The 72,089-nt window shown below is 41.1% G+C and overlaps 1 protein-coding gene across 14 annotated transcripts; it reads right to left on the reverse strand.

Annotated features, from left to right (window-relative positions):
• Positions 1-9,105: 9,105 nt before the first annotated feature.
• RIMKLB (ribosomal modification protein rimK like family member B) lies at positions 9,106-56,174 on the reverse strand. Of its 14 annotated transcripts, none has more exons than XR_013960163.1 (11): positions 49,574-49,940; positions 33,217-33,448; positions 25,667-25,897; positions 23,275-23,361; positions 21,652-21,855; positions 17,182-17,327; positions 12,769-12,983; positions 10,563-10,640; positions 9,940-10,096; positions 9,532-9,654; positions 9,106-9,238 (listed from the first exon to the last, which is right to left on the reverse strand). XR_013960163.1 is itself a non-coding variant. In XM_080660928.1 (7 exons), the coding sequence occupies exons 3-7, from the start codon at positions 33,389-33,391 to the stop codon at positions 16,864-16,866; spliced, it is 1,161 nt and encodes a 386-aa protein (XP_080517054.1). In that variant the 5' UTR covers positions 33,392-33,448; positions 48,061-48,201; positions 49,574-49,858; the 3' UTR covers positions 14,881-16,863. The 14 variants fall into 14 exon arrangements, 4 of the variants coding, with proteins under 4 accessions (XP_080517054.1, XP_080517053.1, XP_080517052.1 ...); XR_013960165.1 differs by having other exon boundaries at positions 9,940-10,093; positions 49,574-49,926; XR_013960168.1 differs by having other exon boundaries at positions 9,109-9,284; positions 49,574-49,926.
• Positions 56,175-72,089: the final 15,915 nt, after the last annotated feature.

Below are 72,089 nucleotides of genomic sequence, written 5' to 3' on the forward strand. Positions count from 1 at the left end.
CGACTGCACCCCCTCCGGCCTTCTCACCCACAACTGCCCACCCCCGCCAGCCTGATCACCCCCAACTGCCCACCCCTGCCAGCCTGGTCACTCCCAACTGCCCTCCCCGGTCAGCCTCATGGCCCCCAACTGCCCTCCCTGGCCGGCCTCATGGCCCCCAACTGCCCCCCCCTCTGGCCTGATCACCCCACCTGCCCCCCCTGACGTCCTGCTTGCCTCCAACTGCCCCCCCTACCAGCCAGCTCGCCCCCAACTGCCCCCCCTGCCGGCCTGATTGCCCCCAACTGCCCCCCCTGCCAGCCTGCTTGCCCCCCTGCCAGCCTGATCACCACCAACTGCCCCCCCCCACCGGCCTGCATGCCCTTAACTGCCCCCCCTGCCAGCCTGATCGCCCCTAACCACCTCTGCCTCAGCCCCAGCACCATGGCTTTGTCCAGAGGATGTCCGAAAGGTCTCCTGGTCTAATTAGCATATTACTCTTTTATTAGTATAGATAGATTATATAGGATAGGATTGCTTAAATGGGGGGTGAGCTTTTTTCAGCAGGAGGAGATGCTCTTGGCAGAGAAAAACACATAATCCCTATATCTGGACTGATAGCCAGCCATATGCACTATACTGCCAAACTGGTCATTAAAAAATTGAACCGCTTTAAAACCCTTCCTCAGCACCACCTTAGGTTCTACCTTCATAGTTCACCAAGATTAGGTTCTGATTGGTCGGTTTCTATGCCAGTCAGTGTCAAAAGCTCTGCCTCCTAGGCAGCCATTGGCTCCTCCAACTTCACCCAGATTTGGTTCTGACTGGTCAGTTTCTATGCCATTCAGTGTCTCCAGGCCTATCTCTGGGCCTGATCAAAGAGGCAGGGCCGATCAGCAGCCAGGAGGCCAGGGGAGAAACAGAGGCATGGCTGCTGGTGAAGCCCGGAGAGAGAGAGGCAATGGCTGATCAACAGCTGCCACTGAGGCTGCAGATCAGACCCTGCCTCTCTCTCTGCAGGCCTCTCTCTGGGCCTAATCGCAGCCCCCTTGGCAAACAGTGCTGGATCGCCATGGCAACCCAGCTCTGACTTCCGCTGTTAGGTCGAGCCTTCGGTCATTATGGGCCCTGGGTCTTTATACATATAGATAATAGCTTATTATCTTATGCTATCCTATCTAATAAAAGAGTAATATGCAAATTGACCATCACTCCAACACACAAGATGGCCACCTCCATGTGGACACAAGATGGCCACCACAAGATGGCTGGTAGGGGAGGGCAGTTGTGAGTGATCAGGCCAGCAGGGGAGGGCAGTTGAAGGGAACCAGGCTGGCAGGGGAGGGTAGTTGGGGGCAACTAGGCCAGCAGGGGAGGACAGTTAGGGGCAACCAGCCCTGCAGGGGAGGGCAGTTGGGGGTGACCAGGCCGGCAGGAGAGGGCAGTTAGGGGTGACCAGGCTTGCAAGGGAGGGCAGTTAGGGTTTACTGGGCCAGAAGGGGAGGGCAGTTAGGGGTGACCAGGCCTGCAGGGGAGGGCAGTTAGGGGCAAACAGGCTTGCAGGGGAGGGCAGTTGGGGGCAACCAGGCTGGCAGGGGAGGGCAGTTAGGGGTGACCAGGCCATCAGGGGAGTGCAGTTAGGGGCAATCAGGCCGGCAGGGGAGCAGTTAGGCGTAGGTCAGGCTGGCAGGGGAGTGGTTAGGGGGTGATCAGGCTGGCAGGCGGAAGCAGTTAGGGGCAATCAGGCAGGCAGGCAGGCAAGCAGTTGGGAACCAGCAGTCCTGGATTGTGAGAGGGATCGGGCCTAAACAGGCAGTCGGACATCCCTTGAGGTGTCCCAGATTGGAGAGGGTGCAGGCTGGGCTGAGGGACACACACCCCCACTCCTCCCGTGCACGAATTTCATGCACCGGGCCTCTAGTATATTATCTTAGGCATAACTATATGTGTATATATATATATAATCGTTATTCAGAAGTACTGATAAGTTTCCAATTTATCCACACCAAAAAAATTAGTGATGAGAAGCACTCATAAGTATAGCTAAAAAAGAAAAAAAAATGTTCTGGTATTTGTGGAGTTCTTGTTTATATAATTCCAGTTTCCCTGATCCTTTTTTAATATAATTTATATTTTAGCATCATTCTACTCAAGGATGTTATTTTCTCATTTCTAGATTATTTCTACTTTTTCACATACAGTTTTTGGTCTCCCATTTTCTTTTAATACTTTGCTCTCCAAAAGCTACTTGACTTTGTAATTTTCTGGGAAATACCTCAGCACTATCATCTAGGGCAGTGGTCGGCAAACTGCAGCTCGCGAGCCGCATCTGCAGTTTGCCGCTCTGTTGACTAATGAGTTTGCCAACCACTGCTGTAAGGCATTACCTTTACCCAGAAGTTTTGACTTCAGGTTAAAGACATTAGTACATATTAAAATGTTTTTTAAGTGTTTTTCCCTAAGGTAATGGTCGGCAAACTCAGTCAACAGAGCGGCAAACGGCGGCTCGCAAGCCCCATGTGGCTCGTGAGCCGCAGTCTGCCGACCACTGACCTAGGGGATAATATTCTCAACAAGCCAGCTTCCTGCTCTCCTCATACCAGAGGCCAGAAGAGAGGGGCCTGTTTCTGTCCCACTCCAGAAGGGATGATTTGGGGCTCTACCTGCGTAGAGCAGGGGCTAATCAAAGCAAGTCACAGTTTTGGAGAAAAAGGAGGGAGGAACCCGTGTGATGACTCCAGCTAAAGCTAGGGCCACTCCTTGCTTGCCTCAGTGTTTCCTCCACCCTTCTCTACTAATTATAGGCTTCACTTTTCCTTTTCTAAATTCATTCCAGTGAACTATGCAATGTGTCAAAGTTCAGTGAGGTTGCCACCCAACCACACCAAACCCAGATAGGAAATGAAACCAAACCCATTTCGCTTCCAAAAGCACAAAATTAGTTTTTAAAAAAATGAAAAGTTCACATTCACATGCTCAGATTACATTTAGGGAGGACTTTTTCAACAAATATTTATTGGTAACTGTTTAGGGCTGAATTGTGTCCCCTCAAAATTCATATATTGAAGTCCTAACTTTCCGTGTCTGAGAATGTGTCTGTATGATATTTGGAGATAGGGTCCAGTTGCCCCAGCCTCCTCTATGATTTTGGACTTGACAGCCTCCTCAAATATGTGAGCCAGTTACAAATCTTTCTATATATCTCTATCTCTATAATATATATTACTTTAAGAATATTGGACACAATTGAAAATAGAGAATATATTTGAAGACCTTTTCTTTGACTTCAAGGAAAATATTTCATAACATAAGATATTCCCATATGGCCTGGCCAGCATGGCTCAATGGTTGAGCATCAACCTATGAACCAAGAGGTCACAGTTCAATTCCCTATTGGGGCACATGCCCGGGTTGTGGACTAGATCCCCAGTGTGGGGTGTGCAGGAGGCAGCCAATCAATGATTCTTTCTCATCACTGATGTTTCTATCTCCCTCTCCCTCTCCCTTCCTCTCTGAAATCAATACAAATGTATTTAAAAATATATATATTCCCATATGAAAAGCCCAATAACAAAAAAATACTAAAGAAATGCCACTGAACAGCATATGATTTTGTACCTAAAGTGTGCTGATGATAAATATTATTCACAGAAGACAGATCTGTGGGCTGGGTTAGAGTTATAAGGAAAAATTCAATGGAGTATGGCATGTAACTGAGAAGCCTCAATGAACCTCTTTAACCTAGGTTTTCATCATGTTTTTACTTGTACTTTTTAACTTTAAATTCTTCCAAATTAAAAAAAAAAAAGGCTCCTTTGTGAAAGATAAGCCCTTCCCCCTAAGTCCCAATCATAGCATTCCCTCTACAAGATACTTGCTAATCCCTATCAAACCACCCTTTTGGAATTTAACAGTACTATTTTGATGTGAGGAAGTGGAAAGGTGGTGGAACAGATAGAAGTGCTTCCTGTGAAATATAAACTTTCTTCTGCAAAAGGAGAGTATAAGGGGTTGATGGGCGAGGGGAACTAAGGTCTCCTAGAATCTCAGCAATGTTGGACACATAGGAAGCAGTAAGTACATTTTCACTGACTGCTTAAAAGAACAAGTAGGTTAAATCTATAAATTCAACATAGACCAAACTTTTCAGTATTAACCCAAGACATTGTTTTGGTTTTTAGTTAAATGACTATAAAAATAGTAATCTTAAAAAAATGAGTATTATTACCAATAGCACTTTTTTTCCCCACAAAGAGTAGAGCAAAACAAAAATTTGTTCTTGTTGACTTATTTTTCATAAAGAAACTTAAAATACATTTAATGAAACAGTTGCTTGGGGAATTGGTAGGTATAAAAGAAATAGTTTAACTTGAAACAAGTATTTCCAAAGGAAGCAAAATACTTGCTTAGCTACATGAAAATAAAACATATCCTATATAATATAAAATATGCAAATCGACTAAACAACGGAACAGCGGCGGCGGGGGGGGGGGGGGGGGGGGGAGGAGAGGGCCGGCAAGCAGGCGGCGTCAGGCCAGCCAAGGTGCGTGCCAGCAGGCAGAGGGAGGGAACAGCGATGGTGGGGCAGGGGGAGGCCAGCACTATCCTGATTGCCCATCCGGTCACCTCCCACAGAGGGAGGCCAGGTGGCAGTGGTGGGGTGATGGTGGTGGTGCCATCCCTTGATCTGCTGGCCCGGTAGCCTCCCACAGAGTGAGGCCAGACGGCGGCTTAGGCCCACTCCCCGCCCCTGCGGGCCTAAGCCATCAGTAGGTCATTCCCTAAGGACTCCCGGACTGTGAGAGGGCACAGGCAGAGATGACGGACCCCTCTCCAGTGCACGAATTTTCATACACTGGGACTCTAGTTAATAATAAAACTCTTTTTTAAAAGGGGAAGAACAAGTAGGCTACAAACTCTTCAGAGCAGATATTAATATTACATTATACCACAAACCACTATTTTATTACTGTGGTTATATAACATGTGAGCCCAGAGAACATGCTGTATCTTCTCAGCCCACTTAAAACAGTATCTGGCTATGGTAGGCATTTAAGAAATATGAATTAATGAAAAATGAGAGCAAAAGATCTCAGCAAAAAATCATAAAGACTTCCAAAAGCTTATCCCTTCGTAAGAAACAAAAAGCCTGGCAAAAAATGGTCAGGTGGTCCTGACCGGTTTGGCTCAGTGGATAGAGCATCGGCCTGCAGACTGAAGGGTCCCAGGTTCGATTCCAGTCAAGGGCATGTACCTTGGTTGTGGGCATATCCCCAGTAGGGGGTGTGTAGGAGGCAGCTGATCGATGTTTCTAGCTCTCTATCCTTCTCCCTTCCTCTCTGTAAAAAAATCAATAAAATATTTTTGAAAGTTTTTAAAAAATGGTCAGGTGCTGGCTTGTGTGGCTCAGTTAGAGCATCGAAAGGTTTTGGGTACCATTACCAGTCAGGGCACATACCTAGGTTGCAGGTTCAATCCTCAGATGAGGCATGTAAGGGAGGCAACTGATTGATGTATTCTCTCAATGTTTCTCTCTCTCTCTTTCTCCCTCCCGCCCAGCCAACGTGGCTCAGTAGTAGAGCATCCACCTATGAACCAAGAGATTACGGTTTGAGTCCTGGTCAGGGCACATGCCTGGGTTGCGGGCTTGATCCCCGGTGGGGAGTTAGGGGGAAATGTAGGAGGTAGTTGGTCAATAATTCTATCTCATCATTAACGTTTCTCTCTCTCCCTTCCTCCCTGAAATCAATAAAAAAGTATATTAAAAATTAAAAATAATAAACAAGCAAATAAAACAGATCCTTGGGTGAGGATTAAAAAATAAAAGACAAATGGTCAGAATCAGCTTTAGAGCTCAAAATTAACCCTACGCTTGCAGCAATCCAGGGGACATTTAGTTAAGAAAAACAGCTGGATCTTGGTGAGCAGTGAGCTTTGTGGCATTTTAATTTACCTTAGTCTATCCCCCATTCCCCACTTCTACTGTAGCCTTGAGAAATAACAGCCTGCATTCCTAATCCTGGGGGGAGCAGAGAGGATCTTATTTCCAAAGAAATGTCATTATTTGAACTGTCTGCTAGGTTTTAAACACCACAGCTGTTTGAGATGATGACACAAACAACAGACTAACCAAAAAGCTTAAAATGAAAAGCTGCAGAATGAGTTATCCATAGGGACTTTGAAAAACTCTGACATTAAAAAATTCTATGGAATTAGTCCAAAAGTCACTGAACACATTACAATTAACCAGTACTACAAGCAGCAAAATAGGCAGGAGAATCTGATTTCCAGAGATGTCACATTACTTGAGATATTTAGATTTCAACAAAAAATTTACAAGAAACAAGTATGACCTATACACATAAAAAGAGAAATCAATAGAAAGTCCCTGAAGAAGCCCGGATGTTGTACTTACTAGATAAAGACTTTAAATCAATTATTTTAAATATATTAAGAGCTAAAGGAAACCATGTCTACAGAATAAAAGAATGAGAACAATGTCTAACCAAATAAAGCATATCAATAAAAAGGTTGGAATTTTTTAATATATATTTTTATTGATTTCAGAAAGGCAGGCAGAGGGAGATAGAAACATCAATGATGAGAATCACTGATCGGCTGCCTCCTGCACACCCCACACTGGGGGACCGGCCGCAACCTGGGCATATGCTCTGAACGGGAATCCAACAGTGACCTCCCCAGTTCTTAGGTCAAAGCTCAACCACTGAGCCATGCCGGCTGAACAAAAAAAGGGCAGACATTTTTAAAAGGACTCAAATAGATTCTGGAGTTGCAAAGTAAAATAACTGAAATGGAAAATTCACTTGAGTTGCCTACTTTTTTGTCCCGTGATATACTTAGTGTTTCCACTCTGGTTGGTGGGAATACAAACTATTCCGGGTCCTTTTGTGAGCTCCAGGGACTTGCCACTGATAATGTCAGGTGGGGTTTTTTGGTGGGTTTTTTTTCCCCTCTGCCCTTGGGCAGTTTCTTTATATACAAGTGCTAAGCAGCACTCACCCAAACACTGAGACCTTCTGCAGATCTCTGTATTCTCTCTCTGTGCATCTTTCCTCTCTGGCACTCTGCTCTGAGAATTCTAGCTATGCTGGCCCTCTTAATTCTCAACTCCATTTCTTCAACTCATTGAGACCACTAGGTTCCTGTTAGATTGCCTTCTTCTGCACTGTGACCTGGAAATTCCCCTGGGAGTAACCTGGGGCAATCACAGGGCTCACCTTAGTTGCTGTCCACCTCTAAGAAATACACCTTGTGCTAACTGATGTCCAATATTTGAAAACCATTGTTTCACAAATCATGTCCCACTTTCTCGTTTCAGATGGCCAGGTAAATTCGATCTCTTCAGTTACTTCATGTTGGCCAGTAGCAGAAGTCCTCTTGCGGGTATTACTACAGTAGTCTGCCTGTTTCTGTGACTATTCAGAGCATGTTAACAATATAGCTAAAATGATCCCTTTAAAATGTACGTTAGAATAGATATTACTTCTCTGCTCAAAATTGTCCAATGCCTCTCAATTTCTTTCAAAATAAAACCATGTGTTTGCAGTTATTTTAAGGCTCTGTTTGACTTGACGCTTCATTACCACTCTCTCTACTATTGCTCTCAATGTTCCACGCATACTGGCCTCGTTGCTGTTCCTCAAACATTCCAGGCACACTTCCAGCTTAATAACATTTATAATTTGCTGTCTGTTTCCCCTATTTACTATAAAGTAGATGGTGGCAAAGATTATTTGTTAATCGCTGATTTAACCCCAGCACCTAAAGTGTGCATGGACATACTACTAAAATACCCTTAAGTGAAAGTCTAAGTTCAATCACAGAGCATTTAGGATATAGGGAAGGCTACAAAAACAGGCACTCAGCCATAGGAGACAAGACAGAAATCAAATTACCAAAAATGGAGTATAGTATCAGAATCTTGCCAGTAACAAAACTCATTTGATGCCAAGTGTTATTGTTGGACAAGAGATATTTGATGTTTTTTACCAAGGACCAGAATTTAACTTAAGAGGTTGGGCTGAAATGGGGATCAAGTGACTCAAACTGTGGGAAGCAGGACCTGATATTAAGCTTGGCCTGAAATGCCTCAAAAACATGATTTCAAAGGACAAAAATGTCTAATAGCAGAACTTCAGGAGTTTGGATATGCACTTGGAAAATATTATCCATATTAGAATTCACAGGATTCCTATGAGAATTGCGATGTAATACCATCATTCTTTTTTAAAATCAATTTGTCAAGATTTTTAATGCTGATGAAAGATGTGATGAAATTGGCACATTATAAACTAAATGGTAGAACTGTGTTACAAATGTTTAATTTTTCAAAAACGGCAGTAAAACATACATAACAAAATTTCCCCTTTTAAGCATTTTTAAGTGTATAGTTCAGTGGCATTAAGGACATTCACATTGTATAACCATTACCACTATCCACCTCCAGAACTGTTTCAATACCATCATTCTTAATTAAAAAAAAAAGTAGCGATAATTTTTTCTAAAGTAATGTCTGCCTACCAATATAATTGGTGAATTTAAAAAAAAAAATCTTCTTCCTTTGATATTCAAGAGATTAGTTATACAGTGTAAGTAAAAACAGGAGAGAATACAAATGAATCCCAAAGGTCCTTCTAATTCCTTGTGTGTGCCTTCAACCACATGTATTCTATCTTTGCAGCAGAAAAGTTTAGAGCTTTCTTCGTTTAAGGGAAAAAACATTAATGTCAGGTTTTTGTTTTTTTTTTCAAATATACCCCTTACTAGGAAGACTACCTGGCAATTCCTCCGTAGCCCCTGGCAGTTCTCTATGAGCCATTGCATTTTGAACCCGGCAGCTTTTGTGGGCTGAGAGCACCATGTAGTACCCATGGGAGCTCTAAAACATGTGATACTTATGTACCAAAAGGAGGAGTAATTGTTTTAGAATACATTGTAGAGAGATTAGTCTATCAAAAAACAAAGCAGTTTCATCTTTAAAAGTGAAAAGAATACTGAAAATGATATATGTGGAGCTAGGCTTCAAGCGTAGACATATGCACTGAAGTGAATTCATATGAGATAGAGTGGGTAGAAATAGCTGCCAAAAAACAAATCGTACTCCATGCTACTTCATTTCCAGTGCTGGTGTTTTTATTTTTGAAAACACAATGAATCAACAGGTTAGAGCTATTGCTTCCTTGTACTGTATATTATCCTCCACTTGAGAAAAACACAGTTGAACGTATCTTCATCCATTCTGTGAATGAATAAGCAAAAAATACCACTGGTTACTTCAAAAGAACCTAGGGAGGAAAACACAGACAACTCACTTAAATTAGATTTAAACAGTCTTTGGATGAGAAAAAAAAAGTAAAGATAAAAAATTAACTAACGTCACAATATTACAAATTGTTTAGATTACAAAAAACAAAAAACAAAACAACACACATTCACAACCATTTTTTTTTTTATTACCACACTTTACCTTGGTGACCTCAGCTGGAAAAGATATACTCTGATTCTGAGATGGAAGATATTTAATGTTCTTACCATTACAAAGTAAAAGCGTGCCCTGGCCAGTGTGGCTCAGTTTGTTGGAGCACTGTCCCAAACACCAAAAGATGGCAGGTTTGATTCCCAATCAGAGCACATACCCAGGTTGTGGGTTCGATCCTGTCAGGACGAATGCAGGAGACCACTGATTGATGCTTCTCTCTCTTCTCCCTCCTCTTTAAATATCTTAAAAATGTATCCATCAATTTTACTTAAAACTGAAAACAGGGTTTACATATATTAATTAACTAGAGATAAATCCCTAATTTTACATAAAGCTCAATTTTTTTTTCAAAGTAGAAGAAATTCATCCTAACGCAAGGACCTATTGGCATTTATGATTACCCATCACAGTGACTTATAACACCGGTACTGAAAATACATTCTTAATTGAAAATGACTTACCATTTAGAGTTGAATCTAGAAATCTTAGTCCAGTTTACATTTTTTGCCAACTTTATTTGACTTGGTATACATGCTCTATCTCTTTTATGCAGATTTTGTCAGTAGCCATCCATCTGAACAATTCCTTCTTCTGCTGCACCTAACAGTTATTTCTCTGCTGCAGCAGAAGGGTATACAGAAAAAGTTCTTGCTTACTATTCAGATTAAACAGAAAAATTCCTTTATTAAACATTTCATATTTTCACATGTGCACAAACTTCCTTATTGTTTCCCCCAAGAACTCCCCACCAAAATCCAAGACAACAAAAAAATCCCAATTTTGGAAATCAAACAATGTATGATCAATGTTCATTCACGCTAAGCTGGGAAAATAAAAAAAATTAAAAAGGTGCAAAGATTTAGACACAACACTTGCCATCTCAAAGAGCTATTTCTTTTCTGTTACACTTTCCTCCTTCACCTATCCCTATAATTTTATGAATAAATGCATAACTTAAAATGTTAACTAGTCTACAACTCCTGCAAATTTTCAGTTCAGAGACTACCAAAAGAATTGTGGAAGATGCAACAATAAAGGAGTTTTTAAAAGTAATTCTAGAAACTAAGGGTGTTAGGTGCTTTACCTGCTTGAGTTTTCAATGTTCTGGACTGCTTATTGCCCAATGTCTCTGAATACATTAAAACACGAACACATACGCCACCTACATTTAAAATAGGGTAGCATTTGTATGCCCATATAAGCATTGGGAATATTTTTTGCAAAAGAGTAATAAATTCATTAAGTCCTTTTAAAAGAACTGACCACAAGTGCACATTTCCTCAAACTGTATACATACATAAAAGAATTAGGACAAAAAAAGCATGACAGAATAACAAATGTAATAGCAGTTGTAGAACTAGAAATTAATACCACATTAATGTTTTCTGTTTGTTAAAATCCTTAAATTCATTTCTATTCCCATTCTCTTTGTCATTGTGGGTCTAGGTTTCAAATTTACTCTGTATTAGCTATTAAGAACAGTGTTCAATAATGAACTAGTGATACTAGTAAAGGCTTGTTATTGTTCCAACCTCCCACTACCTTTACCCCAAAATAAAAATATGTAGTTTTACTAACTTAAAAAATAAAACACTGACAATAAGCACCAAAGGCTAGCCAACAGTAGCACTAACGTGACAGTTTCTACTTTCTATTCCTTCCCCCATCTCAAACCCCACCCTTTGACCTCTGTATATGGGATGAGCCTGAGCAGGAGAGTTGGTGATGTCAGGACTGCGCCGTTCCCACGGATGATCCTAGAGGCCTGCTGTGCTTCTGGGAACTGGGGCACAGGGATGTCTGTCTGACTGAAACCTAAAACAACAACAATTCACCCCACCCCTCATGTTCCCAAACCCCACAATAGCAGCCAGGCATATATGCTATATAAGGCCCACCTAAAAAAGTGATTATGGTAAAACCTAAAAGCAAGATCATTCTTATCAAGTCAGTGATCTTCATGGAGGCAGCAGAATGAAGGCTGCTATATTCTCCATGTCCCATGCAATCATATTCCACACATTCTAAAGCTGGCCATTCTTATTAACAAGAGAACAAGGTTCTCCTTATACAAGCCTTTTTTAGCATACATCATAAATTTCTACAGGAGTGCAGCTGGGATTCTTTCATTAGTAAATTTCTGTTCACAGATAAGTATTTTTGTCTTAAAATGCTTATGGAAGTTTCTGTTCTTATTTTATATGAGTGAAATAAAGCACAACAGGTTAACGATTTATTTTATACCTTCAGCTGTAGAAATAGCATTATAAGCCAGGATTTCCTACTCACTAACTAGTGATTTATTGGACAGTCTCTTTGGATAGGACATCTAAAGCCACAGGATAAAATTACGTAGAAGTGTATCTTGAAAAGGTCCTGACTACTGTCACTAAAATTCCACCTATTAGGAAGAGGATTATCTCCCAAAATGATAACTCATATATTGGATTAGGATACACAGAGGAGGGGGTAGTATACTAAAAAATAGGAAGGGTATTAAAATGGACAAGTTGTATTCCTATTCCTGCCACTAACTTTCAGGCCTTTGTTTATCTGCTTAACAACCTTGTGCTTCAGAAATGCCCTCCAATCTGTTCAAACCTGTACTTTTTAAATGTTTGAACCATTATTTTATGATAATCTCAAGTAATTCACATCTATTTTTGTTAGCACTAGTGTCTGAAATGATAAATTAGTTCTGAAATTATGCTGCTCTTACAATTCTTTCTGCTACCTTTGTCTCATCATTCCCTTTCACTTTTATGATGTCACAGAAAGAGAAGCACTAAAGTCAACTAAATGCTATGGTGAATTTTTACCATACATATAATCTAGAACCTAAGTTTACCTTTTCAAAACTCTAGTTTTCCATACCTGTCAACTCCTAATTGATGTCTTTATACTGTGAGCTCACTGTGTACTCGGAACACCAACCCCTGAAAAAGCTTAAGCCAGAGTAGCACGATGGAAGAAACAAACAAACCCAAAACAAAAAACAAAGCCAAAAAGTCACACTCTGAAGTAATTATAGACATAAATGCAAGGAATGGAGTTATCTGTATGGTTTAAGCACATCCCCAATGAAAGTTCTGAGTTCATCCCAACCAATTCAAATTTTATCCCCAAATGTTCTTCTTTAATCCAATTATTTGCTAGACAGAGTTATGCATTATTTTTTAAAATGAGAGCTATTACAAACCCATGGTTACCTTGAAAGCACATAAAGAAATTTTTTAAAAGGAAAGTAGTTAGCCTTGTGATGGAAAAGAAAGGATAAAGAGTCAAATTACCTGCAAGCAGGCTGGGGCTGTGCCTGAATCCAAACCGCTGCATTTACCATTCATTATACAGCTGCATTATTGGGGGAAGGGGAGTTTAGAAGGGCACTGACCCCGAAAGTTCTCAATACTTCTCACTCATCATCAGGAAAGGGGAAGAAGGAAAGTTTTTTCTCTGGGTATTTTTTTGTTTGTTTGTTTTTGGTTTTTTTTGGCTCCTGAAAAGGCTGGCAAAGAACAGTAACAGTAAAAGCAGTTAGAATATTTCTTTAAAAACAATTTAAAAAATGAAAAACATTAAGGAATTTCAAACACCAAATTTTCGTTAATATAGAAAGCATTTTCACTAGAGTTAGGCAGCCACCCCAAAACATCATGGTAAAGGGCATTGATATAAAGGAAATAAAATACCACACAAAAATTCAAAACAAAACTAAAAACTTCAAATTAAACCTGGAGGACTAGAAGATTCCAACAGCAGATTTCTGTCCACTACTGAAACATTCCAAAATCCAAGCTTCAAAGGCGCCTAAATGTATCTTAAATGAAACTTTGTTGTTGTTTTTTTAATAAAAAGAAAGAAAGCAATAAACCTGGTTATAAATCCTGTGATATATTACATTTAAAAATATCCTAGTACAACAAAAACGAATTTTAAATGAAATTAAACCAACAAACAAACAAATAAAAACAGTAGCAGCAGAGGTTACCTGTCTGAGCACCTACATTTTCTTAGGAGGGGATCGTGTCTCACCAGCCATATAGCCCATTAACCTTCTCAAAAAGAGTGAGCCAGGAGAAAATAAGATAAGATTTGATTTCACAATGTCTCTAGGCTCCCAGACCCCAAACTGGGGGCTCACTGAATGAAGAGAATTTGTTTTTCCATTTTCTTCTTGAGAAAAAGAAGAGATGATTTTGAAAGTCAATTACTTCGTTCAATGCCTTGAATCATTTCTCAAAAGTCTGATAAAGTGCTTGATGAAAGCAAGTCTCTTGATGGATTTTTATGATGTCCCAGGATATTTTCTTTTTGATAGCACATACAGAAAGGTTTTAAAGTTCAATGGAGTAAAAGCCAGCAGAAATGACCGATTAATTTTAGGCACAAAAAAAAAAAAACTATTAAAAATTTTAAATGGAATAGTTCATATTTATATATGTGTATGTATGTGTATATAGTCCAGTTGTCATCATAAGTAACATAAAAACAATATAAGAAAGAATTACTTTTAAAATACAATTCAGAATTACAATTTTAATAATATACAATAATTTTACAGTAATTCAAATTTTGGCATGATGATTATACATATTTAATAAATACATTTTTACCTCTCATAATAGCAATAAAGATTAATAAACAAAAGTTATTAAACAATATGAAAATATATTTAACTTTCACTTAAATATATGGGCTGTTTTCATTAAGGTTCTTCCAGAATAATTTGTTCATATTCTTCACCTTAATTTTTGAAGAAATTCAAGAAAATACCCATGTTTTTAAAGGCTAAGATGACCATTTCTTCCCTTTTCATTCTAACATGAGTATGTGATCTAGAAATAGGTTTGTAAAGCTATGTTTTAATATAATGTGAATGCACAAAAGATGAATACTGAATAAAACCAAAGGTGAAATAATCTGATATTTCTTATAATTGGTTAATTTGGTAAGAATTTTTAAAAAGATACCTACATTTTTCCTGGTGCCTTATTCCACACGACAAACCTTGAGTTCTTCATCAAATAGAGAGGGTATTTGTGTTTTAAAATTAATTAATCTATATACGTGATGTGTAACTATTTAAAATATATGTAACATAATTTAGGTGGCAACCAGATGGTGTCTACACAAACATATGAATGATGATTTAATTAAGCAGTTCTTTCTCCCTCATTTATTTCTTTATCCCAACTATGATACATCCTCCAAAGTATGGTCATTCAGTGAAAGAAGTATCAAGTATTTCTTTCTGTTAGTGAGTCAGGGGTACTTATATATGTAAGTCCCACAATAACCCTGTGCAAGTCAAGTTCTTCTAGATGAGATTAGAATATCCTAAAATAAATTAGAAACTCCTCTTATGTATATATTTTTCAGGTGAAATGAAACACTGCACAGAGTAGAAGTACTATTCTATTCGTCAACAATCAACCTTTCACTCAATTTCAATATTATTTAATTCTATGGAAAAAAATTTTTATTACATTCCTTTTTAAAATCGGGGAAAACTGTACAAGTAAGCATGATCGTTCTGTTAGATCATTAGAGCTGGTTAATACTGGTCTTTTATTATTGCCTCGAAGTCTCTCTAGTAGTGTCCAAGAAATTAAGTTTAAGGTCCATCTGAAGGAAAAAAAAGCACTGGAGAGGCAAGAAAGGACTTGGGTAAAAGCTTCAGAGGATTGTAGGGAGATGGAACTTGCTGCTTAAAAAAAAATTACGTTGAGCTCTGGAGCACCACCATTTCTTAACACTCCTTCATAACCATCACTGGCATAGTTTTAACCAGGTTGTAAAGGCTCATATTATATGCAGTTTGGGGGCTTTTATAAATCCAGAAAGTAAAGGAATATAAATGGTGGAGAGTACTGAAGGTTTCAGAGTAGGGCTACAAGAGACTCGATACTGCTAAGTCCCCAAACAAAAACGCCCAGTCTACCCCACCCCAAAACCTATGTGTAAATAGGAGAAAACACACAGTCAGAAGCACTAAATAAAAAAGCATGTAGCCTTGAATAAATCATACACTGAACAGTCCAGAAACAAAGAAAAAAATAAACAAACAACAACATATACACAAAAAGGCCTAAAAAGCATCTATTTTCCTTATATTTTTAGGTGAGTACCTCTACCCCAGTAGAGTACAGTTATGCAAACAACTAATCTGTTTTTTAAAGTTAAAAAAAAAAAGTGTTTCCCATCATGCTCCATTTTCTAGAATCTATCCTTTTTGACTGGTTGGTGTAAACAAAAAGCAAAACACATACACATGCATGCGTGCACACACACATATATACTCCCTCTTAAAGTGTGAAAAATGCAATATACTGCTGAAAAATTAGAATTCACTTCAGCTTATGCTTAAGAACTAATAGGCCCTTGATTTGCCACCCAAAATATTTTTTCTTTCCTTATTCTTTAAATGCCCAACCACCAAAAGAAAAAAGGGGAACAAAAATAAAAGGCTTTAAATGCGCATGTTTGAAGTCAGTGTCTTGTTAACAAAAAAGGTAGCATTTTCTTCACTTTGGCCATTGTTAAAGATGCAGGCATAGATCAGGGAATGTTAGAGTAGGATGTTTTAAAAAATGCAACATTAACAGAGCATTTATCTTTCAAAAAAGACCAAAACACTAACAAATACAAGTCAATGCACATATTTTAAACTAGTGTAATTTTATCTACATTGGAGTAAATGATATTTTGTGTACCAGACATTGCAATACTGTTCATTTCCCCTTTATCATGCAAACATGCCAATTTTGTCATTTAAAAAACCTTTATTGGGTCATATTCACATTGCCCTCCCACTCAAATTAAGGGATAAACTAAAAACAGAAATAATAAATCCCAGTAAGAGCCCCCTCAAGACATCATAAACTATGAATATAAAGCTGCTAGTTAATACGGTAAAGGCAGAATTTTCAGATTTGTATAAAAAAATTCCTGTAATTTAGATAGATGTTTTCCTAAACCCATTATAAATCTTTGCCACACAATGTAAAGTTATGCTACTCTGAAATTTATACCAACTGTACAAAAACAAAAGCAAGGAACCATGAAAAAATTTTGTATGTTCTTTATGGCCTGAGAACACGCACATTTTTGAGTAATTAAAAGGGTAACTATGAGAACCTGACATTTTTCTGTATCTCACCTCTTCTGCCTAGCCTATCTGTATCATTTGTAAATGCAAGACAGTAACATCTTACTAGCAGAGGTCTTGTCTATCTCCCTCTTTCTTCTCTTCTAACTAATCCTACTCAATTTTCTCTCATCTTCCTGAGCATATTCCATGAACAGCATTGCAAGTTGGTTAAAAAAATAAGAAGAAAAAAAGAAAGTTTTACAGGGTTTTGTTGGTTAATTATTTACCAGTGGAGTCACTCCACCAGGAGTTCAATTTCATTGGCTAGCAGCTGGTTCATGTTGAATAGGCCCCCTGGGAGCTTGGTGAGCAGTTCTCGCTCGGTGCTTTCAGGGTCGCTGTCGACAGAGCTGGAACTTGCGCTCATGCTGTCGACAGCAGTGCTGGCTGGGGGACCCAGCTCCGGCTCACTAGTCTCACTGGCCGTGGACACCACGGAGAGCAGGGACATACGCCGGGTGAGCCGGCCAGAGGGCAGAAGGGAGGCGGCATAGTCCGCTATGATACCAGCTACATCTAGATTACAAGCCTTATCAAAGGCGATGAAACCTACATTTGCATTGGCCTCGCAGACACAGAAGGAGCCGTCATCTTTCATCAACAGGTCAATGCCACACACATCCATCCCCAGGATATTAGACACCTGGATAGCTAGCTGCTTCCCTTGTTCACTCAATGAGCACATCATCCCCACACCACCTGGCAAAAGAGAAAAAAAAATAATAAGTTACCAAAATGATAAATTTCTGGAGTAAAATAAAGCTGGCCTCTAAGGCTAGCCCTTTTTGTAAATCAGCAGTGAAAACAAAGGTGCTCTTCTCGTGTAAAATTGGGACTTTGAAATCTAAGTTTCCTTTACTTAAGGAATCCCTTTCTAACCCAGTCTCTCAGAGAACTCCTAATTTCATACTTTTTCAATATGCTATTTATTCTAAAGAAGACATTCAACTTTCACGAAAGCCTACCTTACTAGCAATAATATAGACCAAGTACAACTCTTGCATAAATACAGTTATGACAAAAATAGCAGAGATGCATAATATGGACGGAGGATAGGATAAAATCTTACAACAAAGGGAACCTAAACACGGCACTCTTCTTCTATAGCCCCCATTCCTCAGCCAAAAGGATTCCGGGGCTTAGGGAGCTGACTGAATATAGGTGAAGTCTTTTTTTTTTTTTTAAATATATTTTATTGAAATTTTACAGAGAGGAAGGGAGAGAGATAGAGAGCTAGAAACATCGATGAGAGAGAGACATCGATCAGCCGCCTCCTGCACACCTCCTACTGGGGATGTGCCTGCAACCAAGGTACATGCCCTTGACCGGAATCGAACCCGGGACCCTTCAGTCCGCAGGCCGACGCTCTATCCACTGAGCCAAACCGGTTTCGGCTATAGGTGAAGTCTTAAGGTTTGCTGGCATCTGAGAGAAAGGAATTAGAGTTAGACCCTCTCATTTGGAGCCTAGCTTCAGGAAGCTCTGAGATAAGGACTAGGCAGCAAAGAATTTTGAGAAGAGCTTGGCTCAAATAGCGCTGTGTATCCACAGCAGGAAAACTGACATAAACATTACATGAATATGCCTAATGTCTTTGATCCCAAAGAGGTCAAAAAGTAACTGAATAGGTGAGCTGAGACCTCCCTGTCACTGAAGCTGAAAGAGTAGGGAGGGAAGTCCAGGAAATAGGAAGGCTTCTTTAAAGTACCTCAGTAGGAGCCTGGCACATTACCCCATGGATTAAATGACTGCTTCTCCAAACAACCAGAGCAGAGCCATGATGAGACAACAACCAAAAAAATAACAAGCTATTACCCTGTCCAGTGTGGCTCGGTTGGTTGAGTATTGCCCCATGCACGGGAGGGGTCATAGGTTCAATCCTTGGTTGGGGTGTGTGTAGGAGGCAACCAAACGATTTGTCTCTCTCACATGGATGTTTCTCTGTGTCTCTCCCCCTCCCTTCCCCTCTCTCTAAAAATCAATGGAAAAATATCCTCGGGTGAGGATTAACAATAAATAAATAAATCCTGAAAAAATCTGAGCTAAAATGAAAAGACAAGACTTAGAAAGAATAAGTGTTTTACCAAAATAAATAAATAAATAAAACACAGCTTGGACATTCAACTGTAACAATCCTCCTAATAAAAGAGTAATATGCAAATTAACCATCACTGCGCTACACCCACAAGCCATGACCACCAGCCAATCAGGAGAGAGTATACAAATTAACCCAACCAAGATGGCTGTGGCCACGGAGCGAGCAGGAGGCTTGGGTTTCCCCAGTAATGGAGGAAGCCAAGCTTTCCGCACACCCTGGAGGGCCCAGGCCTCCACTTAAGGCTACAAAGTTTCAATTATAGAAGATACATAAATCCCAACAAAAATGGCTGCGGCCACAGAGCGAGCAGGAGGCTTGGCTCCGCTCAAGGCTACAAAGTTTCAATTATAGAAGATAAATAAATCCCAGATACCAGGGCCTCTGGGGGCGTGGCCGGCCTGCAAACTACCACAGGCCCCTCGCCCAGGCCGCCCCACACCCCAAGGGAACCCCCACCCTGATCGGGAACACCCTTCAGGGCAAACCAGCTGGCCCCCACCCATGCACCAGGCCTCTATCCTATCTAATAAAAGAATATGCAAATTGACCATCACTCCAACACACAAGATGGCTGCCCCTATGTGGTCAAAGATCCTGCCCCCATGTGAACAACAAGATGGCCACCACAAGATGGCCAGCAGGGGAGGGCAGTTGGGGGGGACCAGGCCTGAAGAGGAGGGAAGTTGGGGGTTATCGGGCCTGCAGGGAAGGGCAGTTGGGGGGGACCCAGGCCTGCAGGGGAGGGCAGTTGGGGGTGACCAGGCCTGCAGGGGAGGGCAGTTAGGGGTGACCAGGCCTGCAGGGGAGGGCAGTTATGCATCAATCAGGCTGGCAGGGCAGTGGTTAGGGGATAATCAGGCTGGCAGGCAGAAGCGGTTAGGGGCAATCAGGAAGGCAGGCAGGCAAGCAGTTGGGAGCCAGCAGTCCTCGATATTAGAGAGGGTGCAGGCTGGGCTGAGGGACACCCCCCGCCCTGTGCACGAATTTTGTGCATCGGGCCTCTAGTGCAGGGGTGGGCAAACTTTTTGACTCGAGGGCCACAATGGGTTCTTAAACTGGACCGGAGGGCCGGAACAAAAGCATGGATGGAGTGTTTGTGTGAACTAATATAAATTCAAAGTAAAGGAGCAGAGGGGAGAGCAAGAGAACCCTCCGCTCTTTCGGCTCCGCAGGCAGGCCGGATAGAACAGCCGAACGGGCCCGGATCCAGCCCGCCGGCCGTAGTTTGCCCACGGCTGCTCTAGTGTAACCTATAAAGCAGTAGAACTGAAAACTGACTCTTGGAATCTAAGAATCCAATCTCAAACAATAAGAAAGATACAGAGGGGGTATATCTCACACCCCATACCAGGGAAAATAATCAAGAAAAGATATTAACATAACAGAAAATGATTAAGAAGAGAGACCTCAAAATATGGGAAGTTAAAGTTGGGGAGTAAACAGTGGTGAGTAATGATTCTTGCAATATAGGTACAATCAACTCTAAATGGTTGTGTGTTTTTTAAAGACTACCTAGGAATAGATCATGTAAGACCTATATAAGAATTTTGAAACATAAGAGAAATTCTAATATGGTCTATGACTAAAACTATTAAATGTTTTCAGCAAAACACTGGAACACAAAGCCCATGAAAGCAGTGATTTTTATCTATTTTGTTCATTGCTATATACAAAATGCTGCTACAACAGTTAATACTGAATATGAGAGAATATTCATCATAAAAAGGGCCTCTCTGGGGATAAAATAATAAGGGCACTCAATTCTGAAGAACAAGATAGTAGGGCTCTTGCTCTATCAGATACCTACGCATAATACCAAAAGAATTAAGATTGATATTCATTCATACAGGGAAAGAATAGCATCTGAAAAGATGGTCCTTCAACAAACCAATACATATATGGAAATTCAATACATAAAATAGGTGGTATTACTAATCAGTAATAAACAGACTATTCAATAAAGAGTTCTAGGACAACCAGTTATTATTCATTCGGAAAACAGAAAAAGGGAGAAGAGAGAGAATAAGGTGACTCTAAGGATATTGGTATAAACTGGAAAGGTAGAATTGCCATTAAGTGATAACTGGATATGGAACACAAGTAAGAGGGGGACTTAGGTCAGCAGCTCAGTTCTGGACATGTTAAAATTAAAATAAATGTCTATAATCTCTCTCTCTACCAATTTTTTTTTTTTTTTTTGGAGGCAACCAAAATTTTTGGTGGCCTTGTTTCAACAAGGTTTTAAATAAATAAATAAGTAAGTAAGTAAGTAAGTAAGTAAATAAATAAATGTCTATTAGATGTCTACACGGAGATACTGAGTAGGCAGTTATTTATATGTGCCTGGAGTTCAAGGAGAAAGCCTAAAATAGAGATATACATTTGAGAGTATTAACATATAGATAGTATCTAAAGCCAGGAGCGAGATAAAATTTACCAAGAAAGTGAAATAAACAGAGAAAAAACCCAGACTAAGTTCTGTGGCATTTCAACTACAAGAGATCTCAGAAAATATACATTTAGATAAATCAAAACCAGCGATCTTGTTTGGAACAATGGATAAAATAAAGGACTTAGGATACATCCATCTTAAATGAATTCCAATTATAAACAAAATAAGATAAGTACATCAACAAACAGGGTATCCTTAAATCTAATCAGACATTTCATACATGTATGCATTGAGTTACAAATTGAGCCTGAGTGAAAATAAATTCATGACTCAGAGAAATCCAATTTCATTACTGGAAAAAAAAAACCTCAAAAGTATATGTATTATAGTCATAGTCTATTAATCATATTTAGGTGTTAAAGATAATGTGTTTTTCAACTTATTAAGTAAAAATCTGTAGTTATATACAAATACTCACTGGACAAGCCGTAATATTACTTTATATACTAGAAAGACACCTGCATCATTTTTACCTAGTGAGCAGTTGCTTTGCATCCTCCCATCTGTTGAACAACGTAACATGGTGCCAACCACACGGCCTCCCACAACAATGACACGTACATCCCGTCCATGAGACTCTTTAACATACTTCTGGAACAGGTATGGAGCTTCATGGCGAATAAGATGGCTTAGATCAGCCAAATGGTGCTTATCTCGAGCCAAGAAAACAGCTTTGCCTGTGATTGAAAAAAAATTAAAAATCTGTGGGTAGGTTGATATCTACTGCCTCCATCTTGTGTCCCAGTCTGTTCTTTCAGAACCAATTACTTTTTAACCAAAGTAATACAGTTACAATTAGTAAGACAATGCAAAAATTGTACATAAAAAAAGTTAATAATCACCATCCATGAGTCTCCCAATCTCCATCCAAACTCTTACAGTAATCTAGAATTTATTTCAGTATATGTTGTGAGGTAGAGATATAAAATTTGTATTCCTCCAGGTTAGCCAATAATGCCACTCACTTATTAGCAAAACATTTCCCTCTAAGTTAAAACATGTCATTAATTTGTATAATATATTAATATACTTCATTTGTAAACAGGGGTGTGCAAAAGTAGGCTAATAGTTTTTCGTATGGAAAAAGATATGCAGGTTATGATTATTACAATATCTTTATGAACTGTGTTTCATGTACTCAAACCTACTTTTGCTCACTTTGTATATTAAAATAGCAGTATGTCACTACATACCTAACTTTGGTTTCTGAATTCTCTAGTCCATCCCATTGCTTTATTTGCTAAAATTTTTAAAAACATAGTTATAAATCATTTGACATTCTTTCCATCAAGAAGAGGGGGAATCTATGTCTCATCCCTCTGAATCTAGGAAGGCTTTTGATTGCTTCAACCAACAGAATATAGCAGAAGCAATTCTATATGACTTCTGAGGCCATGTCATAAAAGCTCATGCCACTTCTTTGGAGCATCCACTGTAGGAGCCACAGATTTTTTGGCTGCCACAGTGGAGTAGCCATATATGAATACTGCAGTCAAGAGTCCCAGCTGACCCCTGATCCAGCTATCCCCACGTCAAGGCACTCACCCTTGTGAAGTACCTGGATTTTATGAATCATTTTATGCCTTAAGAAATCTTTTCTTAATCTAAAGTCATTAAGATATTTTTGTACACTGTCTTCTAAAGCTGTATATTTTTGCCTTATACATTTAAGTCTTCAAACTACATAAATTGGGAAGGAGAATGATTGGAGTCAGTGAAAGTCCCTGAACTCTTGAATAAGACAAAGGTATTAACTTGGGACTCAATCTAATTAAGTATGTGTCTTAAAATCTCTAGGATAATCACTAAATGAATAGAAATAGCTTCAAGCCAAGCTGAACAACTCACAGTAGCCTTCTATAAGTTTGAGGTACCATGCACCTAATAATTTCCCTCTAATTTTTCTTCAGAAGCCCTGCTTCAAAAGCTATGAATTTCAGTTGACAAGACTACTATCTAGTCAATAACCATGAGCAAAGACAAAGAAAATAATTGCTTAGATAAGATTAAGAGAAAAATATCTACTGTATAATCAATCACCCTTATTATCAAAAGTAAATGTCAAAATTATGTTACCATAGCAACAACATACACACCTCTATGACCTCGTGTATTCTTCACTACCATTGGGAACTCCAGTACTTCTGCTTCATCGATCATCTTAGAAAAATTTTCATGACCACCTGATTAGAGCACATTTTAAAAACATCATCAATAGATGTAGAGTGTGACAAATTTTATCTACACTAATGTCAACACAAGGAAGGTAGAAGTTAAGAACCTCATGATAAATTTTCTTTTTCTTGGAGAAAGTAATAAAAGTTGAAAGTACAGTTAAATATGTTTAAAACAACCACACCTTATAAAATGGGTAAGAGCTATCTTAAACTATAAATAGTCTAATATCCAACCTAAAGAAATTAAGTATACTTCAGTTAAAACAATGTTTCCCAATTCTATACCATTTTTCATATTTTTAAAAATATATATTTTATTGATTTCTTTAATATATATATATATATATATATATATATATATTATTGATATTTTACAGAGAGGAAGGGAGAGGGATAGAGAGCTAGAAACATCAATGAGAGAGAAACATCGATCAGCTGCCTCCTGCACACCTCCCACTGGGGATGTGCCTGCAACCAAGGTACATGCCCTTGACCGGAATCGAACCCGGGACCCTTCAGTCCGCAGGCCAACACTCTATCCACTGAGCCAAACTGGTTTCGGCTTATTGATTTTTTTTAAGGAGAGGAAGGGAGAGGGATAGAGTTAGAAACATCGATCAGAGAGAAAAATCAATCAGCTGCCTCCTGCACACCCCCTACTGGGGACGTGCCCACAACCACGGTACATGCCCTTGACCAGAATCGAACCTGGGACCCTTCAGTCCGCAGGCTGACGCTCCACTGAGCCAAACCAGTTAGGGCTTTTCATATTTTTATCCCTTATTTTTCCACCATACAAATAACTGAAGCCTCAAGACCTACTTTAGTATATGCAGTTCCCTGTTTGGATTAAGAAACAGAAGTAAGAGTTAGTTGAGAAGACTTATCCAAGGTTGAAGATGCAGTATGCATATGTACACACACTTTCTGTCTCAAACACACAAATTAATTTTTCTTACCTCTTAATTAATCAGAGTTCTTTCTACACTAACTACTTAATACCAATGTGCTAAGTCGTGCTTCTTACTGTTTATATTGCCAAGGAACAAATGATACAGCAGCAAGATTAAAGCAAAAAAAAAAAAAAAAGATTGTAGTTGTAAAAAAATAACATGATGATATAGAAAAACTGAAATAGGAAAAAGTTTATTAACTGCAATATCATAAATTAGCAGTTTAGAGAAATTAAGATGATCCATGACCAAATATGAAGCCTTCAACATCAGAGCATTGGTAATATTTCAGTTCGTTAACCCTTTCCTTCTTTCCACTCTCTTAAAATCAGAATTATAAAGCCATGATATAAAACATCAGGAAGACAGAATTCTCAAACTATTCATTTTGCCTATTCTTGTGCAACTGCTAAAAACATCAACTGTATCACATATTATGTAGATTTGAAGAGTTTCCTTCTTTAAAACATTAAAAATAAGAAGAGGACAGGGCTTTCTTTTTAAAGCCTCGTTAACTCTCCTACCATTCTACTGGACATTTATTTGGAGAAATATCTTTATGAAAAACTAGACTGACTTACCCTTTCCAAACTAGAAGAACAGGAAAGAAAGAAAATATATCAATAATATTATTTATAGCAGTGCTACTCACAGTGTGGGCTAGTAACCTGTGCCCAATTTCTGACTTCTTTGCTATTGATAGGTGACCAGATAAATACAGAAAGAGTAAGCACTAGAAGCTTTTATAGAAAGTTAGCATTGCTATGATATTTTTATTGTACTTTGTAAGGGCATTGGTACACAGCAAACTGGTCTTTAAAAGAACAAAAAAGATCCTTTACCACGGATAGTTTTAGAAGCACTAGTTTAAAGCATGCCTGGTGTAGTGTCATTTTCTTAAGAAAAAACAAAGTATTTATGAAGAATTACCATGAAAATGGTAATTAAGATAAACAAAAATTAAACAAAGATGTCATCAAAGTCTAGTATCTTTTACCACAAAGGCTGGCAAACTAGAGCCTACGGGACAGATTGGCCCACTGCTTTTTTTTGTAATCAAGTTTTATTGGAACACAGCTACACTCGTTTGTTTAAGCATTTTCTATAGCAGCTTTCACACGACAGCAGCATTACTGAGGGTCACATATTGACTATCTGGCCCTTTCCAAGCAAAGTTTTCTGAATTTGTTCTACCCATATCACGAAGCTAATTTGTAAAAACTGAACATTACTTCTATAAGAAGGTCTTTCATGTTTACATATTTCCTTATATCGCATAATCCTGTTAGTTTAATATGGCTTTCAAAACTATCAGTTCTCTAAAACTTAAGGCTATAAATTCTTATTAGTTAACTCACCATAAGAGAAAGTATCGGGCAGAGGAACACCATGGCCAGCCAACTCTTGAAAGGTCCAGAACTTATTCACACAGTTCAGGATGGCTTGAGGTCGGTTCATCAACCGGCATCCCATCTTCTCTAGGTGGCGTAAAACAGTGATGTCACTATCACTTTGCACCCAAGGGGTTGGTACTCTCACTACCACCACCTGGGGATAGGCAGTAATTAGTTCTCCATTGATCCGCAAACCTGAAATATACAGGAACAGATCAAAACCGTGAAAATGAAATAAACAATAAAATACAGGAACAGCTCGAGTCACAAAACTAAATGTACTATGTTGTTAATATATCATTGGGACAAAGAGACATCTCACCTTAAATTATATTTCTTTATAAGAAAAAGAAATTTTAATGAGAAAAACTTCACTGGTTAAATAAATAATTGTGCGATACAAAGAAATATGCCCAAGCCAGGACTGAAGGGTCGCAGATTCAATTCCAGTCAAGGGCACATACCTCAGTTGCTGGCTCAATCCCCAGCTCTGGCTGGTGTGTGTGTGTGAGGCAACCAATTGATGTGTCTCTCAAATTGATATTTCTCTCTCTGTCTCTCCCACTCCCTTTCACTCTCTAAAAATAAATGGAAAAATATCCTTGGATGAGGATTAACAAAAAATAAAAAATAAATGAATACAAAGAAACACAACATAGCCATTAAAAACAATGTTATAATCATATTCAAAAATAGAAAATTTCCAGATGCTGAACTTTTTAAAAAAAAAAAAAAGCAAATCTGAGAATAAGTTTTATCTGTGTTTGCATATGCATAGAAAATGTATGAAAGGATAAATAATATAAATGGCTATCTCTGAGTGTGAGTGGATGGCAAGGCAGGAAGAGGAAGGTAGAATATGGAACTTTAACATTTTGCTCCATGTAATTCTCTGTATTCTTTATGTTCTTTTTTAAGTGATGACATATCTATATATATAAAAAGCTTAAGTGTCCGTCCTACCAGTAGCTATGACACACTGACCACCAGGGGGCAGACACTCAACGCAGGAGCTGCCATGACGTGCACTAGCCATCCTATCTAATAAAAGAGTAATATGCAAATTAACCATCACTCCGCTACACCCACAAGCCACGCCCACAAGTCACGCCCACAAGCCAATCAGGAGCGAATATGCAAATAAACCCAACCAAGATGGCTATCGCCACAGAGAGCAGGAGGGAGGCATGGGTTTCCCTGGCAATGGAGGAAGCCAAGCTTTCCGCCTGCCCTTGCCGGCCTAGGCCTCCACTCAAGGCTACAAAGTTTCAATGATAGAAGATACATAAAACCAAACAGAAATGGTGGCAGCCACGGAGCTGGAAAGAGCAAGAGACTAGGGTTGCCCGCGGCGATGGAGGAAGCCAAGCTTTCTGCACACCCTGGCCGGCCCAGGCCTCGCTTAAGGCTACAAAGTTTCAATTATAGAAGATACATGAATCCCAACAAAAATGGCTGCTGCCATGGAGCAAGCAGAAGGCTTGGCTCCACTCCAGGCTACAAAGTTTCAATTGTAGAAGATAAACAAACCCCAGATACCAGGGCCTCCGTTTGGGTTGCCAGGGGGCGTGGCCAGCCTGCAAACCACCACATGCCCCTCGCCCAGGCCGCCCCACGCCCCAAGGGAACCCCCACCCTGATCCGGGACACCCTTCAGGGCAAACCAGCTGGCCCCCACCCGTGAACCAGGCCTCTATCCTATCTAATAAAAGAGTAATATGCAGATAGACCATCACTCCAACACACCAGATGGCTGCCCCCATGTGGTCAAACATCCTGTCCCTATGTGGACACAAGATGGCCACCACAAGATGGCCAGCAAGAGAGGGCAGTTGGAAGGGACCAGGTCTCCAAGAGAGGGCAGTTGTGGGTGATCAGGCCAGCAAGGGAGGGCAGTTGGGAGGGACCACGTCTCCAAGAGAGGGCAGTTGTGGGTGATCAGGCCAGCAAGGGAGGGCAGTTGGGAGGGACCAGGTCTCCAAGAGAGGGCAGTTGTGGGTGATCAGGCCAGCAGGGGAGGGCAGTTAGGGGTGACCAAGCTGGCAGAGGAGGGAAGTTGGGGCGACCAGGCCTGCAGGGAAAGGCAGTTGGGAGGGACCCAGGCCTGAAGGGGAGAGAAGTTGGGGGGGACCAGGCCTGCAGTGGAGGGCAGTTAGGGGTGACCAGGCCTGCAGGGGAGGGCAGTTAGGGGAAATCAGGCTGGCAGGGAGCAGTTAGCCATCAATCAGGCTGGCAGGGGAGTGGTTAGGGGGTGATCAGGCTGGCAGGCAGAAGCGGCTAGGGGCAATCAGGAAGGCAGGCAGGTGAGCAGTTGGGAGCCAGCAGTCCTGGATTGTGAGAGGGATCGCAGACTGGAGAGGGTGCAAGCTGGGCTGAGGGACACCCTCCCCCCCTCCCCCGTGCATGAATTTCGTGCACCGGGCCTCTAGTTTAAAAATAAATGGCACCACAGACCTGGTGCCAACAAACCAACACTCAGCTTCTCCCAAGTGGAACACAGGCCTTGCCACCACCCCAAGCAACAGCCCACCAAATCGCAGCCAATCCTGCCAAGACCCCATGGTGCAAAATGCAGCCCAGAGCCCAGCCTGAAAGGGTCGCTGTGGGCTCCGGGTAATGACGTCACGTAGCAATGCCTGGCTTCCTCTCCCTAGCAACTAGCCTCCTTGGAGTTTCTTCAGCCCAGGAACCTGACTTGCTCTATAGCCAGGTGCAAACATTTTACAGTTTAAACAAATGTTTGTGAAGCATTTTCTGTGCCTCATCTCATTTGATCCTCACAAAAGTCCTGAAGTAAGTAGATGTGAGACTCAGTAGAATCCTATTTTCTTTTCATTAGCAAGACGTGAATAGCGATATTAAAATATTTCTTCTAATTAATTTCCTTTCAATGTGCACGAATCCGTGTACTGGGACACTAGTACTTTTATAATGAGAAAAACAATTTTAAAGAGAAGAATCTTGAATTTTATCCAATATCATTCTATTTAATGAGGTCCCAAATAATAAAACAAAATATTCATGTGAGTTTCTCCCTAAAACCTATTTTCATTAAAAAAAATAAGAAGAAGAATAAAAAAACAGCCCGGTCCATATGCTCAGTGGTTGAGCATCAAACTACGAACCAAGAGGTCATTGGTTCGATTCCTGGTCAGGGCACATGTCCAGGTTGTGGCTTGATCCCCAGTAGGGGGCATGCAGCAGGCAGCCGAGTGATGTTTCTCTCTCTTTCTATTCCTTCCCCTTCCTCTCTCTCTAATAATCAATAAAAATAAAATGATAATAAAATAAAAAACAGGGAGAGGGGCAGTCACTAAGTGGAAAAGAGGGACATGTTAACACTTTCAACAATAAAGATAAATTTTTAAAAAACAATACATATACTTATTTATAATGTTCAAATACAAAAATAGTATATAACATATTCATTTCCCATCCAACATTATAGGTACTTAGTGGTAACAGTGTGTATTTTATTTTCCCGACTGTTAATTTTAACACAGAATAATATACACATCATTTTTAGAAAAATGAAGTGTTTTGTATTACTTTATGTCACTTTCTCTCATTACTTAAAATTATACACATCTCTCTATGTCAGTGCATATATAGTTTTATTTGCTTCTTTTTTTAAGGGGGCTGAATGGAATTATATTTTATAAATATGCCAGATGATCCATCCCTTACTTATGGACATTCATTCATTCAATTAATACTAAGTAATGACCACACTTCAAATGCTTTTCTGTAAGTTGGAAATAGATTGGTAAATAAGGCAGCAAGGTACTATCCTGTGGAGGAGAAACTATTCCATAAACAAAATACTAACAAACAGAATACAATACATAAAAAAAAATAATACACCACAATCAAGGGGGAGGGAGTCATTCCAGGGGTACAAGGATAGTTCAATCAATGTAATACACCACATTACCAAAAGGAAGGATAAAAGTCTTATGATCTTATCGAAGATACAGAAAAAGCATTTGATAAGATACAAAAATCAATGTACAAAAATCCAGTCTTCCTGTATACTAACAACAAAACTTTAGAATCAAAAGAATAAAATACCTGGGAATAAAATTATCAAAAGATATGAAAGACCGATAGACTAAAAACTACAAAGCATTATTAAAAGAGACTGAAAAGGAGAACCAAGATGGTGGCATAGGTAAACACTGGCTGCCTCCCACAACCACATCAAAATTACAACTAAAATACAGAACCACCATTATTCAGAACCACCTGAAATCCGGCTGCATGGAAGTCCTACAACTACAGAAGTAAAGAAGAAGGTGTATTGAGACAGGTAGGAGGGGCAGAGGCGCCAAATGGGCTGGTCCAATACCCACATGGGGCATTTCTTTAATCAGGAAGGATATGTCCAAGGCCTCCCGTGAGAAGCAGAGGGTCCTAGCCCTACACCAGACTCCCAGCCCAGAGTTCCAGAACTGGGAAGAGAAGTCCCCATAACTTCTAGCTATAAAAACCAGCGGGGATTGTGGCTGAGTGACACGGAGACTGCTGGAGTCCCAGGTGGTGTTCCTCTTAAAAGGCCTGCACACGAAACTTACACAGTCTCGATTCCTTTGAGATCCAGTGCCGGGCAGTGGCTTTGGGGGAATCCAGGGACATAAAGGGAGGAACTGGACTGTCTGGCATTGGGGCAGGAACTCGGGGGCAGCTTTCTCCCAGACAAGGATACTCACAGGAGTTATCGTTCCTGTGCTGGGACCTCTCCAATTGCAGAGCTGACTGGTAGGCACATCTTGAGTTTCCATCAGTGTGCCCCACACTGTTCATGCTGCCCTGGTGATTCCCTGAAACTTCGCCCAACCCAATTTGCAACCCCACCCAAGCTGTTTGCAGCTGCTTTTCTATATGAGTGGCCTATCCTGGCTCAGGCTTCAAACTTTGCTAAAAAAAATCTCTTAAAACACACAGCAGCTCGAGCCAGCATGCCCCAAACCGATCAATAAAAGGCCCAAGACCTAGCACTAGCACCAGCCTGCCTTGCCTCACAGCTGGGCCTCGCAGGGGCACTTCCTAGCCCAATACAAATAGCCGCCATCTGTAGATCTCTCTGTAGCTCATATCGAGTGGCCCCAGGCAGTGGCTGATTTTGCACCTCCCTGGAGGCCCTAGAGCCAGTGCATCCGGTCCAATACCCACATGGGGCATTTCTTTAATCAGGAAGGATATGTCCAAGGCCTCAGACCATACCAGATTACAACTCTATGCATCTACAAGTGACACGCTCAAGGGGCAGACTCTGAGCACCAAAGCCCACTATGTTGGAAGCTGCCCATTGCCTTCACTAGCAGAGAGGTGTGGACAAGGAACCCGGAAGGCTGGTCAAACTTGAAGCTCTGAAAGGTCAGAGCTATGCACCCAGTTTAGCCGAGACAATGGTAACTGAAGCAACTTCCACCTTTTAGTCTTATGTAAATCCTTGCTGATGGGCTATCATTGAGCTGTTACTGGAAATTGCCTGCCTAAGGGCTATAGGTGGATCCCAAACCTGAATAAAAAGGATGGCAAGACCAGAGCAAAGTGTAGTCCTCTCTTGGGCTTCTGTCTGGCCACCAATTCCCAAATTAATATTTTCTTGTCTAGTCTCTTTCATTTGCGTGCGGCCTCCTCCAGAGCCCGAACCCTGAACCCGAATCCTGAACCACGCGGGACGTGTGAGGGACACTCGCAACTGGCAGCCCAACGTGGGGTACATTCGCACCACTGAAGCAAGTCCTGCTTCATAGGGGTGTCTCCTCCACTGTAGATGCAGCTGGTCCTCACAGCCAATTGGCCTGGAGGCCAATTCCTCCCAATGATGCCAATTCCTCCCAGTGACACCAATCAAGGCTCAACTACAATAAGACTTCGCAGCACACAGGTGTCTAAAAGACACCTATCACACAAGGCCACCCTACCAATTCCAGGAGACATAATAACAGTACCTAATACATAGAAACAAACACAGGGAAGCAGACAAAATGCGGAGACAAAGAAACATGTTACAAATTAAAGAAATGGAAGCAAGCAAACTACTGGATACAGAGTTCAAAACAATGGTTATAAGGTTACTCAAGGATCTTAATGAGAGCTTCAAGGGACTTAAGAGCTTCAAGGGACTTGGAGAGACTTTCAAGGATTTTAGTGAGAATGTCAAAGACAAAAAAAGACCAGTCAGAAATTAAGCATACACTAACTGAAATAAAGAATAATTTATAGAAATTCAACAGTAGAGTAGAGGATTCCAAGAATCAAATCAAGGATTTGGAATATGAGGAAGCAAAAAACACCCAATTAGAAGAGCAAAAAGAAAAATATGAAGTTTAAGGACCCCTGGGACAAACAACTTCAAGCTTACCAACATTCGCATTATGGGGGTGCCAGAGGAGAAGAGAGAATGCAAGATATTGAAAACCTCTTTGAAGAAATAATGACAGAAAGCTTCCCCTACCTGATGAACTAATAGAATTATAAGTCCAGGCAGCACAGAGAGTCCCAAACAAGAGGAACCCAAAGAGGCCCACACCAAGACACATCATAATTAAAATGCCAAGGGTTAAAGACAAAGAGAGAATCTTAAAAACAGCAAAAGAAGAGCAGTTAGTTACCTAAAGGGAGTGCCCATACAACTATCAGCTGATTTCTCAACACAAACTTTGCAGGCCAGAAGGGAGTGGCAAGAAATATTCAAAATGATGAATAGCAAGGACCTACAATCAAGATTACTTTACCCAGCAAAGCTATCATTTTGAATGGAAGGTCAGATAAAGAGCTTCATAGACAAGAAAAAGCTAAAGGAGTTCATCACCACCAAACCAGTATGCTCGATCCCCAGTGGGAGCCCTGCAGGAGTCAGCCAATTGATGATGGTCCTCTCTCATTAATATTTCTATTTCTCGCCGAAACTGGTTTGGCTCAGTGGATAGAGTATCGGCTTGCGGACTGAAGGGTCCCGGGTTCGATTCCGGTCAAGGGCATATACCTTGGTTGCAGGCACATCCCCAGTGGGAGGTGTGCAGGAGGCAGCTGATCGATGATTCTCTCTCATCGATGTTTCTAGCTCTCTATCCCTCTCTCTTCCTCTCTGTAAAATATCAATAAAATATATTTTAAAAAAATATTTCTATTTCTCTATCCCTCTCTCTTCTTCATCTCTAAAAACCAATAAAATATTAAATAAAAAAAGTGAACCACACATGGATTTTTAATTTACCCTCCCCCATGGATTACAAGGTATTTTAAAACTAGAAGACAGTAATAACAGAAGAAAACTAGTAGGTTATCTTTAATTTCCCTCCCAACTATTTTTCTAAATAATACAATAAGGGATTTAATAAATACTGCTGTTTCCATTTCTTCCAGAAAATACACTAGATTTCAAGATTAGGTAATACTTAGTATGCTAAGGCTCTTAAATATGCCTTTGTCGTAATTATTCCTGAAACATGCAGTGTCACCATATTCCAAGTAAAAATCTAAAAAATTACTTAGTAAAGACTTACCCAGGTTTCCTTGCTCGATTGTCAGCACCACCTCATCCATCACCACGGCCCTAAAGTCCAGCTCCTCCTCACAACACTTGGCCTTTAATGCTCGTAAGATCTCTTTTTGGGGATAGTCTTCCCTGATTCGACGATCTGTCAAAAACCACAACTTGGCAGCCACGGAGCTACACATCTTGACCTGCTTATTCTTCCTTTTCCTGGATTATTTCTTCCTGGATGTAAACTCTTTCTAGATGGAAGAGAAAATAAACATACAAATCAAGAAATCTAATTAATATCTGGCTTCCACCCAATAAATGCTGTGATTCATACTAAGTACACATACAGGTTAATAGGGTAATATGACTTTTCCCCTTTCATTCCAATTAAAAATATTTGTACCACTAGAAATATGGAAACTGATAACCTCCCCTGAAATAAGATTTCTCCATTTCCCACTGGGGAAGCTAGCAATGCAGTTTTATAATTACAGCAGATCACTTATCAGAAACTTTCAATGTCATTCCCTATATTACATATTGTCTAGGATATATTCTAATCTGATCACCTGATTTATCCCCTCCCCCTGAAATGCAAATCCCTTCTTGATACAAAATAGAGACTGCAATTATCAATAATATATTCCCAGAGAGAAACCAAGATGGCGGCATAGGTAAACACCTAAACTGCTGCCTCGCACAACAATTTCAAAACTACAACTAAAAGACAGAACGGACACCATCCAGAACCACAGGAAAGCTGGCTGAGTGAAAATTCTACAACTAGAAGGAAAGAGAAAAGCTCACAGAGAATTGGAGGTACGGCAAAGGGTCTTTGTGCGCGCAGAGAGGAAGGGCGGCTGAGAGCCTGGCTGACTTTCTCTGGCGGAAGGGGGAAGGAAGCCCCTGACCGCACTGAACCCCAGTTCTGACTGCACTGAACCCCAGTTCCGGGCGAGCCCCTGGGGACCCACGCTCTTACGGGGGGAGTCTGGACTCTCGGGCGGAGACTCGAGCTGGGAAAGGCAGAAGTCTGAAGGCGCGAGCGTGCCAGTGCGCACAAAGGCTGCGGAGGTTGCCACAGGCTTTCCCTAGTGGAAGGGAGTCAGAGGCTCCTGACGGCACTGAGCCCCAGTTCTGACTGCAGTGAACCCCAGTTCCAGGTGAGCCCCTGGGGACCCACGCTCTTGTGGGGGGAGTCTGGACTCTCAGGCGGAGACTCAAGCTGGGGAAGGCGGAGGACTGAAAGCGCACATGCGCGCAAGGGCAAGGCTGACAGGAAGCCAAGACTGAGACTCCACCCCATCCAAGCTGAGCACAGAGGCTATTGCAATTTGGCAAGTCTAATCCTATAAGGCTGTCTCCAGCACCGAACTTCTCCCAGCATAGACACAGCTGATCCTTACAGCCAACTGGCCCGGAGGTCAATTCTTCCCAGTGATACCAACAACAATAAAGACTTAATTACAACAAGGCTGTACACACAGTCCACAAAGGGGTGCACCAAGAGTGTCCACCTCAGGTTAACTGCGGAGGCAGACCCACTGGGCCATATTGGAAACCTAGCACAAATATCTACCTTACCAACTCAAGGAAGCAGTGAAAATGCGGCGTCAAAGAATCAGATCACAAACGAAAGAAATGGAGGAAAACAAACGACTGGATATAGAAATCAAAACCACGGTTATAAGACTTTTTAAGAATATCCTAGAAAAGGCCGATAAATATAACGAGACCCTCGAAGATATGAAAAAGGACCAACTAGAAATTAAACATACACTGACTGAAATAAAAAATATTATACAGAGACCCAAAAACAGAATAGAGGAACACAAGAATCAAGTCAAAGAATTGAAATACAAAGAAGCAAAAAACACTCAACCGAAAAAGCAAAAAGCAAAAAAAAAAAATCCAAAAAGTTGAAGATAATGTAAGAAGACTCTGGGACAACTTCAAGCGTACCAACATCAGAATTATGGGGGTGCCAGAAGAAGAGAGAGAGCAAGATACTGAAAACCTATTTGAAGAAATAATGACCGAAAACTTCCCCCACCTGGTGAAAGAAATAGACTTACAAGTCCAGGAAGCCCACAGAACCCCAAACAAAAGGAATCCAAAGAGGACCACACCAAGACACATCATAATTAAAATGCCAAGACCAAAAGACAAAGAGAATATTAAAAGCAGCAAGAGAAAAACAGTTAATTACCTACAAGGGAGCACCCATCCGACTGTCAGCTGACTTCTCAACAGAAACTATGCAGGCCAGACGGGAGTGGCAAGAAATTTTCAATGTGATGAATAGCAAGAACCTACAACCAAGATTACTCTACCCAGCAAAGCTATCATTCAGAATTGAAGGGCAGATAAAGAGCTTCACAGATAAGTAAAAGCTGAAGGAGTTCATCACCACCAAACCAGTATTATATGAAATGCTGAAAGGTATTCTTAGCCGAAACCAGTTTGGCTCAGTGGATAGAGCGTCGGCCTGCGGACTGAAAGGTCCCGGGTTCGATTCCGGTCAAGGGCATGTACCTTGGTTGCGGGCACATCCTCAGTGGGAGGTGTGCAGGAGGCAGCTGATCGATGTTTCTCTCTCATCGATGTTTCTAGCTCTCTATCCCTCTCCCTTCCTCTCTGTGAAATATCAATAAAATATATTTAAAAAAAAAAAAGAGTTGTAAAAAAAAAAAAAGGTATTCTTAAAGAAGAGGAAGAAGAAAACAGTAAAGAGAAAAATTATGAACAACAAATACATATCTATCAACAAGCGAACCTAAAAATCAAGTGAATTAAAAACCTGAGGAACAGAATAATCTGGTGAATATAATAGAATCAGGGGCATAGAAAGGGAGTGGACTGATAATTCTCAGGGGGAAAGGGGTATGGGGGGTTCATGAAGAGAATGGACAAAAATCATACACCTATGGATGAGGACAGTGGGGGGGAGGTAAGGGCAGAAGGTGGGGTGGGAAATGGGTGGAGGGGAGCTATGGGGGGAAAAAGGAGAAATAATTGTAATAATCTGAATAAAGATTTATAAAAAAATAAAAATAAAAATAAAAATAATATATTCCCATAGCTCTCCCATCACTATAAGTTCCAGTCATGTATATTCATGTATCTGTAGTTTTTCATTTAATTTTTTCCCTTATTTTGTTATATGTATATTTTATTATAAACATTTTTATAGACATTTTTTAAAATGAGATAGTAGCACCAACATTACTGGATGTGCATCAACACTGAAGTAATTTACACAGCAAAATTACTTTAATCAAATAATTTGAGAATGTAGGAAAAAAACATTTAAAAAACAAAATAAATGCCAAAGTCCCTTCACTAAAATGTGTTTATTTCAATCAGGAAGCATACTTTTACTCAGTGTTTTTATTCTTTCTTTAAATAGAATTTTTAAAAGTAAACACAGCTTGTTTAGTAGAACACAAAAAAAAGGACTTTCTTCTGCAAATAGTTTTGCTTCTCAGAGTTTATATCATGAGCAAGACAACAGTTGAAAATAGTTTTCTGAGAAATGAAAACTTGTACGTTTTACTAACAAACATAACAAAAGAAAACTTTCTTTTCCAGTACTATTCCAGATGATACGGCAAGCCTAATACAGAAGGAAAGAACAAGGGCAAGGATTAGAGGAAGCAATGGCCATACAGATGGATGGTCTCCAGCATCCCCACAGCTGAAACTGGTTTCTCGTGCACCATTCACACCCTCTCCAGGGACTCAGCCAGAAGGGTCTACTCCACAGATGCACACATGATTAAAACCAGAACATGGTGGGAAAGACACACCACAAACACACACACACACCCCTTGGCTTGCCATGCCTGCCCCATGACCTATGGCCTCAAAGGCATCAGTCACTGGAAAGCAGGGAAGAAATAAAATAATGTGGGAGATACACAGAAAAGAGAGGGCTTGTAGCTATGGAAAAACAAGGGAGGGAGGAGCTCTCAGCTGTGGTAATACATCAGGCCAAGACCCAAGTAACCAGCAAAGAGGATGCCTCATGCCGAGCCTCCCGGCCCTCTGTACCCTTTTTCCATAGCTGTGTTCAAGAACATACCCACTAGCGTCCTAGGTAAGATACAGTAATAACTCAACTTACACACTGGGAAGACAGGATGTGGCCTTACAGAGTCTTCCAGGCCACTAGGAAGGGTCTCACTCAGGAGAAAAAGATCCACAAAAGAAGTCACACCAGAGTACCCAATATAGAGATCCCAGTTACCCTTGAGAAACAAACTATAAAAATGCCCTTAAAATGTTTATATTGGGTAGTTTTTGAAACACCCTGTCCTTGTCTTCCAAAACTCCAAAGCTATCTCTGTGCCTCCCCTGACATTTAGTTCTTGAAGATCATCTGTTCAACAATGATTGAATTTCATTGTATAAACTGCATAGCAGTTATGGCCCCAAGAGAAATCAGGATGGGATGTTACAGCCACGGGCAACTGGAAAGTAGGAACATTCTGCCGATACTGATATGTCAGCTCTCAGAAAATGCCCAGGATGCAACAGTAACACACATGGTATTTTCAGTGATTCTACAGTCATACAATAAAAGCACTCCAAGACTGCAATCTCACTGTTGTGCAGCAATCCCGACAGATGATGCACATGAGCATCCCGTCTTGTCTGACTTTATGGCCACATAAAGTTTGGGTGTTTCTATACTGGTATGCAATAAACAACTGCATGTTCAGATTAGGCTCTCTATCTTCTTTCATTTTCTTTATTATTATTTTTTTAATTTATTTTTATTGATTTCAGAGAGGAAGGGAGAGGGAGAGATAGAAATATCATTGATCGGCTGCCTCCTGCACGCCCCCTACTGGAGGGTCGAGCCCGCAATCCGAGCATGCGTCCTTGACCAGAATCAAACCCAGAACCTTCCAGTCCGCAGTCCAATGCTCTCTTCACTGAGCCAAACACCAGCTAGGGCTTTCATTTTCTTTTTAATGGGCTCAAATTCTCTTGATCCTAGGGTTCAAACAAAGAAAATTATGTTCCCTCCCTGTCTGCGAGAGGTGAAGCAAAGCTGAAGGTATCATTCATTTCACTTGCTACAACTGGAATACATCCTTTCAGAAGGAATGCCTGCACCCCAGAATCTGGAACTGAAAGGATGCTCTCTCTCCCTACAAAAGGAGACTCTGTGAAAGAAGTAGAGGCTGCGATGAAGAGGTCTGACATCAGTGTCAACAGCTGTGGTTTCTCAAAGCCTGCCTAAATGGCAGGCGAAAATGACAGGAACTTGGAACCGAGGTATCTTTGGTCATGTGGAATACATTTTCTTTATCAGCTTCAAAAGATCCTTGTGTTATACCTTAATTTTCATGTAAAGATTCATGGAGGTATGCAATAGTGTGTTCCAACTCTGTTTCTGTACACCAAGTAGATGACATCCTCAGTTTGTGAATGGCACATCTACTTCTTAACAACCTTCAGCTTGCTAATTATTGTTTCATTGGTGCTGGTATCTTTAAGTGACACCTGTCCAGATTTTTTATCCACTATAATTTTAGTGATCTCCTGAGACCACTTTATTACCAGGAAATGAAAGGGCACAACCTCTCCTCCATCCAATGGCCCACTCCTGTTTCCAGAGGATGAGAGGCTGGCCATCCTTGGTGCTCAGGGCTGCTGCTGAGGAGGCTGCTTGCCTTTTTAAGACTATTCCACTGTGATTCACATCTAACCAGACCCAAGAAATTCTCGGGTGAAGACTCTCCAGCCCCAACGGCAGAGGCTCATCATCCCCACCCCACTCCCATGGCCTGGCAACAATGCCTTCCTGTGGCCTGAAAGAAACCAATAGTTTGGCACCTCCTCTGATGGCCTTCTCCTCCCCCTAACCATTATATAAAAACATCTGCTTTTCTATTTTTCCCATCCATTAACATCAAGGAAAAAGAAAACACCAAAAAAAGCTTATAAGAAGTCAAAAGCAAATTCTGCCACGTGAAAATACAACAAGAAACTGACAGTCTGCAACCTGGAAGAGGATGCTGGCCAAAATCTGACCAGGCTGGACTTCCAGATTTGAAAACTGTGAAATTAATTGTTGTTGCTTATATGCAAAAAAAAAAAAAAAGGAATGACAAAAGCATAACAGTGAACAGTCCAGAAGCCCAAATCTATACACACAAAAAATTATAGTCCCGAGTCTTTAAAAAAAAAAAGTTCAAATTATATTCACTATTTTAAATACAGAAAAGAGTCTATAAAATAAAGTGGGATTTTTTTCCTCTGACATTTATAGGAGTAGGTTTAGTTACCCAATAAGATATCTGTAAGAAAAGAGTTTACTCTCCAACATTTGTAAATGTTCATATATACACAAGAATATAATCTCTCCTCTTAGAATATAAACTCAGATCAAGTAATTTCCATACTCTTATTTCCCTCAGAGTATCAAAAAGAAAAACAATGTATATATTAATATAAAATATCAAATAAATGCTATTAATAAACTGCTAAAATGGTTTTGAAATAAAAAGAAATTCAAAGAGAATTTACTTTTTTATTAGAGACAGTATTCCCATGTAAACTTCTGGATGGGCACACCATTTTTAACAAATCACTGTCATCTTCAAACAGTCTAGGCAAAGCTAATTAAATGGGAATCATAAATAAAGTGGTTGATTCATTTTTCTTGTGAGGTCCCTTCCCAACGGTAATTATTCTGGTAGGAAAAAGGCAAAATCACAATCTATCATCTGAACACATTACGGCATCGCTTACTATTATTAAAAAAATTCTTTATTCTAGATAAGACATAGTATATGAACCCAGAATCAAAAGACTGAGAAAGAGTAAAATTAGAGAAGAAAAAATGAATTCTAATATACAAACTAAAACTTACTCCATTTGGCAATTACTACAGATGTGCTTTCAATGACATCATTCTGTCCTGGATTTGAAATTGGATCAGAGAAATATAACAAATAAGTGTATCTTGAGTTGTAGGCACTCCTTCGTAGTCTCTTTTTCTGTGACCCTTTTTTCTTGACAGCTCTACTTCTGCACATAACCCTATGAGCTTCTTAAACTCTTCTCTCCTTTCTCTAGAAATGTCATCCTCAGCCAGGTTTCAACTATTATCATGAAACTCAAATATATATCATTGACCTATCAAATCTCTCTCTCCAACCAGGCAATGGTGTGCAATTGTTTGGTCAAACACTAGTCTACATGTTGCTGTCAAGATATTTTGTAAATGTGATTAACATCTATAATCACCTGACTTTGAGTAAAGGAGATTACCCTCTATAATGTGGGTAGGTATCATCCAACCAGATGAAGGACTAAAAAGCGAAACTGAGATTTCCCAGAGAAACACTGCATCAAAACTACAACCTTCCTGTTTACAGCCCCTACAGATTGTGAATTGGCCAGTTCCACAATCACAGGAGCCAGTTCCTTAAAATTAATCTCTCTCTCTCTCTCTCTGTCATGTGACTTAATAAAATAGTACCTTTTAATGCCAACTTTGTGATGCCTCAGGTTTTAACCAAGGATCTATTGTTTATCAAGGCTTTTTCTCTCAATGAGTTTTAACGTCCCCAATTCTTTCAATCTGCCTCAAATAAAAAACAATTTGGAATATATATATAAAAAACGTTACCCACTTGCTCGACCAGTGTGACATAGTGGTTGAGCATCGACCTATGAACCAGGTCACGGTTCAATTCCGGGTCAGGATACATACCCGAGTTGCAGGCTCAGTCCCCAGTAGGGGGCATGCAGGAGGCAGTGGATCAATGATTTTTCTCTCATCACTGATGTTTGTCTCTCCCTCTCCATTCCTCTCTGAAATAAATAAAAATATATATTTTAGAAATAATAAAATTTTACCCTTTTTCCTTTCCTTTCCTTTATCCAACAGACCATTAGAAGTAGATCTGAATTGCTCAGAGAAATGAGAAAGAATGGAAATAAAAACACAAACGCAGCCAAAACCGGTTTGGCTCAGTGGATAGAGCGTCAGCCTGCGGACTGAAAGGTCCCAGGTTCGATTCCGGTCAAGGGCATGTAACTTGGTTGCGGGCACATCCCCAGTGGGAGGTGTGCAGGAGGCAGCTGGTCGATGTTTCTCTCTCATCGATGTTTCTGACTATCTATCACTCTTCCTTCCTCTCTGTAAAAAATCAATAAAATATATTAAAAAAAAAAAAAAAAAACACAAACGCAAAAAAATATAAATGAAACTCCCATTTGACCCAGTAATCCCACTTCTAGAAATATATCCCAAGAAATCAGAAAGAATATATGCACCCCTATGTTCATAGAAGCACAATTTACAATAGCTAAGATTTGGAAACAGGCTAAGTGCCCATCAACAGATGAGTGGATTAAAAAACTGTGGTACTTCCACACAATGGAATGCTACGCTGCAGTAAAAAAGAAAGAAATCTTACCATTTGTAACAGCATTAATGGACCTGGAGAGGAATTTACTGAGTGAAATAAGCCAGTCAGAGAAAGATAAATATTACATGATCTCATTCATTTGTGGAATATAATGAACAACATAAACTGATGAACAAAAACAGATCCACAGATGCATTGAACACACTGTCAAACTTCAGAGGGAAGGTGGGGGTAGGGGTGGTGGGGGCAATAAGAGATCAACCAAAGGACTTGTATGCGTGCATAAAAGCATAACCAATGGACACAAACAGTAGAGGGGTGGCGGCCTGTGCTGGGGAACGGGAGTGGGCAGGGAGAGGTCAATGGGGGGAAAAGGAGACATATATAATACTTTCAACAATAAAGAATTAAAAAAAAGAAAAGAAAAAAGAACGGTGAACCACCCTGTTTGAGGAGGGGGCTGGTTTTTTTAAATATTAAAGGTACAGAAAATAAATAAATGATAAGATGAAAAGCTCAGAAGAGTCTCAGAAATACCTACCTAATAGTGTTAGTCCAGTTACCCCATTACTCACTAATAATGTTCATCAATAAATGATCACAAAAGAATGTCCGTTTGAAACTAGGTATTTCCTATATAATCGCATCCTTTAGCTAAGATGCCACTTATCCTATTTAATACAAGGCTAATATGCAAATCGACCGAACGGTGAATGACCGGTTACTATGACGTGCACTGGCCACCAGGGGGCAGATGCTCAACACAGGAGATGCCCCCTGGTGGTCAGTGCGCTCCCACAGGTGGAGCACCACTCAGCCAGAAGCCAAGCTCACGGCTAGTGAGAGCAGCGGCGGTGGAAGGAGCCTCTCCCACCTCCACAGCAGCCAAAGCCATCACTTGGACATCCCCGGAGGGCTCCCGTACTGCGAGGAGGGCACAGGCTGGGCTGAGGGAACTCCCCCACCCCCGCCCAGTGCACAAATTTCATGCATCAGGCCTCTAGTTATAAAATAATATCACTAGTTATGTGTTCTCAGTTCATACAATGTCATTTTCTTTACTACCTTAACTTGAAGGCAGACTGGAATGCTGTGAAAGTAGGACAGGAGACTAGATATTAATCAAAATTGACTTTACCAGTGACAGAAAAGAAATGTATGACAGTCCCCACGATACCCTCCTTATACTTGAAAGAGTATTATCTCAAAAACAGAACAAACATCTAATTTCCCAAAATTTATATGACACAATCACTCACATTATCTCCTTATAGAACTTTCACCCATATATTTAAGATTATGAATGGAAAAATGGGAGGATAATAATTTTCCTAACTAAACTCAATATGGTTCTTTATCAGACGATTAAAGAAAAATAATGGTAAAACATGAATGTTTACACAGAAACAGAAAAAGCACTAACGGTACAGAAGACAACACTTTGCACTATGTATATAAGTACCTATAAATTCCCTTTCTTCACACAAAAAAAATATGTGCAGGACAAAGGCAAAACAATGCATACAGATAAGGCTAAATACATTCTCCATTTATGGTTCACAAAGTACCTTTCACATATATTTCTCATTTAATCTCACATAATGCTGTGAGGAACACAGACATATATTGTCCCATTTTAAAAAACTGGCCTGTCTACGATATCATAATAGTAGAGGCAGGACAGAGAGTCAGGTTTTCTCATCTCTTTGTACTCTTTGCCACTATACCTAAAGATATCACAGGGAATTTAGATAAGAAAAAAAAAATTGACATTTTGAGTGAGTATATGTTCATACTCACCAGTCATACTGCGTGTATTAGGCAGCTTATTTGTATCTCCTCATTTAATTCTCACAACCATCCCTTTGACACTTCATTGTCTTCATTTGGCAAGTGAAGCTATTCTAGCGGAGATGTCAGTTAAGGTGTTTAAATTCACATAATTAGAAAGTGGTAGAGCCCAGAATGCTTCAAATTTCATACACTCTGAGAGATTCCCACTTGCTTCCATTTTCCACTTTCCTTAGTAATAAGTTATCTGATAATAAGCTGAGTACAATGCCATGTAAATAAAGACTGTATTCCGTAGGCTTTCCTGAAACTATATGTGGTCATATTAGCTACATTTTCACCTATGTATACATGATTATTAATGAAGAAGGGAGAGCTAAGTGAAAAATACTGCACTTAAGCTTCCAGAAAGCCTAATTAAGAGGAGTGCTCTTCCTTGGTCCTTGCTCCATCCTGCTACCCGGAATGTGGATGTTATGACTACAACCCCAACAATCATCGGGGCTATGAGGACAGGAGTCAACCTTGGAAAAGCACAACATGTTAGAAGAACTTGAATCCCTAACAACTGTGCATGTCATGGCCTTGGACTGACTAACTACTTACTCTTTTGCATGAGAAATAAACTGCTATCCCTATTTGTTATTGACATTTGGGGATTCTTTATTATAGGCCACTAAACCTTACCTTAACCAATATACTCTACCATACCTTGCTCAAAAGCTAAAGAAAATTATTACCTTGACATCAAAGCTTGCGTATGCCAGTAAGCAGTGGTACTGTTTCTAAGTGGAACTTTCTTTTTACACTAGTAAGATCATTTTACTTTTTTAAAAAAAATTTGGTTTCAGAAAGGGAGAGAGAGAGAGAGAAACATCAACAATAAGAGAGAATCACTGATCGACTGCCTCCTGCACGCCCCTCACTGGGGATTGAGCCTGCAACCCGGCATGTGCCCTGAGGGGTAATTGAACCATGACTTCCTGATTCATAGGTCGAAGTTCAACCACTGAGTCACGCCGGATGGGCTCATTTTACTTTTATATTCCTTTTCACAACATTCCTACTTCTCCCCGCAAAAAAGAAAAGTCAGTTCAAAGTTTAAAAGTAGTTGTAAACATAAAACTAAGTATTCAATTAAGTAATACCTTCATTTAATAGGTGAGTGCCCAGGCAAGGGAGGGTGGAGGTGGGAAGTAAGAGATCAACCAAAGGACTGGTATGCATGCATATAAGCATAACCAATGGACACTGACAGTAGGGCGATGCGGGCATATGCTGGGGGGGTGGGAGTGGCCAGGGAGAGGTCAATGGGAGAAAAAGGATACATATTTAATACTTTAAACAATAAAGAATTTAAATTTTTAAAAAATATTTGAGTGCTTACAATGCACTTTATCTAAAAATACCATGGTAAACAAAACAGAAATAGTCACAGCCCTCACAAAGCTAAAAATTTTCTGATGTTACAATATCATGAGTAAGAAAAAATGCTCAACACACTGAACATTAGGAAAATGCAAATCAAAATGATGAAACTACTTCACAATAGTAGGATGGCCACTATAAAAAAAAAAAAATAAGTGTTGGGAAGGATACGGAGAAACTGAAAGCCTTAAAAACTGTCCATGGGAATGCAATGAAATGGTGCAGCTGCTATAGAAAACAGTACGGCAGTGTCTCAAAAAAATAAAAATAGAATTACCATATGATCCAGCAAACCCACTTTTAGGTATATACACAAAAGAACTGAAAGCAGAGTCTCAAAGGGGTATCTGTACACACATGTTCATAGCAGCATTATTCACAACAGCTAAAAGGTGAAGGCAACTCAAGTGTCCATCAATAGGCGAATAATAAGCAAAATGCAATATATACAAACTATGCCTTAAAAATAAGTTAAGTTCTGATACATGCTACAACATGATGAACCCTGAGGACATTATGATCTGGTATCTAAAGTAATCAAATTCAGAGACAAAAAGTAGGGGCTGAGGGGTTGGGGGAATAGAGAACTAATGTTTTACAGGTAGAGCGTTTCAGTTTTGCAAAGAAAAGAGTTCCAGAGATGGATATGGTGATAGTTGCACAACAATACAATGTACTTAACCACTAACCTGTGAACTTTAAAAACTGTTAAGATGTTAAGATGTTAAATTTTATCTTGTGTGTATTTTACCATATTAAAAGGAAAATTGGAAAAGGGAATAAAAATGACATGAGCAAATTAACAAGTAAATTTTCACACATTTCCAACTAAAGGGTGAGAAAAGTATTACTTAAATTACCTGTACCTTAGTTACTAAAATTCCCAAAACAGTGTGTAGTATATAAAATCTATTAAACTTTTTTTAAAAAGTAGTTTTATCTGGAATGCAAATAAAATTTATGATTTATAAATTTATAACAGAGGAATGTTATATCAAAGTATCTCTGGAACATGGCACAAGACTTGAAAAACATTCTGGAGACACAATGCACAGTATAGCTTCAAGTTCATTACATTTGACATGTTAGATGTTGGGCCAAATTTTCTTTGAACATTTGGACATTACTTTGAAAAAGGGTTGGAAAGCTATGAATATATTCAAGCTGAAGGCTTTACAGATACGGCTAATAGCTGATAACTCCAAAGCATCAGGGAATTCCAAAATTGCTATTTGGGCAAATCTGCATGGGGTTTCAAGATGTAGTTTTCAAGACTTATCCAACATAGAACAGCAGATCAATAACAGAGATCTGGTCTCATCCTATATAGCAAATTCATATACTATTTTGGAGATCTTATTACTAAGAATATGAAGCCAAGAGCAAGTATCAGAAGGGGATAGGGGAGAGGGAGAATGAAATATGTAAGGGGTTGAATAGATTAAAGGCATTTAAGGAGAAGGTTTGTTTGTTTTTGGGGGTCACAACTTGGTTATGTGTTGTCACTTTCTAAATGAACCAGGCATATCAGGGTTTACACACATTTGTTTTGCTAATTCTTCAATTCACAAATTGGTACCCATTTTATATAAGAATGTAGTAGACTCCTCCAGACATTGCTGGGGGAACTGAATGACAGATGAAAAGTACAGAGATCATGAAATTGGACTGTAATCTCCATAAATACAGAATTCCTGTTTTATTCTCTGCTGTTATCCCCAGTGGGTAACACTGAACCTCATATACCAGGAGGTTAGGAGATATTTTAAAGTTGTTTGCTAAATTGAATGATAAAGGAATCTCAAAAAACCATAGGTATTTTCAATATTAAATACCATGCAAATATGTACCCCAACTGACATTTCTCAAAACAAAGAAATGCAAGCCTAATGCTACTTTCCATCATCATTATACAACTGAAATAATTAGCACTGTTAACAATTAAAGTTTGGGGGGGAGGGAGCAATTTCAGTAAGAGTAAGATATAAGCAGATGGGTTCCATGCAGACCCAGGCTCTAAGGGAGTAGAACTGCAGAGCTCTGTGGCTTTTGTCCTCCAAGCCAATTTTAAAAGGAAAAAAAACAACACTGAAAAATAATACCATGGCATTAGTGCATTAGTTACTATGAAGCCAGAAAGTCATTACTTCTCTTTTGCAAACCTAACATGTTCACAGATACATATGGCACATGAATCTAAAATATGTTATGTATAGATATTTTTGGAGGTACTTTATTATTTCTTAACAACCCTTAATGTGACAAGCAGGAAAATTCCCAAGTAATGAAAGACCATTTCCCCAACATCTGTACCTAATCTCCCCTATTCAACCTCTCTTGAAACAACTGTACATGCCAGGACAGCTAACATTTAAAAATAATACTTTTTTCATTGTTCCTATCACAATCTACTAACTCATATTTTAAAATAACGTAACTATTAGTTTCTAAAGGCCCTTTTCTCATATACTTATAATTTAATCCCACCTGCAGAGAATACTCTTTTTAAACTAACCTGCCATAAGTTCTCTACAAATCTGCATCAGTCAAGTACCCCTCAAAACAAGCAAGCAGCATACAATAAAAACTCACCCTCCTTACTTTATGTTTGGTTTTCTCTCACTCTTCACATGTTGTTCGTGGGTACAGAAGTTCTTCCTCCACCCATTTTCACTCAGTTTAGGTCTCTACGCCTGCTCCCCAAGGGAACATGATAAAAGCTACTTCCCAAAGTGTGGAGCAACTCAACTCTGCTCTGTCCCCATCCCCCGGTGTTCAGTCTTTCAGCTCACAGAATGGGGAGAAGTTTTTGAGAAATCAGTGTTACCCCAGTAGCAAATCCCAGGTGATACAAACTGGGCCAAGGAAGACTCAGGAGATATTTTAAATGATTTGGCTCATGCCGTGCCCCAACAAACTAATGCCTGAGGCTTCATTGGTATTCATTGGCCAAATGAAAAAAAAGTGTTCACTTTAGTATGTTTCTTCACAATACAGCTGAAAAGGGTAGGGAATTTATTAAGATGTTGCTGGTTAATTTCCCTCTGGAGAGGAAAAAGGAACTGAATGAGAAGAGAAAAGGGGAAAAAAAGGATAGCCTGGATTTCACTGTCCCCTACCACCCCAGATGCTATCATTTGGGACTCTAAGGAAACATGAGAAAATTTTTAAAACTATCTCCACAGAAACTAAGAAAAGTGAAATTTTAGCTGGTAGCCAGAAGTCTAAAGGTTAGATATGCAGCTCCTTACCCCTTGCAGGGGGAAAGGTGGGAAGAAAAGTGGCTCTTGACTGAGTGGAGAACGGTATGTGACTGAATTTCTGTCCCCTTCTAGGCTCTGTTCTCAGAATCAGACTGCCCCCCTCCCTGACAAGCAGACAGACTCCAGCACCTGGTGGGGGTAAGAGAAGACAGAGAAAAAAAGGGAGACAGAAAAAGGTAAAAACATCAACAGCCATGTTGCCAAACTAACAACTAACCCTGCGACCTGAAAGAAGAAAATTAACAGCCATAACCTACGTAGAAAACAATAAACAAAAAGGTCACCTTAAAACTAAATAGACCTCCTCCCCTTTGACACACTAACCAAGTAACAGTAACCGTAAGAAAAAATTTAACTATAACTTTAATTTTGGAAATTAGAGGTTTTCCTTCTAAAAGTTAGGAAATTTCAGACAATGTTTTATTCCAAATGAATATCTTGTCATGTCTTTGACAATGAATTGTTTAAAAAAAAAAAAAAAAAACAGGGAAAATTTACCCAATGTTGTAAAAGACTTAAAATGAGATTTAAACAGCATTTAAATTTTAATGGTTATAGTTATTAAATACATCCATAAAAATAAGAATGTCAAGCCCACAAAAAAAGAACTATCTTCCATGCTAAGATGCCCATATACTTTCCACACAGATTTACAGTTGAACCCAACTCCACAAAGATGTGGGAACAATTTCATAATTAAGGGGGAAATAACAGCACACAGAGTTTACACCCAAGTTACATTCACCACGGTGAGCACAACCCCACTCCTAGAATATAATTAACGCCCATCTCTATTCACAAACACAAATCTGCTTCAGATACAAAAAAGTGAATTTGAAATTATCCCCTATTTTGGCTTTTTTAAGGGATCAGGGGGAGGTAACAATTGCATCACAGTCAACACACACACACACACAAAAAAAAAAAAACACAAAAAACAAGCAACTATTTGTCACCCCATTCTTACACGGAGGGCCGCCGAAGGAAAGAGGAATGACTGTCACCCTCCCTAAAATTCACACGTTAGGGAGAAAACGCGGAGTAAGGACTGCAGGAGGAACACCACCTCCTCCTCCTCCTCGGGTCACACCGCAGGAATCTGTCTGATGGAGGCAGGGCAGCAGACCACCACACTGGGGGGCAGGTCAGCAGCGCGCGCCCGGGGTTACCACACCCCCTCACCACAGGGAAGCCACACTTCACGCCCCAGGTCGCTGCCTCTCCAACGCACACGGCATCACGGACCCCCTCCCAGCAACCCAGCCCCAGGTTCTACCTCACTCCCCACGCCTCAGGCTCGGCATCGACCCCGGCCCTCACCGACCCCGAGCCCCGCAGCGGGCGCGCACAGCCCCATCCTCTGCCCCGGCAGAGCCCTCCCGCCCCCAGCTAGTCGCCGAGCCCGTTCGGCTGAACTCGCCCACTGAGGTAGAGGGACGCGGGGCGGGCGCGCCTTCGCCTCACCCCCGACACCGGGAAGGGAAGCGCTGGGGCTGCTCACCTGGCTCGGCGGCTCCTCCCTTGATCTTGACCAGCGGAGCGGGGCTGGGGCCTCTGAGGGGAAGCGCGGGCTGCCGGGCGGGCTGAAGGTCCGAGGAGAAGGGGGAGGGGGTCGGGAGCCGCCTCTTTTCTCCTCTGCCACCGCGGCTCCCGCAGCCAGGCCGGGCGCCCTCGCACACTCGCCCACCCTCTCACAGCCTCGCAGGTCGCTGCGGCTCGCCCTCACCCCCACTCCCACACACACTCGTTCCCACCCCCACACACACACTCACACTCACACACACACACATACACACACTCACACCCAGCCGCTCCCCTCTCCCTCACTCGCCCAGCGTGCGCGCGCGCGCGCGCGACCCCGCTCACACAGCGCGCACGACGCCGGCGAGGCCGCCCCGCGCTGCCCCAGACCGCGGAGCGGCGCAGAGACCCCCGCGCGCGCCCGGGCCCCGCCCTCCTTGCGCGGCTGCGCGGCGGCCGGCGGCCGAGGGGCTGAGGCCGGGCCGGCGGGCCGAATCCGCCTCAGCCGGTCTAACACCTGCGCCGGGATCCGCCCTCCAGGCTCCCGGTCCGCACGGGCGACCATCGCCGGCCTCTGGGGATATGGAGAGGCGATGGAGCGCGCGCACTGAACCGGGAGCGCGAGAGCGGTTCGAGGACGCGCTTTCCCCACCCGCCCCAAACGGTCCTCACGGAGGAAGGGAAACGGGTGGGGGAGCGAGGTTTGTTCCCGACTGGAAACCGCGAGATTAATCCCTTCCGTTGTACACCCTCCCCGCCTTCACATTCCCTTCTCCGGCTGCATTCATCCATACTTTGGACCCTGACGCGAGCCCACCAAGCGACGCAGGGTCCACGCCTCTGCCTCCCCAGCCCACGTCCCGCTCATCCTTTCTGACGCCTCCGCCTGGAATCCAGAGGCAAAGATTTGGGGACAAAGGTCAATATCTCTAATGTCCTTGCCCTGCACGGAGTAAGGACAATGCCTCTGTATATTGTGAGGCAAAGTTCGGAGCTTTCAAGATCCACGTTTTACAGATGTAGGCAGGGTAGTGTGGTACAGCCAGCTTAGAAGCCTTGGGCAAATTAGTCGCTTAACTTCCTCTGAGCCTTGAAAAGATGTGAGAATGAAATTCGATAACATATTTAAGAGCATTGTGTAAATTCTCAAGCTATGTGAACATAAAAGGAGGCTAAGAATATGAATATGTTCAACTACATTACTACATTTCTAGATCATAAGGAATAAAATCAAAGCAACAGAGGGCTGTACTACCTCACATGGGATTCATTTTCAAATAGCCCGTCATTTATTACCTCCAGAGTTCCCAGTTTGCCTTCTTGCAGGTCACATCTCCCTTCTCAGTCATCTTAGGCAATAAATTCTCAGCGCTCCTTTCACAGTCTTTTGGGTCTGCTTTTTCTGATTATTTTCCTCAAGGGACCTAGGGTGAAACTTTTGAACTGGATCTGATGTCAAGTTCCACTTAACCTATGTGATCTCCCGAAGTAACTTCTCTGAATCGTAATCTGCACAACTACAAAAGTTAACTATAAAAATACTTTATAAAAGTAGTTACCTGCTTCACTGAGTTGTTATAAGGGGTAAACGAGTTAGAGTATACACTGAGTGGCCAGATCATTATGATCTCTGAACGCATAATAATCTGGCCACTCTGTATATCCTATATAATAAAAGGCTAATATGCAAATTGTCCCCTTGACCAGGAGTTCAACCAGCAGGCAGGCCAGCCAACCGCCCATGTCCCCTCCCCCTGGCTAGGCTGGCCGGACCCCACCCATGCACGAATTCATGCACCGGACCTCTAACACACACACACACACACACACACACACACACACACACACACACTGTGTGGCCAGATTATTATGCATTCAGAGATCATAATAATCTGGCCACAGTGTATAACACTCCATGCCCAGCACAAAGCAAGTACTATTATGTGTTCTGCTATGTCATGCCATTGAGAGTAACCTAGGATTGTTAATTATTTTCACAAAGGACATGTTTAGAGGGGGGAAATGCACTATACAATATACTATCTTCAGAAGAAAGTGGAGAAAGTAGGCAAAACTAAATTGTTGCTATTTACTTCCACTCTGGTATTCAGTCTCCTGGAACATGAAGGCCAGCACCATATCTGAGATTACATCAACCTGGCTCACACTGTTCACCCCACCCTGGTGATTCCCTGAGGCTCTGCCCCACGCAAGTTGAGGGCTCACACAAACTGTTTCCAGTGGCTTTTCCATACAAATGACCTGACTTGGCTCATGCTTCAGATTTTCCTAAAATTCCTCAAACAAGCAGCATCTGGCCTCAACATGCCCCAAACCTCTCAGACCTCTCACTAAGTGGCTCCATGCCCGGGACTAGCAGCAGCCAGCTTTGGTTGACAGCTTGGGCACCTCCAAGCTTAACACAAGTAGCCGCCTTCTACAGATCACTTTGTAGCTCATGACGGGTGGTCCCAGGCAGAACTCAGGCAATGGCTGACCTTGGCCTGTACCTCCCGGGAGGCCTTGGAGCCAGCACACCCAGTGGACAACTTCAGACCATGTAAAACATCATCACCTAACCACATCCACAAGCAACACACAGGGCGGGCTCAACAGGCACCAGGGCCCTGCTAAAGTACGTCTTTCTCTGTGGGGTGGGCCCCAGCACAACTGATCCTCCGCAGTGGTCACAGCCAGTCCTTGCAGGGGATCCACCTGTGGGTAAATCCTTCCCATTGCCATGCCGATAGCAACCAAGGCTCAACTACAAGAGGAGGGTGTACACAGCTCACACAGGGCTGTAGGGGGTGCACCTTGAGTACCCACGTGGGGTGATCAGGGAGGCTGTGCCACTGGACCGTACAGGACACCTGACACCTACTATATTAGGCCACTCCACCAAGCCTGGGAGATGTAACGGCTCTACCTAATACATAGGAAAGACACAAGGAAGTGGCCAAAATGAAGAGACAAAGAAACATGTTGTAAATGAAAGAATAGAACAAAACTCCAGAAAAAGAACTAAACAAAATGGAGACAAGTAATCTACTAGCTGCGGAGTTTAAAACACTGGTTATAAGGATGCTCAATGAACTTAGTGAGAACTTCAAAAACATAAAAAATAACCAGTCAGAAATGAAGGATACACTAACTGAAATGAAGAATAATTTACAGGAAATCAACAGTAGAGTAGATGAAGCTGAGAATCAAATCAGAACAGCAAAAAAAAAAAAAAAAAGTGAGGATAGTGTAAAGAGCCTCTGGGACAACTTCAAGCATACCAACATTAGCATCATGGGAGTGCCAGAAGTAGAAGAGAAAGAGCAAGAAGTTGAAAATCTACTTGGAAACATAATGACAAAATTTTCCTAACTTGGTGAAGGAAATAAACATACAAGTCCAGGAAGCACAGAGTCTGAAACAATATGAACCCAAAGAGGCCCACACCAAGACACATCATAATTAAAATGCTGAAGATAAAACCCTGTAGTTTTTCCTGCTAATGCTGACTGTTGGAAAACACATGCTGGATATTTTTCCCCTCAAAAAAAAAAAAAAGTAAATAAAATTCCAAAGATTAAAGACAAAGAGAGAATCTTAAAAATAGCAAGAGGAAAATGGTTATATATTGATTTAAAAAAACAAAATAAATAAACAAGCAGAACAAAAGCAAACTCATAGATACAGAGAACATTTTGGTGGTTGCCAGATGGGAGGGGTGTTGGGGGATGGGCAAAAAAGATGAAGAGATTAAGAAGTACAGATTGGTTGTTACAGAATAGTCATGGGGTGTAAAGTACAGCCTTGGGAATATAGTCAATAATCTTCCTATATAATAAAAGCCTAATATGCAAATAGATCAAACGGCAGAACGACTGGTCGCTATGACACGCACTGACCACCAGGGGCAGACACTCAACGCAGGAGTCGCTCTGACGCACACAGAGAAACGGCACCGAGGACCTGGTGCTGACAAAGCAACACCTAGCTTCCCCCAAGTGGGACACAGGCCCCACCACCACCCCAGAGCGACAGCCCACCAAATCGCAGCTGACGCTGCCATGACGCAAAATGTGGCCCACAGCCCAGCCCAGCCCAGCCCAGCTCGCAAACGGTGTCTGTGGGCGCTGGGTAATGGCATCACGTTTTTGTTGACATTCTGAAGCCGAAATTGTCAACAGAATATATCTGAAGACCAACTATTGCTACAATGTACCTCTGAAGCCGAAAGAAGCCAGCGTCATTGACAATGTATCTGAAGACCAGCTATTGGCACAACATACCTCTGAAGCCGAAAGAAAGCGACATCATAGACAGAATATGTCTGAAGAACAGTCATCAACAAGTACTACCAATACTGGTAGGAACTGCCTTCATAGCAAAAATTAGGTAAATGAAGATGCAATTATCGAACACAGTTGTGGTGGAATGACTGTTACATGTCAATTTTGCCTATCCCTAAATTTCTCCAATGAAAACCCATCTGATGGAAAATTTACTCAGTGTTGCAGCAAAGGCAAAGTTGGTCCAAATGATATAAATTTTTCTGAATACCCTGCATATTTTAAAAAATTAATAATAAATGAAGATTCTGACAGTAAAATTTTCATGGAAAATATTTGTTGTTATATCATGTTATTGGTTTTTATTAATCAATTTATATATTATTTTCATGTACATTTTACTAATTTTCTTTCATCTCCGATACTTCTAATATAGAGAAAGGGCAAATAGCAATATTAAAATATTCCTTCTAATTAATTTCCTGCCAATGTGCATGAATTCGTGCACTGGGCCACTAGTATTCTAATAACTATGTATGATGTCAGATGGGTACGAGATTTTTTTGGGATGATCACTAGTGAGTTATATAATGTCTAATCTCTGTGGTATACACCTGACGGTAATATAAAAATGTATGTCAACTGTAACTGAAAAATAAAAAATTATTTTTAAAAAAAATAGAAGCAGTATGATAGAAAGAAGAGCAGTAGTTCTATTCCAAATTCTATTGCCAGTAAGCTTCCGATTTGAAGGCCATACAGATTTGTAGAACCTCATCCCACCCAGCTGTAGTGATCCTCTAGCTAGTACTGCCTTGAATACTTGCAGTCTTTGTTAGGATAAGCCCCTGAGGCTGCTGGCAGTTCAAACACAGTTTGTTGTAGATCTTGAAACACTTCATATTAAATACAAGAAAATCCACAAGTGCTATGTTCATATCGACATACTTTTCAGTTTAATAAGCATTTTAGTCTCATTTTTATCCTCATTTTAGGTACCTCAGGGCATAAGTCAAGGCAGTATTTTTAAGCACTGTTTTTAAGCAGAGAGGAAAGTGAGGCTCAGATGGACAGAGGTCCCACAATTAAGGTGGAGCTACATCTGGAATTCTGATCTCCTGATTGCAGGGCTCCATTCTTTGCCTCACACCAACTTTGTATAGCTAGAGGCACATTTTACAAACCTCCTGGGAAGAGCTGTCCCTGAATTTACCCTCTTTGAGCTCCTCCCTCATTCTTCAGAAAAAGTAGGATAGAGCACAGAGAAGAAATGGCCTCCTTACCAAGACTCCCACCAACAAACTACTCAACATATAAAGATGATGCAAAATACTACAGAAAAAGTGAACTTTCTGCCTCCTTCCAGCTACAAGCTGCAAAGGATACTGAAAGTGCGAGAGGGGACACCAAGTGCCATGGACTTACCCTGGTTGCCTAAATGTTGAAACTAGGAAGGATTTGGACTTTAAAGTATGACAAGTATGATATTGTCAACAGCTCTCTTGTGGACAATACCAAACACTGCTTCTTTACAGTAAGCCCAGCATGACACGCATGGAGCTAAAATCTCTGGCCCAGGGTGAATTTTAAAGCTAAAAAATATATATATTGAGATTCAACTTAATCGTGGGAACTTCTAGAACTAGATAGATAAACACAGAGACAGCATAACTTTGACCTTGGGTGTGGGTGAAGGTTTTAGTCGAGAGCATCTCAGTTTTGCTGTGTTATCATAATACCACATATTTTTGAATATTTCAAATTGCAGCTGTTATGACATCTTTAGAAATCACTAGAATTATTTTTTATAATAATTCATAGATGTCTTCTGTTTCATTTAGCCATCTTTTCCTTCTTTCCTTCTGTTTTTTCTTTTTAATTTATTGGGGTAACATTGGTTAATGAAATCATGTATAGGTTTCAGGTGTATAATTCTATAATATATCATCTATATATTGTTTTGTGTATTCACCACCCCAAGTTCTTTCTACTATTTTTTTAAACCTACCTTCCTTCTTTGTTGTTTTTTCCTCTCCATCATGTTTCCCAGGATTTGATTAAAATTCTCTTTCAGGTCTTTCCTCACCACTCTCTCCCTTGACAAAACAATTCTTTTTCAGGCTTGTTTTTCTCCTCATTCCTTTCTAGGGTGTCTTTGTCTCCAGCCGAGGGGGTCTAATGGTGATAGGAAGTAGGGAAGGAGGTCTGGGAGAAAGCTGGGAGGGAGGGAGGAGGAGAAAGTGGTGCTTCAGCTGTTTCTGCAATCAGCCTATAAAAGGCTGGCTTAAGTCTGCCTCTGCAAATTCCTCCTCCGTGTCTCCCTACTTCCCCACCTTAAATTTCATTGCCCCTACCCCCCACCTCATTTCTCAGTGACATCACTCTCTACCAGCTGTGACTGCCAAGGGACTGACCTACTTTGCCCTTTTCTATTGCTCAGCCTCTTTTTCTCTGCTAAACCCTTTTTGTCCAGCATGTCAGTGGATCCCTTTTAAAACCTCAATACATTTCAGTCTCCCACAAGATAGTAGTTGAATTGTTAGTATCTGAAGTGTGAGAAAAAGCATAGAGATTAAAAAAAAAAAACAAAAAAAAACACCCTTTTCTATGACTTTAGCAAATTCATTTAATGGATCTGTATTTCGTTGATTAAAATAGAATTTTTACATATTTGGAGAACACATATATCAGTAATAATCTTTTGTTGAATCTTTATAAGCATGCTTGGTTAATGAGCTCTTAGATCCTCTGTGACAAATTCAAATATATATATGTACCATCATTTTTCAAATGTTTGTATATGGTATTGTAGACATAAGCAAAAACAGCAGGCATCGATATCTAAACAAAACTTCACATAGTAAGAAGCGGGGGCGGGGGGGAGGGGGAACCGCTGACAAAGAAGTGGTTAGGAGCCTGTGATGTGAGGCTTAGATTCAAGTCATGGTTTTGCCACTTGCTAGCTATGAATTTAGATAAGTTACTCAACTTCTCGGCACCTCAGTTTGCTCATTGGTAAAGAGAAGATACTCAAAACCAGCAGGGTTATTAGGAGTATTAAACTGTTTATATATATAAAAGCTCCAAGCACATTCTATATTCTAAGAAGTGTTAGCTTTATTATAAGGTTGGGGGCAGATATATAACTATATATGCTTCAAATATTTCTATGGCAATTTCCTCATTCACCATTTATTTACCAAGCAAGCCAGGATTGCAGATCCTCTATCTTGGCCTAAATTGTCTGATCTAAGTTATCCAGAAAAATTCTGGGAAACAGCCACAAAGGATAGAAACAAATATATGAGAGATTTGCCTAAGAATTCCAGTGTGTCACTCAACATAGATTTTCTTTTTCTTTACTGTCTCTTTTAATCTTGTATCAAGCTGTTAGGATGAACCCCAAACTGAAAAGCACTGAGGGAGAGACGAAAACTCAAGAAAAGAGATAGGAAAAAAAAAAAAGTTAGTTTGGGGAATTCAAGTGGAGTTGATTAAAAAAAGAAAAGGTAAGCCCTAACCGGTTTGGCTCAGTGGATAGAGCGTCGGCCTGCGGACTGAAAGGTCCCAGGTTCAATTCCGGTCAAGGGCATGTACTTTGGTTGCGGGCACATCCCCAGTAGGAGGTGTGCAGGAGGCAGCTGATGGATGTTTCTCTCATCGATGTTTCTAACTATCCCTCTCTCTTCCTCTCTGTAAAAAAACAATAAAATATGTTAAAAAAAAGAGAAAAAAAGAAAAGGTAATAGGAAAAGGAAGGATGATTTTTTTTTTAAATTCTAGCTCAATGACCAATATGGTTTTGAAAACCATCAGAGCAAAAATGATTTGAAAACAAAATGAAAAAAAAATAAAGACTAAAGAATTGGACAGGATAGGTAAATTGCACTGTTTCTTTTCACTGAAGATAACTAAATGAACTTGGGCTAATGAATAGTGCTGCCTAGTCTAACTTCCCAACATGCAAAAGACAGCAGAAGGGAACCAGGACAATCATAGTGGTGATTCCAGAATCCTTTCATTCAGTCAGTCCGTAAAAGTTGTTAATCATTCAGGGGCCTGCTAGTGACATAGATGCGTGACAAATCCACACAGCCCTTGTGTGGTTTAAATATCATCATTTCTGTGGTTGAAACGTCTACCAATTCTGTCCTGTTTCCATGCATGGAGTGTGTGTGTGGTGTGTGTGTGTGGGGAGGGGGGTCTTGTTTTCTTTTTTCCCCTTATTTCTAGATGGTTCCTTTGATCTTTAGAGAGAACTGCCTTTCTACATTTACTTATTCCATTCTCTCTTCTTCCAGTCTTCCCAAGTTGATATACTTTTTTTTCTTAATATATTTTTGAAAGGGAGAGAGAGATAGAAACATCAATGATGAGAGAGAATCATTGATAGGCTGCCTCTTGCACCCCCCCCCCCTCACACTGGGGATTGAGCCTGCAATCCAGGCATGTGCCCTTGACCAGAATCAAACCTGGAACCCTTCAGTCTGCAGACTGATGCTCTATCCACTGAGCCAAACTGGCTAGGGCCCAAGGTATTCTAGTGGATCAAGAATCAGGAGACTAGGAGAGAAACCAAGATGACGGCATAGGTAAACACCTAAATTGCTGCCTCGCACAACAATTTCAAAACTACAACTAAAAGACAAAATGAACACCATCCAGAACCACAGGAAAGCTGGCTGAGTGGAAATTCTACAACTAGAAGAAAAAAGGAAAGCACATTGAGACTCAGAGAAGCTGCAAAAGGCTGAGGTACGGAAATACGGTGAGCGGAGAGGACTGGCGGGTGAGTGCGTGGCTGGCTTTCTCAAGCGGGAGGGAGACTGAAGCTCCCAACTGTGCTGAACTCTAGTTCCGGGCGAGAATCTGGGAACCCAGACTCATTCAGGGAGAAATTGGACTGTCTGACAGTGGGCAAAACTTGAGGGCGGCTTTCTCTCAGAGGTGCTTGCAGTGATTACCGAGGGACACTGAGACCCAGGGGCCTCATAGGGCTGATGGGAAGCCAAGGCTGTCTGCTCCGCCCTGAGATTCTGCCCCATCCAAGCTGAGCACAGAGGCTTTTGCAATTTTGCAAGTCTTGTCTCATAAGGGTGTCTCCAGCACAGAAGTTCTCCCAGAATAGACACAGCTGATCCTCACAGCCAATTGGCCTGGAGGTCAATTCCTCCCAGTGATACCAACAACAATCAAGACTTAACTACAACAAGGCTGTGCACACAGTCCACAAAGGGGTGCACCCAGAGTGTCACCTCAAGTAACTGGGGATGCTGAGCCACTGGGCCCTAGAGGACACCTACCACACAAAGCTACTCTACAAACTCAGGGAAGCAGCAAAAAATGCGGAGACAAAGAAACAGATCACAAATGAAAGAAATGGAGGAAAGCAAACTACTGGATATAGAGTTCAAAACCACGGTTATAAGGTTTTTCAAGAATTTCCTAGAAAAGGCTGATAAATTTAGCGAGACCCTCGAGGATATGAAAAAGGACCAACTAGAAATTAAACATACACTGACTGAAATAAAAAATATTATACAGAGACCTAACAGCAGACTAGAGGAACACAAGAATCAAGTCAAAGATTTGAAATACAAAGAAGCAAAAAACACTCAACCGGAAAAGCAAAAAGAAAAAAGAATCCAAAAATTTGGAGATAATGTAAGGAGCCTCTGGGACAATCTCAAGCGTACCAACATCCGAATTATGGGGGTGCCAGAAGAAGAGAGAGAGAGCAAGATACTGAAAACCTATTTGAAGAAATAATGACCAAAAACTTTCCTTACCTGGTGAAAGAAATAGACTTACAAGTCCAGGAAGGGCAGAGAACCCCAAACAAAAGGAATCCAAAGAGGACCACACCAAGACACATCATAATTAAATGCCAAGAGCAAAAGACAAAGAGAGAATATTAAAAGCAGCAAGAGAAAAACAGTTACCTACAAGGGAGCACCCATACAATTGTCAGCTGATTTCTCAACAGAAACTATGCAGGCCAGATGGGAGTGGCAAGAAATATTCAAAGTGATGAATAGCAAGAACCTACAACCAAGAATACTCTACCCAGCAAAGCTATCACTCAGAATTGAAGGTCAGATAAAGAGCTTCACAGATAAGAAAAAGCTAAAGGAGTTCATCACCACCAAACCAGTATTATATGAAATGCTGAAAGGTATTCTTTAAGAAGAGGAAGAAGAAGAAAAAGGTAAAGATAAAAATTATGAACAACAAATACATATCTAACAAAAAGTGAATCTAAAAATCAAGTGAATAAAAACTCTGATGAACAGAATAAACTGGTGAATATAATAGAATCAGGGGCATAGAAAGGGAGTGGGCTGACAATTTTCCTGGGAAAGGGGGTGTGGGGGGTGTGGGAAGAGACTGGACAAAAATCGAACACCTGTGCATGAGGACAATGGGGGGGTGGGTAAGGGCATGGGGTGCGGTGGGAACTGGGTTGAGGGGAGCTATGGGGAGAAAAAAGAGGAACTGTAATAATCTGAACAATAAAGACTTATTTTAAAAAAAGAAAAAAAAGAATCAGGAGACTAGGAAATCACCACCAATGATTTTATCTTTTAGCCTCAATTTTTCTCTTCTGTCAGAGGGGACTAACAGTATTTGCTCAACCTTAAAAGGTTGCTTGAGGCCAACATGAGTTTATAAATTATGAGTACTTTAAATCAAGAATATTTTACAAATGGTAATTTGTGTAAGACACTATTCTCTACAGCATCTATATATATAAAGAGGTAATATGCTAATTGGTCCTAACAGTGTCCCAGTCACTGCTGGTCAACAGGCTGCATATGCACAGGAGCTGGTGGGCAGGGACGGGGGCTAATGTCACGCTGCCTCAGAGGCGGAGGCCGTTCCCGATGGAGGCATACACAGGCAGAAGCTGGTGGGCAGGGACACAGACAGGGGGACCTGGCCGAGCCGCTGCAGCGCGGCTTGAGCAGGCCCGGAGCAGACACAGATATGTTTTCATGGTGAAGGGACTGGAGTCCGTGTTCATGAAAACACATTGGCGGCTGCGGCGGCTGGCAGTGGCAGCAGCAGCGGGGTGATGGGGATGGTGCCTTCCCCTGATCAGCCCGGTCACCTCCCACAGAGGGAGGCTAGACTGTGGCTTAGGCCCGCTCCCCAGGGACATCCCCTGAGGGCTCCCAGACTGTGAGAGGGGGCAGGCTGGGCTGAGGGACCCCTCCCCCCCCCAGTTCACAAATTTTGTGCACTGGGCCCCTAGTAGGGAATATATTCAATAATCTATAATAATAAAAGGGTAATATGGTAATTAGACTGGGTCAACTGGACATCTTCCGGTCATCGGTGCTCCTTCCGGACAAAGCCACAGTGGCGGGGGCCTAGGCAGAGGCAGTTAGGAGCAATCAGGCCAGCGGGGGAGGTTGGTTAGGGGTGATCAGGCCAGCAGGCAGAGGCAGTTAGGGGCAATCAGGCAGACAGGCAGAGGGTTTAGGGGTGATCAGGCAGGTGAGTGGTTAGGAGCCAGCAGTCCCGGATTGTGAGAGGGATGTCTGACTGCCAGTTTAGGCCTGATCCCAAATCAACCAAACAGTGGAACGACCAGTGGAACAACCAGTCGCTATGATGCACACTGACCACCAGGGGGGAGACAATGCAAGAGCTGCCCCCAGCCTGCAGGCCCCAACCGGTGGCGGCAGCGGGGGGCAGGGCTGGCGAGCGGGCGGCACCAGGCCAGCCAAGGCGGGTGCCAGCATGGGCCCCTGATTGCCCCGCTGGTCGCCCCACAAATCAGCCCTGATCACTAGGGTCCCTACCCATGCACAAATTTTGTGTACCGGGCCTCTAGTATTTTAATAACTATGTATGGTGCCAGTTGGGTACTAGATTTATCAGGGGATCACTTTGTAAGTTATATAAGTGTCTAACCACTATGCTCTACACCTGAAACTAATATAATATTGTCAACTGTAATTAAAAAATAAAAAAATATATTTTTAAAAGACACTATTGTTAAACTTTCATGTACTTAAGAGTTACTTGGCATGCTTATTAAAAATGCAGACTTATGCCCTAACCAGTATGGTTCAGTGGATAGAGCATCGGCCTGAAGACTGAAAGGTCCCAGGTTCGATTCCAGTCAAGGGCATATACCTTGGTTGTGGGCACATTCCCAGTAGGAGGTGTGCAGGAAGCAGCTGATGTATGTTTCTCTCGCATCAATGTTTCTAATTCTCTATCCCTCTCTTTTCCTCTCTGTAAAAATCAATAATATATATATATATATATATATATATATATATACATATATATATATATATATATATATATATATATATATATATATATAGATGGTGTCTATATATATCGCTTCTCGGCCTTTTGGCTAAGATCAAGTGTAATATATATATATATATATATATATATATTTTTTTTTTTTTTGGTCTACTTTTATTTTTTTAATTTCTTTATTGATTAAGGTCTCACATATTTGTCCTCATCCCCCATTCCCATCCCAAACCCCTTCCCACCCATGCCCCCACTCCCCTGTTGTCTGTAACCACTGGTTAGGCTTATATTCATGCATACAAGTCCTTTGGTTGATCTCTCCTCCTTACCCCCACCCTCCCCTACCTTCCCTCTGAGGTTTGACGGTCTGATCGATGCTTCCCTGTCTCCGGGTCTGTTTTTGTTCATCAGTTTATGTTGTTCATTATTTCCCCTAGATGAGTGAGATCATGTGATACTAGAAATACACTTATAAGAACCAAAAATGAGACAAGCAATAATGGTTATGCTGAGAAGCAAATGAGTCAGTCTGTAGTGAGTTTCTTTCTGGGCCAACAGTTCTTTTGAGTCCCAATTTCAATGTCAAACAGATCCTTATGAATAAAATATATTTTTAAAAATTAAAAAAATAAAATTCCAGACTTACTAGAAGAGGTTAATGGGGGGAAAAGGAGAACTTTATGCAGTACTTACAACAATAAAGATTTTTTAAAATGCAGACTTATGGCTGATTTCATAAGCTTTGAGTTTGGCTCAAAGATACAAATACAGCCGAAGCCGGTTTGGCTCAGTGGATAGAGCGTTGGCCTGCGGACTGAAGGGTCCCGGGTTCGATTCCGGTCAAGGGCATGTACCTTGGTTGCGGGCACATCCCCAGTGGGTGGTGTGCAGGAGGCAGCTGATCGATGTTTCTCTCTCATCGATGTTTCTAGCTCTCTATCCCTCTCCCTTCCTTTCTGTAAAATATCAATAAAATATATTTAAAAAAAAAAAGATACAAATACAGACTGATACGAAGGTCAAGGATGAGGGCTAAGGAAGCTGCATTTTAAACCAGCACCCTAGGTTATTTCTTTGTAGTAGAGACAAATAAATACTACTAACAACCTAGTACAGTGGTCGGCAGACTCATTAGTCAACAGAGCCAAATATCAACAGTACAACCATTGAAATTTCTTTAGAGAGCCAAATTTTTTAAACTTAAACTTCTTCTAACACCACTTCTTCAAAATAGACTCGCCCAGGCCGTGGTATTTTGTGGAAGAGCCACACTCAAGGAGCCAAAGAGCTGCATGTGGCTCGCGAGCCGCAGTTTGCCGACCACAGACCTAGTACAATTAAAGAAGAAAGAGTAAAACCTACATTGCTCGTCTTTCCTATTTTTTTTTCTTTACATCCTTTCCTTCTCTGATTCAGCCAATATACGGTCTTTCCTCCCTTTCCCACGCCATCCTCCTTTGTGTCTGGCAGGGGCATTTTCTTAGCATAGTTAGAGAGCGCTCAGTTTAATGTGCAGAAATGGAGCGGAGGAAAAGGAGGAGGGATGTGGGTGGAGAAAGGCTAGATCAGTGTTCAGCTATTCTAACTGTGAAGACTGTTGTTGTCTGGCTGGTTCTAGCCGGCTGGCTCCGGGAGAGGAAGCAGTGAGGTGAGCTAGATGTACTGCAGCTGCCTATACTGTCCCTTATTTGCTGGTGTAGGGTCTGTTAGAAGACACCCCCTACCTTTTCTCTAGGTACCCCGTAAAGAACACAATTTTAGGCACTGATAACAATCCTGGATTCATTCTTGTTTAGAATTCTTCTCTTTATACTTTTAGTTTTGATGGATTCCCAGCTTGTTTTCTTGTCTTTAAACCCAGGAGGAAAAGATTTGCACCAGATGGTGTCTATGGGGTACTTAAGAGATTTCTGCTTGACATGCAATCTAGATAATGGGTAAGTTATGCTTTTCTGGCCGATGTCGATATACACCAATGCAACACAAGTAGAATCAGAGACACGGGGTTGATTGGACCTGGGGGATTTGTTTTCACCAAACCTTCACTTTCCCCCTAGTATCTTCATATTGTCTAACAATATATATTTTTAATTCTCCTTGCCCTGACCAGGTAGCTCAGTTGGTTGGAGAGTTGTCCCATACACCAAAAGGTGTCGGGTTCAATACCCAGTAAGGGAACATATGGGAAGCAATTGATTGATGTTTCTCTCTCTCTCTCTCTCTCTCTCTCTCTCTCTCTCTCTAAAAATCAGTAAGAACATATCCTTGGGTGAGGATTTTTTTTTTAATGTTTCTTGCTGCAAATCTAGCTATTATATTCTAATAAGATAATCTGATTGATTAACTGAAGTGTCTAGATCACATGTACATTTCAAACAGTCATATATAGTTAATGATCTCATACTCATAGAGACATGCAGTAAATATTTATAACTCTTGGGACTATTACCACACGTATCTAAACATTGATATTTGACTATTTTTATTATCAAATCTTATAACAGCCAATATTTATTGAGCACTTACTATGTAGTGTAATTTATGTGAGTTACCGCATTAATCCTTGTAACTTAATGAAGTACTTAATCTCCATCTTGTTGATGAGAACACAGGCTTATAGAGGTTGAGCAACAATACCATGCCACTAGAAAATAAAGCTGTGATTTCAAACCAGATTCATCTGACTCCAGAGATGCTAGGTTACTCATGTCTTCCCAAGAAATTCATCTGACCCCAAACCCCCTGAAAGATTTTAATTTATTAGTTAAAAAATGAGTGGTGCATGATTAAACCAAGACAAGCTACTTAAAATATCAATCATGAAAGCACAAAAACTATAATTGAATCCAAGAAAATGTACCTTTTGGACCTTGCTTTCCCATTTTGGAAATGCTAAAAATATTACTATTTGACTTTAAAAACTAGGCATATAATACTTTGGTAAAATAAAAGTTCTTTGGGGGAAAAAAGAAATGCTAAAAATAATGTCTGCTTCATTACTTCATATAAAAATATGAAGTATAAATTTGATCATTATTCATGTAACTATCTATATATATAAAAGCCTAAGCAACCAAACTACCGGTCGACCAGTCGCTATGACGTGCACTGACCACCGGGGGACAGACGCTCAATGCAGGAACTGCCCCCTGGTGGGCAGTGTGCTCCCACAGCCAACCTCCCATGGCCCCGATCAGCCCCAATCACCAGCCAGGCTGAGGGACCCCACCCATGCATGAATTTGTTCACCGGGCCTCTAGTTATCTTATGTAATCTGTTGAAGCAATATATATTGGCCTTGTTATTATTTTTTCCCCACTGGCCTTGTTTTTTTTAAAAAAATAGTTATTTTTTTCTGAAAAGCGATACTTTTGCATGCATTAAGAATCTTTAAGAATGTGTCTGGCACATAGTAACAGTGCATAGAATTAAATGGGAGCCTTTTTTTTTTTTTAAGGCAAGTGACCCAGCCTGTGTGTTAATAGTCTAAGCCAGCCGTGGGCAAACTACGGCCCGCAGGCCGCATCCGGCCCGTTCGGCTGTTCTATCCGGCCCGCGGAGCCGAAAGAGTGGAGGGTTCTCTTGCTCTCCCCTCCGCTCCTTTACTTTGAATTTATATTAGTTCACACAAACACTCCATCCATGCTTTTGTTCCAGCCCTCCGGTCCAGTTTAAGAACCCATTATGGCCCTCGAGTCAAAAAGTTTGCCCACCCCTGGTCTAAGCACTCTCTATCCACAGTTTCACCAATACAATCTACTTTTTCCGATGTACAATTACCATGAATTGGGCTCTTAACAGTGAGTGGGATTGAGGGATAGGTTAAGTATTATTGACCTTCTGCTGGGCGGGGTCATGGTTGGGGGGAACCTATAACCTGATAGATAGAGCACCTGAATTAATCTGAAAAATATTATTTTAAATCTTAGAATACATATACTTATGTGAATAGGAGGTTAAGTTTTTCTTAAAGTTTCCTTTTCAAGGCCTGTGCGAAGCTACTGAGGATCCAGCAAGCAGAACCAATAAGCATGGTCAGGCCAACCCACCAGGAGTCAAAACATCATCTCATCGCCTGATGACTAATTACAATAGCTGACGTCTGGGACGCCCCAGGCCTGCACGTAGCTGCATTCCTCACCCCAGCCTCTTTCCCCTTTATAATCCTGTCCCCTGCACCTTGCTGGAAGGCAGGATCTGATGCTTGTAAGCGCACTGTCTTCTTGGTTGGCTAGCCTTCTCAATGAACGCCTAATATGATTCAACACTGCCTTCGTTATTGGACACAGCGACAGGCAGCCGGAGCCCAACCGGGGGTTTCCGGGTTAACAGTTACGCAAACTTTTCCCCCTGTCAATTTTCCTATGTATCTTTGCCAGATTCTCATAGTGTTAATATCTCTGTGAGCAAGCTTCCCTTGATTATATAATGCTTCTCTTTTTGTCTTCAGTTTGGATATATTGTACTTCCTGTTCCAAGAGATTGAATATCAGAGTAGAAGTAAATAGCAACATTTTAGTTCTGGGGGAGGAGGGCCTCTGACAGACAGAAGTGCCCCCACCCTGAAGCCAGACATTTCTGTTCCTTCCCCTTGTGTCTCTTGCCTTTCAAGCCACTGCCCCAGCGCTGGAGCTCAGAGGAAATAAGAGTAAGTCCATGTGTGAGCCATGTCAGAGGAACTGCCTGGGATTCCAGCAGCCCTCCTTCTCCCTCAGCCTAGATCCCCACTGGTTTTTACAACCAGGAGTTATGGGGACTTCTCTTCCTGGCACTGGAAAGAGAAGTCTGGGCCGAAGGGCCTAATGTGGGGCTGGGACCCCTTGCTCCTCAGGGGGGACCTCTGCAGCCAAGATATCCCTCCCAATTTTTATCTGCCACATGTGGTGTGGGACCAGCCGGGTGTGTGTCTCCATTTCTCCTACCAGTCTCAGTGTGGCTTCTTCTTTAATTCCCTAGGTGTAGGACTTCCATTCAGCCAGAATTCAGGTGGTTCTGAATGATGGCTGTTGTGTACTTTAGTTGTAATTCTGATGTGGTTGTGGGAGGAAGCAAGAACCTCGGTTATCTACATCACCATCTTTTTTTTTTTAAATATATTTTATTGATATTTTACAGAGAGGAAGGGAGAGGGATAGAGAGCTAGAAACATCGATCAGCTGCCTCCTGCACACCTCCCACTGGGGATGTGCCCGCAACCAAGGTACATGCCCTTGACCGGAATCGAACCTGGGACCCTTTAGTCCGCAGGCCAATGCTCTATCCACTGAGCCAAACCGGTTTTGGCTACATCACCATCTTGGCTGGACGTTCCACTAAGTTAAATCTTCAAATCCAGGTGTAGGTGGCTCCTGTTAAATTCTAATAATCACAGTTATAACAATAACTATCCTTGGAATGTGGATGGAGATAGAGTGCATTTCAACACCCTTGCTTTTGAAATATGTCATGCACTGAACATATTATTTTAATCACAAAAAAATAATTCTCCAATTCTGTTCAATTCTCTGATCAAATCTGAATGTCTTTCCATTATGTTCATTAGCTCTCCTGTCGAACAACAGCAACAACAAAAAGCCTCCCTTTTTCTCATTGAAGAACTGTTAATGCTCCTTTCTGGTTAATTGTTAAGTTTTTCAATGTCCCTGGTATAACTAAAATATACTTGTAACATATATGTCAACACAAACCATGTCTAAAGGAAATAAGGGAGAAAAACTAGCAACTATCTTATCTCCAAGTATCAGAAGAAGTAAGGTATAGTGTGCCAATCTCTGGAAGAATGTTTCTGTTCTTTCCCTCCTCTCAAATTTGTTCTTTTTCTAAGGAAGGAGTTTATATTGTTTATCTTCTGTTTTCTCATTCCCCCTTTTTCCATATCTTCTATTTCTTGTGTCCTGTTGCAACAGCTTCTCTCTTTATTTCCTTCTGACTTTATTGTGTCTTGGCTTAGTCAGCCAGACTTCGCTAAACTTTCAGAGCTGGAATTGGAACAGTGCCTTTGGCAAAAAAAAATCGGTCACACATACCACCCAACCACAAACAAGCACTGTGACTGCAAAATCCTTTCAACAACACATTCCCGTTTCTTGCAGTCAGCAGTTAACACAGACCCATGATCTGAAATCAGCAACACGCACATTCATATACATTCCGCATGCACACGGCCTCTGCAGTCAGCTCACAAAGACACAATATCTGCAGAAAGGTCTTGCTGGCAGCACACACAGACTGCATTCTCCACCCCTTTTATAAACTCTTCCTGACTGGCTCCTTCTCCCAGCAACCTCCTCCCCCCAGGCTGCCTGGCAATGACTCCCCTCCTTTTCCTGCAGTTCTTCAAGTAACTGCAGTGCCATCCATCACCCTCCCAACAGATCCTCAGGGAAAGCAATTGTTTCTTGAAGCTCTCCCTTCCCTGACGGGCAAGTGGCTCTAGCCAAAGGACTTTCAGAACAGAATCTCCTTCTGGAACAAAATACTGCATGTAAGCTGTTCCCTGGTGCCCTGACTGGATTCTACAGATTATAATTTTGACATGAAAGAGTTGGGGAGAAGGCAAAGAGGAAGGAAAAGAGAAAGAGAAAAAGAGTGAAGAAAGGGGAAAAGAGAGAGAAAACCTTGGTAAAAATTGCAATGGAGACAATTTGAACAAAAACAGAGACACAGATCTCAGAAGGAAATACTGGAGAGCAGAGGAGGAGAGAGGAAATAGAGCAGTAGGTGTCAGAGTAAAAGGAGAAACAAAGAAACAAAAGTATGAAGCGTTAGTTACACAACAGTTTCTTCAGCTTTTTGTTATGCAGTGAGTTACCTGAGGTGACCCTAGAAGTAGGACAAAACATTCTTAGAAAAGGTTAATAGGAGAATCAGTGATAAAGTGAATATTCTTCTGATAGATTGTATATTTTGAAATTTTCTAAAAGAGACAAAATAGATAACTATCTCAAATATTTGCCACAAGGAAGGTCTGAACTACTAATTTATATTCATGATGCTGGGAGAGAAAATATATTTGATGGTTTGTTCCAGATATTGCAGTATCTGAAATATACTTACACTAAAAAAATGTATCTGTTGTTTATCTGAAATTCAAATTTATCTAGCTATTCTATATTTCATCTCATGACACACACAAACTAATTACTAAAAATTCTGCAGCACACCAAAAATATATATATTTTTGCCAATATGACAAAAAATAGGTATAATTTTGATTCATTCACAGCAGATGACTATTGTTGTGCTGGCGGTTGTCAATTTTTTGACGGTCTAAGGGAAAAGAGGTCAGTGCCCCTGACTAAATAGTCAGATATTGCATGTTTTAAAATTTTGTGCTGCACACTGGTTGAAAATTGCTGCCATAGGCCAAAGCCTAATCCAGAACAAAGTTCTAATTCTCTTAAATTCTATGAAAACTATGAGAGTTTAGGGAGCTTTAGAAAAAAAAGTGTAAGCCCAGCCAGTGTGGCTAGGTGGATAGAGCATTGTCCCATGCACCAGGAGGTCACTGGTTTGATTCTCAGTTGGGGCACGTGCCCAGGTTACAGGCCCAATCCCCAGTGGAGCATGTGCAGGAGGCAGGCAGGTGATGGATGTTTCTCTCTCATCCATGTTTCTATCTCTCTCTCCCTCTCCCTTCTCTGTTGGGAGCACAGGAGACTTGGTTGGAAAGTTTGTAAGGAGGACATTCCAAGAAAAGGGAAGTGTGCTGAAGGTGGCCCGCCCTGTTTATCAGAATTCCGACTTAGGGGAGTGCCGAAGGCAGCGCCTCTACTTACTCCTTGACCTTTCCAAACCAGTCTGTGCTTGTGCAGACCCCGGGTGTTTACTGGACTCCTTATGCTTAATCTTTACGTGTCCTTGCTTAAAGGACACTGCAAACACAGTGTCCTCCCGAGATTACTTACCCTACTGATTGTATCTAAAAGATAAACTTTATCTCAGACTGCTGCTACAATAAAAGCCTCAGGAGGTAGGCGATCAAGGCTGTCTGGTTCCTTTACCCTGGCAGTCCCTCAGCTCTCTCTTTCACAGCATATGTTGTGTCAGAGTAATCATTCATCCATCACTCAGGGTCTGCTGGTCAGCCCCGGCACCTCTCTCTCTAAAAAAAAAAAAATCAATTTAAAAAACATATTTAAAAAGTTTAAAGTTAGCAGAAGTCGGTACATAAAATTTAATGAAAGAAGCCGTCTGCATAACATAACAGTGCAAGGTGAAGCACCGAGTGCTGATATAGACGCTTCAGCCAATGATCCAGGAGATATAGTTAAGATGATTAATGAAGGTGGCTACACTACACAACAGATTTTTCAATGGTGAAACAGCCTTGTAGCAGAAGAAGATGCCATCTAGGACTTGTATAGCTAGAGAGAAGTCAGTGTCTGGGTTCAAAGCATCAAAGAATAGACTGACTCTCTTGTTAGGGGCTAATGTAGCTGGTGACTTTAAGTTAAGCCAATGCTCATTCACCATTCTGAAAATTCTAGGGCCCTTAAGAATTGTGCTACATATACTCTGCCTGTGCCCTATAAATAAAACAACAGTGCCTGGATTGCAGTATATCTATTTATGATGTGGTTTACTGACTCCTTTAGGCCCACTGTTGGGACATACTGCTCAGAAAAAAAAAAAGATTTCCTTGAAAACATTACTACTGAAAAAGAAGGATCTCGTACCCTTTGAGACAGCATGGAGGGACCTGGAGAGTATTATGCTTAAGGTAAATAAGCCAGTCAGAGAAAGACGAGTATCACATGATCTCACTTATATGTGGAATCTAAGGAACAAAATAAACTGATGGACAAAATAGATCCAGAGACACAGAAGCATGGATCAGACTGCAGAACCTCAGAGGGAAGGTGGGGGAGGGCGAATTGGTGGGAAGTGATCAACCAATGAACTTGTATGCGTGTGTGTGTGTGTGTGTGTGTGTGTGTGTGCGCATAATTCATGGACACAGACAATAGGGTGGTGAAGGCCTGGGGTGGGGGGCAGGCTAGAAGGGGTAAATTGGGGGGAAAGGGGGACATATGTAATACTTTTAACAATAAAGATTTAAAAATAAAATAAAAAGAAATACCCAAATAAGGAGCTCAATAATCCTTATTTGAAAGAGAAAAAAGAAAAAATATCTTTATTTGATATACATTGGATGATTTTTATGATCACTGAGTTCCTTATAATTCTTCCATGGAACCCTTTGCAAATCTGAATTGAAAAATGTTAAATTAGGGCAATTGGAAGGTCCATGATTTGAACTTTCCTGGACTCTGCCTTTTGCATCCCTTTCCTTGGCTGACTTTAATCTGTATCCTTTTACTATAATAAACTTTAGCGGTGAATATAACAGGAAAAAAAAAGTTAAATTAATTAAAGAAAGGGGCATTAGAATGAAGTGGCTCTAATACCATGGTGGCTTATGTAAGCAAGCCAAAAATCTAGGCATACAAATGCCTCCAGGTTAGGAAATCAAAAGTTAAGGAAAAGCAGTCACAAACAGCAACTAGGCTTAAGCTATAGCCAATCAGTAATTTCCTTGCTTTCGGCTTTTCTCTATAAAAGTCTCTCAGGCCCTAGGCTCAGTGGATAGAGCGTCGGCCTGCGGACTCAAGGGTCCCAGGTTCGATTCCGGTCAAGGGCATGTATCGTGGTTGCGGGCACATACCCAGTGGGGAGTGTGCAGGAGGCAGCTGATCGATGTTTCACTTTCATCGATGTTTCTAACTCTCTATCCCTCTCCCTTCCTCTCTGTAAAAAATCAATAAAATATATTAAAAAAGAAAAAAAGTCTCTCAGAGCTCCTGTTTGGTGTTACCCAATCCTAATCTGTTTTTGTTCAAATAAACTCTTAAAAAATTTAACATGCCTAAATTTATCTTTTAACTGTTCTGGTATCAGAAGAAGGAACCAAAGGAGATTCTCCCAGTGACC

Source organism: Plecotus auritus (assembly GCF_963455305.1).
Source record: "Plecotus auritus genome assembly, chromosome: 3".
Classification (NCBI taxonomy): domain Eukaryota; kingdom Metazoa; phylum Chordata; class Mammalia; order Chiroptera; family Vespertilionidae; genus Plecotus; species Plecotus auritus.

Excerpts from the sequence above, each read along its gene's own strand:
- RIMKLB (XM_080660927.1), bottom strand. The coding sequence starts at position 33,391 with ATGTGTAGCTCCGTGGCTGCCAAGTTGTGGTTTTTGACAGATCGTCGA. Across the intron at positions 23,362-25,666 it reads GCCCGATACTTTCTCTTATG|GTGGTCATGAAAATTTTTCT; the intron begins GTGAGTTAACTA and ends TGCTCTAATCAG. Across the intron at positions 17,328-21,651 it reads GCAAAGCAACTGCTCACTAG|GTGGTGTGGGGATGATGTGC; the intron begins GTAAAAATGATG and ends CTCTTTTGCCAG.